Below are 72,089 nucleotides of genomic sequence, written 5' to 3' on the forward strand. Positions count from 1 at the left end.
AATAAGATTCCTTATACTAATCGTTGATTTTCGCAGATGCCTAGTAGCGACGGAAGAAGGCGGGTGACGATATGGCAAGTCACGGAGGTAAGTCTGGATATTTGTTCTGTTACTAGGAACTGGAAGTTCTGGAAGGCTGTAATATGTCATATAGCCGTGTGCTCTGTGAAGTATTGTCGACATTTGCTGCGAACAGATCTTGAACAGTAGAAATGGTAAAGGAGATTCTGCCAGAATGGGTACGCCTAACAGGAGGAAGCAGGGAAAGGAAACACTGTGAATAGGTAATAAGTGAGATGCGTTGCTTCAGAAAGGTTATGGATTTGGCATGGCGACGAAGGTGTGATCGCTACCATCGGGAATCTGGGAATTCAGGACGAAAAATAGTTATATACGTAAGCAAGAGGTGAAGGTTGAGGGTCAAAAAGGGTAAAATAGTAATTATAAAAGAAAGGACGTGTTGCGAAAATGTTTCGGAATCTGCAAGACTTCGACTTGCTCCAGAACATGTAATAAAGGTCATGTGAGGAAGCGGACGCGAAAATATCAGCATTAAGACACCGAATTCCAGTGAAGTTTTTGGGTTAAGCGTGCTCAGGTGGGAGCAATTCTATGATGGGTGACCACCTGAGAAGTTGGCAAGAAATTCTATAGATTGAGACATAAGAGACAAATGAAAAGCTAGGGTAGTCTAAGGAAAACTAGGATATATGGGATGGTTGGAGACCATAGGAAGACGCGTAGGACGGGGCAAACTAGATCGGTGAAGAGACAGAAAGTGCATCACAGCTTTGGAATTAGGATAGGCTTGAACAGTGGTTGGAGGTATTTTGTGGGCTAATTGATAGTAAATATATATATATATATATATATGAATGTGTAGGATATCCCACATATGATAGCATTGGTGGCGTATGTGCCCCAGCAACCGGAGTTACGGTAAAGAAAGGCATTGATCACGCAAGGGTACCGAAGTTCGAGGGACGGCAAAAATAAATGGTACAAGTGTAACCAGGTAAACTGCTATTATTTTTACTATAGGTTAAGCTTGAAAAATTCTAGTATAACGATATTTGGAAAAGAAAAGAGTGAGTAGCTGGAAAACCAAGAGATCAAAGTGTCGGAAGAAGGTGAAGAGCAAGAAACCCCATTGAGTGAAGCTCCCGAGAGGAACTACCGGCTAAGCATGAGACTACTTGGGTAAGACCTCAAAGTAGGCATATGAAAAGGGATAGAGTGTGGAAAAAGGAAACGGTGAGAGGAGTGTATGAATTTCGAGAGACGATTTCGATAAGTGGGGCTAAAGGAATAGTAACTACGACAACGGAATGTAAGGTAAGAGAAGGAATGTTTAGGCTTTGCGACGGTATTAAGAGACTTAGGTCCTTGGAAGAAATATGAGAGAATAAACACGTAGCTATATTAATATAGTTAAAGGTTCGACGAACAAGGATAGGGGGAGTGAAAATTGTAAGGATTCTGTGTTAAGAACAAAGTAGCGAAACGCTTAAGGAAAATGGACGCAGCTATAACACAAACATGTAGTTAAGGAAGAATTACGAGCAAGTGAACTAAGAAAGTGAAAGGACGAATAGTGGATGGAAATGTGGACAAAATGAGGACATAGACAGAAAGTAAAAGAAAAACTTAGGATTAGAAGTTTTTGATATGTTAGGCACAGAGTTGGGAAAAAGAGGTGAGGAATAAGGTATAGACGAAGATTTCATAAAAGGACTGTTGGCATATAAGGAACCCCTTAAAGGGGGGGAGAACATATTATAGGCTTCAAGTCCGAAGGAAGGAAACTTATTAGCCTGGAGCCAGAGTTTAAAGCATATCGACCTATCAAGGGGATACATGAAAGAAGTAGAAACGAGTTGGTGCAGTGGATTAGGAAACCTATGACACGGAATGAGGACTCGTGTAAAGACCCAGGAGTTCGAAGATAAAGAAAGTAAGGGAAAGGATAAGGAATGGGCATGAAGGAAAGGACAACTATAGAAGGGATCCTCCCGAAGTATTATGACACCCCATAAGATCAATTGAACATTCGAGGACGAATGTTCTAAAGGGGGGGGAGGATGTTATATCCCGTATTTTATACGTTCGGATATTTCAAGATAGTCGTGGCAAAGTTAAGGGAATGACCATCTTCCAAAATTATTTTAATGTACAAGTTGGTTATGAATATTATTTATGAATATTATTTTATGGCAATATTGAGAAAGGTTAAGGGTAAAAAGGGAAATTCGCAAATGGTTCATGGTAATATTGTAAAAGGCTAGGGGAAAAATAGTAATCTTACAAAAGTTCAAGAAAAGTCTTGAAAGGGCCAAAACTTGCATGGGAAGACAAAAGGGGCATCTTTATTAATTTTCAAAAAAAAAAAAGGGAAGAAAACTCTAGAAAATAGAGAAGGGGGGTTAATTATAAATAATAATAAAAATACATGGACTAAAGTTTATATAAGAAGACAATTAGTCTTCTTTGGCCATTTTAGGAAAATTCAAGAAAAAGAAGGAAATTTCTAGAAAAATTTAGAAAAAGGGCATGTGCCCCTCACTTTAGTGTAAGAATTATATATGTATATATATGTGGGAGAAGTCATCATTTTATTCAAGAGAAAGAAAGAACAAAAAAAAAAAAAAAAAAAAAAGAAGAAGAGAAAGAAGAGGGGCATAGGTTCGGCCATGGCTCCAAAAATGAGAGCCATGGAAGATGATCAAAATAAATTATTTCTTCTAGCTTTTCAACCAATTGGAACGTCCTCGTTAACATGGAGTAGTTGTTGGAGCAAGAAGAACATGTATTCTTGCAAGTTGCAAATCATAGCTAAGTGAAGGGTTAAAGGAAAAAGGTAAGAATTCATCCTCTTTTATATGTTATGGATGTTTGTGTATGTTGTGGTATGTGGAAATGAATGGAATTCATGGAAATATGGAAGTTGTGAATGTGGCCGAGTGTGCATGGTATTGGCCGTGTGTGTGTGTGATGTTGTGCTAGAAGAATGGATTAATTTTATGTAGTAAATTGGTTGTTGTTGTAATGTATAGACATGGATGAAGAATTCATGAAAATATGCATGTAGTTGTGTTGGCCGAATATAGTTGCATTTGTGGAGAAATGATGAATTAATTTTACTAAGTATTTTAATTGTTGTGTTATGAATTCCATGATGTTAAAAGGGGATTTAATGGTTAGAAATGAAGTTATGATTGTTTGTGGATCATGGAAGGAGTTAGTGTGACATTAGTATGATTCTTGTGTTTGTAGGAATAATGTTGCTAATGTGTAGGTTGTAAATGTAATTCATGAAATTAAAAGTGAGACATTTGTTTGGAAGATTGTAAGTTGGGTTGTTGTGACTAAATTTGGGAGAAGGAAACGGGTTGTCATTGGTTTTGTTAAATTTGGAACGTGTTGGATGGAGTAGTATGTTGATTAAATTGTTTTGAATTGAATAGAATTGAATATTGAAGTGTTTCTAGAATAATTGCTAGTATTGTTGTTGGTTTGGCCGAGTTGAATTCTCGGGTTTGTTGTTGATGATTTGAGCCGAGATAGATTCTCGGGGATGGCCTATTTACAGGGGAGATGCTGCCGAAATTTCGGCAGGTCATAAGTGAATTTAATTGAGATACTAAGAAAGGTGTGTGTGGTAATGAATCTAATGATTGCGTCGATCTTCTTGAATGTAGACTAACAAGTTGGACGAATAAGCATAGCTAGTAAGGCGCGGCACAGGTATGTAAGGCTTGTCCCCTTTCTTTCAAGGCATGACTCCGATGTTAAGATTTCATAATTATTTCTATATCTTCCTTGTCTTCAAAGGTTAAAAGTCTAAGGTTCCAAGACATGATTTCTTTTCTAATAACCCGTAAACGTTTTTCAAAATGTCTATACTTTTCCAAGCCAAAGGTGTATGAGTTTGTAGGCTTTTATGACTATAACGATGAATATGCTTTTGTAATGATAACGATGATGTCAAAGAAGAGGATATGTCTAGGATGATTATGACAAGAATGGTTTCATGTCTAAAAGTCTTAAGTTAAGGATTCAATATGGATATAAGACTCCAAAGTGTATGAATTAATGTTTTATGAGACTTATGATCTTATATTATGTTTTCTCTTAATGCTATTCTTTGGTGATAGTCTCGCCTTATAATACTAGTCCTTTCAAGGTGAGACATGACGATCCTGATTATTCCATAATGTAATCGGAGGTCCCCGACCTTACGTCACTCCGATAAAGTTATAGCGTTTGGTTGGGCTCTTATGCATGCTTATGATGGATAATAACACCGTGCCTAGATGGTCGGGCATGTCACCGCTAAGGCGGGCAGCTATCGGATGATTACACCGCGCCTATACGGCCGGGCAGTCACCGCTAAGGCGGGCAGCTTATAGATGATCACACCGTGCCTAAATGGCCGGGCAGACACCGCTAAGGCGGGCAGCTATATGTATAAACCATGTCGTGGTGACATGGGCAGACACCACTAGTGGGCGGCATGAGATGATTACCCCGGACGCGGGCTAATGATGTTATGTGATTCAGAGTGATTCAGACAGGTCATGTATGTATATGTATAAAGGTAAAAGTAAGCATGCATGATTCCGCCTTGAGAGACAGGCAGTTACAGTCATATCCTTTCTTATACCGTCCATATGTTCCTTATTATATTGTTGTTCATGTTCTGTCCATTTTATTATGTTATCATTATGCTTTACATACTCAGTACATTGCTCGTACTGACCCCTTGTTACACCTCGAAAAATTTTCCGTTGGTACGTAAGTGGATAAACTAGTGATGAATATGAGTGCATGATGTCTATGAGCAAGAAACGACGTTTGATGACCTTAGGCGAGATTTCGAAAGTATCCGATGTGAGACGAGGAAGTTGGCTAAGTTAAGATGAGATACAAGGTGAGTAATGCATGTGCATGGACGGGGGTGATTAAAATGAGAAGTCTAAGAAATATGGGAAGTTGCAGAATTGCAACTGCCCAGTGGTCGTAAATATCAAAATACGGGCCGTAAAGTGCAATACGGTCCGTAAACTGGCAGTCGTAAACTGCCATGCAAGGCTTCAATTTTCTGCCAGCCGAGGAAATGGTTAAATACGACCTGGTGGACGGACCGTAAAGTGATTTACAGCCCGTAAACCATGGTCGTAAATCACCATGCATGCAGCCTAAAGTTCTGGTTCTGCTTAAGCTTAAAGACGACCACGAGGGACGGTCCGTAAACTGAAATACGGACCGTAAACCTCCATGGACGACCACTGTTCACCCAGCACAGATTTTTCAATTCATTAAATATGAGGATCAAGACTTGTCTTATTTCATTTCCACATTACACCACTTTTCTCTAAAACTTCTCTCTACATTTATTATATGAGTTTTCAAGGATATAAGCCACCAATAACATTAAGACAAGTGAATCAAGGATAAGGGAATCATCAAGGATCATCCAAGTCAAGAAATGCTAATGGAGAAAAACTAAGGTTTTGCTCAAAGTGGAGTATTATTAACCAAAGCTTGTTCCTACAACTTCTAAGGTAAGATTCATGATTTTTACAAGATGGTTAAGGTATTGGAGAATTAAAATACATGGATTGTAGAAAATGTGGTCAACTAGGTCATGAATGGTGAATAGTGACATTTTGAGGAATAGTTGGAATTGAATTATGAATGTTGTTGTGTTACGATATGAATGTATTATAAATGGTACTAAGATCATGAACTAGATACTTTAGACGAATGGACGAAGTTGGAGGTCCTGACCATAAATATGGGAGAATTAGAAGCAAATTGAGAAATCTAGATAATGTGGATGATGTGAATGACTAATGGTCATTGTTATGATATTAATGAAGGTATAGACGCTAGCATTGGAAGGAAACGTGCAAGTGTAGAATAGTCCGACGAAAAGGTATGTAAGGCTAACCCTTCTTTCATAAGGCATGGTTCTTGGCCAAATTTCTAATTCCTCTATATGAGTATGTTGTATTCCAGTGATTGACACTCCGAGCTCATAAGCTCACGATCCTTAGCATGTACTACGATTGTACTACGCCCCTCATATGACGAGTAAGCCTAAGATATGGATGTAGCAATAATGACGATGATAGTGATGACGATGATAATAATAATGATGCTAAAGGTGCCTACGGGCTATTATATTCACATGTGCCTACGAAGGGCTATAATGACACCCCGAGCTTATAATGCCGGGTAGAATATATGTATATGGATGTATATATGTATATGATTATGTATAAAGTATGTATACAATTACGTAACGCGCACACACGTCTGCAAATGGTACGGATAACCCTGAAGCCTTGGTAGGGCCAGGTAGAAATAACATTGAGCCTTGGTTGGCTAAGTACGTATGAAACACCGAACCTTATGGTCGGGCACGCTATGTATGTATATAAGTCTATGGCTATGTATATAATATGAATATGAATGTGAAAAGACTATGTATACGAATGCGAATAAGGACATGTGTACGAATATGAGCACAAGTATGGTACGAGTACTATTATGGAATACGGATGATGTCGTAGGTGTACAAATACGTATGAAAAATGGAAAGTCCTACGAAAGGCAGGTAAGCGCTATGACGATGATATTATTATCTCCCCTGCTATGCTATTTCATATGGTGTTCATGATGCTTATTTATTGATGTTCCTCATGCTTTACATACTCAGTACATTCTTCGTACTGACGTCCTTTTGTTTGTGGACGCTGCGTCATGCCCGCAGGTGCACAGGGAGACAGACTTGATCCATAGTTGCCTATTCGTAGATTACATAGAGAGCTCTATTTCCTTCGGAGCCATATCTTTTGGGTACTCATTCTTTTGTGTATATAATTATGGGCATAGCGGGGTCCTGTCCCGCTAATGTGATATGTTATACTCTTAGAGGCTCGTAGACATGTGTGTGTGTGGGTAGATGTGTTTGTCCTTGTCGGCCTATGTTTTGTATATCATTTTGTCGGCCACGTTGGCCCATGTACATTGATGTGGCATAGATGCCTATGATGATATAAATGTGTTGTTGTCCAAATGGGACTAGTTGACGAATGAATGGAAATGCATGTATAATTATGTGGCTCACCTAGATGTAAGCATAAGAGTAAGCTAAGAGGGTGCCCGGGTGGGCTAGCACCGGGTGCTCGTCGCGGCCCGAGTTGGGTCGTGACACCCCTCTTCTTCGGGGCCTGCGTTTCATGCCGCGCAGGTACACCCAGATGAATTGAAGCTATTATAGAAGTTGGCGAGCTCCACTTGGCCCTGGAGTGTAGCCGAGTCAGCGTACTATGCTATGATGTCTTGTTCGAAGTTAGAGACTTTGCAGACAGAGTTGTGGGTATCGGGAGTCAGTCTGTCAGCGGCTCCATCAGCCGATGTGTCAGTTTGTGTTATGATATAAGTTTTACACAGTTACAGATTTTATTTGATTTGAAAGTAACAAAAAGAATATTTCAGTAAGCTTTATTATGTATACTTGATTTAGAGGTTCAAAAGATTATGTATGTAATAGGAGTCGGAGGGTTCGCTTGGCCCTAAGTAAGGGTCGGGTGCCCATCACACCCTAGCAGGATTAGGGTGTGACAGTTACAACCCCACCTAGCACTCCCCAACACCCCACCCCACAATTTCCCCTACGCCCCCCTCGATGTTTTTTTGAAGGATGTGTTCGGTATGGAGGAAAATATTTTCCGGAAAATGTTTTCCAATTTTCTCATGTTCTTTTAGTCAAAAAATCTGAAAAATATTTTCTTTAGGAAAACAAGTTCCTCAAAAATGGGGAAAATAACTTCCCTAATAAAAGTAGGGAAAACAAGTCCACAAGTGCATGCCACCACCCCCACCCGACACACCAACACCATAACCCCCCATCCTAAAGAAAAAATTATAATTTTGTTTTGAAAAAAAGTTTTTTTTTTTTTTGGATTTTTTGCACCACCCACGCCTACCCCCACCCCCAACTACCAAACTCCAACTACTCCTGCAACCCATGCACCCTCCCCCCCCCCCCCCCAACCACCAAACTCCAACCACTCCCGTAACTCATGCACCACCCCCGCACCCTACCCCCTCCCCACTTTTTTTTTTTTAATTTCTTCTAGGTTTTCTACACCAACACATCCCCCCTCCCCCCTCCCCCCAAACCATTTTTTTTCTTTTTTTGTTAAAAAATGTTTTAAAAGTTTCCCTTTTTATTTTTTCACCCCACCCATCCCCACGACCGCCCCCTCCCGATACCCCACCACCCTCTCTAATTTTTTTTTCTAAAGTTTGAGAAGTTTTCTTTTTTGATTCTCTACACCCACCGCATGCACCCCGTACCCCCTTCCAAATTTTCTACTTCCTATTTAATTTTATCTTTATTAAAAAATTATAAAAATTGAAAGTTTGTGTGGTTAAAAATTAAGATTTTGGAGGAGGTGGTGGGGTGCCCGGGGTGGGGGGGGGTGTAAAAATCCAAAATAAAAAGTAACTTTTAAAACTTTTTTTAAGAATTTTTTTTGGGGGGTGTCCCGCGGGGGGTGGGAGTGGGGGGTTGTGGTATAGAAAACCAAGAAAAGAAAATTAAAAACTTCAAAAAAAAAAGGGTGGAGGGGTGACAGTGGGGGTTGGTGTGGTATGGGTCCACTGTGTGGGGGGGGGGGGGAGATGTGCTGGTGTAGAAAACCAGGAAAAAAAATTAAAAACTTCAAAAAGAAAAAAAATTGGGGGGGCGGGGGAGGGGGGTGGTTGGGGAGGGGGGGTTTGTGTGGTATGGGGAGGTGGGTTTGGGGTGGAGTTGGCGGGGCTTGGGTGGGTATTTTTCGAAAAATATTTTCTACCAACCAAATAAATATGAGAAAATAAGTAAGAAATTCACTTATTTTCCACTACCCACAACGAACATGAGAAAATAAGTTGAAATTCACTTATTTTTCAAGATCACACCCACCCCATCCCCACCAACCCCCCCCCCCCCCCCCCTCGGTGTGGGGGAGCACCCACCCCTCCAAAAAATATTTTTAGATTCTTAAAAAAAGTTTTAATTTTTTTTTTTTTTAATTTTTTACACCATCCCCCCTTCCCCCGCCCAACACCCCACCAACCCCTCAAGCGCTTTGTCCCGCCTATCAGAACCGCTTCCACCTGTGGGACTTCGGAGAGCCGCTAAATAATGAGGTTCGGCATCTGCTTGAGAAGGAAGAAGAAAGGTTGGATCCGCTCTTAAAGAAGACGTTCCGGGGGGAAGAGTTAGAAGTATGAGTTCAGTTCCTATTATAGCATTAGCCACACTTGGGCGAAGACGAACGAAAAGCACGTCCTTTTTAGCATAAGACTTTGAATTATTTTTTTTGGTTTCCTACAACCCCCACCCCCTCCCTCCCCCGCCCCAACACCAAACCACCCTATCAAAAAAATTGACCTTTTTTTAAAAAAAAAATTTAAAAGTTTTTTTTTTTTTTGATTTTCTATCCCCGTCCCCTTGCCCGCACCCCTATCGCTCCAAAATTTTCTGCTTCATATTAATTTTACCTTTATAAGAAATTTATTAAAATGGAAAGTTTGTGTGGTGAAAATTCACTTATTTTCCAGAACACACTTTCCATGAAAATATTTTTCGTGAAAAACATTTTCCTCCATACCGAACACACCCTTAATGGGAAATATTAAGTGGACATGATCAAGTAATATTTTTGTACATCATAAAATAAATATATTTAATTTCAAATAATATCTTATATATATATATATATATATATTAACTAAGATTGAGATCGATTGACAATAACGTGCAATTGCACGTTTATAGAAACTAGTTATATTAAAAGCATAAAGGACCTTATAAATGTTGATTTGAACTTTTTGTCCTTCATTAAAAGACTCTATAATAGACAAAATAGTTATTTAATATTTTCCTAATATTGAAAACTCAAAAATTCATTAAACTTTGATTATTAAACCTTTCCTTATTTGAATTATGTAGCTAAAATTTCATATTATTATTATTATTATTATTATTATTATTATTATTTCTTTGGTTAAACTCGGATTATAATTATTACAGTATGAAGTCCTATTATTTAACACTTGTAAATCAATTACTCCTTCCGTCTCAAAATATTTGTCGCATTTTTCATTTACATGCTCACTAAGAAAGCATTTATTAGGTTAGCATTTTGACTATTTTAAAAAAGCTACTTAATTTAACTTGGTTAAATAAAATGATAAATATTTTAAGATAAGTATTTTTAGTAAGGACCACAAATATTCTGAGAGGGAGGGAGTAGAATTTTACCTCATATTAAAAAGAATCTCTACAATTCTATTAAGTACTAACTTCCTCATTAGGAGTGTGTCACCGTTTAACTACTTTAGATTCATATAAAAATTAAACTCTAAGACTGAAAGTTTATTGGGTTTAGGAGTGTTTTTTCCTGTTTAAGGAATTGTGCCGCAAGTCTGCAGCTTCTTCTCTTTCTCCTTTCAAAAGAAAAATAGCTGCAGCCATGCTCGACACTGCATCTCTTTGCCCTTCGTCTTCTCTGGTAAGTCTTCTCTTGTACTTCAATCTGGTTTTCTCCTCATACTTTCGCTGTCCTTTTCCTCTCTATTTGATTCTTAGCATCATAATACTGAGTTTTGATTTATGAATAAGAATGTATTGGGGCTTGATTTTTATATGTGGATTTGTTGGTACTTATTTCATTAATTTGGTTGCGATTCGGAGGAAGTTAATAAATAAGAAAGTTATAAATAAAACTCTTATTCACACCTGAAGCACAAGCCAAAGTTGAAACCCAAAAAATCTGGCCGCAGCTTGCCTTTTTGTTCTTGCAATAATTACTGGATGGAGTTTATCCACTGATTCCAGGCGACTCATAGCAGTAGTTTAAAGGCGTTTTGCCTTTTGGATGAAATAATACATCTAAAGGAAGAACGGATATGTAACAAAATACAAACAAAATTACCCATACATGGGCCATAGTTTAATGGACACACAGATTCACCTTTGGGTTCAATCAATGCATCTAAAGGAAGAAAAAAAATTAGGACTTGGACTGCCAATTTCATTAAAAATATAGTTAAGAAGTAGAAAACCAAGACAAATATGGATTTTTTTTTTCTATTTCTACGTTTAAAATTAGCTTAGACAAGCTCTTAACTTTTCATCAATGAATACTGTATAGAAGAATGGGAGAGCAGCATTTTTCAATCCATTGGAATCCCTAGTAGCTACTTTTCGCTAGTATTCCAGCATTTATGAAATATTTATTTTGGTAGTTATTTTATCCGAAAGAACATTGAATGTGCTTCTTCTATAATATTTATTGGGTAATTGATATGTTTGTGCAGTTGATCATGGATAAAGGCTGGATGCATGAACAAAAGTTCTCCAAAAAATATGTTGAGGGTGTCCAATCTTTTATGCGACTTGTTCGGTCTCACTTTGATCGAAAATCTAAAGTTCGATGCCCATGCCAAGACTGTTTAAATGTAATTTTTCAAACGCAAGAAATAATGCATGACCACCTATTGATCCAAGGAATTATGGGAACTTACGTGCAATGGATACACCATGGGGAACAATTACAAAGGAGAGATAACAGTGATGCGATTTACAATGAAGATGAAAATGAAGAACATGACAACGATGATAGAATTCACACTATGTTAGAAGAGGCCAGTGGAAGACCGTTTGCCAATTTTTCAGAGGAGACAACAACTGGATTAATATGTGGTAATATGAGTGAGAAGGAAGCTAAAAAGTTTAACAAATTGCTGGAAGAAGCTGAACGCGAACTATACCCAGGATGTAAGAAATTCCGAAGCTTTCGTTTCTTGTGAAGTTGCTACACTTGAAAGTGTACAATCAATGGAGTAATAAATCGTTTGATATGTTGCTGGAGTTACTAAAGGAGGCGTTTCCTAATGGTGAGACACTTCCTAAGTCATATTATGATGCTAAAAACATGCTGCAAGGTTTGGGATTAGGATACATTTTGATCCATGCTTGCAAAAATGATTGTGTGTTGTACTGGGCTGAACATAAAGATAAACAAGAGTGTCCACATTGTGGTACTTCGAGGTGGAAAATTGATAATGGAAGGAATAAAAAGATTCCTCATAAAGTCTTGCGCTATTTTCCGTTAAAGCCGAGACTTCAAAGGTTATTTATGTCTAAAAAAACAAGTGTGGACATGAGGTGGCATAAAGAAAAACATCTTGATGAAGAGAATGTGTTACGGCATCCCACTGATTCTGAAGCGTGGAAAGAGTTTGACAAGAATCATAAGTGGTTTGCACAAGAACCTCGTAATGTAAGACTCGGTCTTGCAACTGATGGTTTTAATCCATTCGGTAACATGAGCACATCGTATAGTATGTGGCCTGTCATTCTCGTTCCTTATAATCTTCCTCCTTGGAAATGTTTTAAGGACCCATTCATGATGATGTCATTGCTTATTCCTGGTCCTCAAGCACCTGGAAAGGATATTGATGTTTATTTGCGTCCTTTGATTGATGATTTGAAAGAGTTATGGAGTGATGGTGTAGAGACACTTGATGCGTCAACTAGGGAGTGATTTAAGATGCATGCCGCTGTTTTATGGACCATAAATGACTTTTCAGCTTATGGTAGGTTCTGAAATTTCTTACTTTCACAGATTTTTAATAATCTATACTATTTATTATTAGACTACTGATATCATATTGTAAGAACAGTTGAAGGAGTCAAAGTTTTAGTTTTTTTTTTTTTTTTTTTGGTAACTGACATATTGCATTACCAGGGAAATAGATACAGTGTTCGAACACAGGACCCCCTAGAAACAGGACAGAGAGCCCCAGTTCTAGTACTTCAATCATCTTTACATAGGCACTACAAAGCTAAAACAGCCTAAGGATAAAAATTAAACCTCTCACGCTGTTTTGCTAGTCGAGATGTTGGTGTCCCTCTACAATGGATATCTTGGATGATCTGGCCTCACCAATGTGTCTTCTGTCCTCTTTGTGTTCTGAAATAGTCTTTGATTCCTCTCCTGCCATAGGTAATAGACGCAGCCAGCTAATGACATTCTGTAGATTTCAGCTTTTGAATTGTTTTCTATTGCATTGCTCTTGGCCCAATTCAGTTCTTCCAACCACCCTTGTACTGGTTTTGAGATGCCTTGCCAATGTAGTATCTTTTGCTATATGAGTGCTGATATTGGATAGAGGAAGAATAAGTGTTGAATGTTTTCATCTGCTCCTTCACACAATGGACATGTAGGACTGTAGTTCCTACCCCATTTTATCAATCTATCTTTGGTGTACAATTTCCTTTGCAGACCTAAATTTAGAATGAACAACCATTTAGGACTTCCTTGGTTATTGCAAATGAGCTTCTTCCACTGAATCTTTGGATAGGTACCTCTCAGTCTGTTGTACATTTTCTTAATAGAGTAATTCTGTTGGCTGAGGAATTCAGCTCTAGTGATCAGTGCATTCTCCAAAGAAGGAGTCAAACTTCGTAAGTGCAATTTTTGTTAATTCTGTGGCAATCTGTTCACTTCATAGAGAATGCGCAATAAGCTAACTCATTCCAAGAAGATTCGTAAGATAATAAATTGCATAATAACGAGATTTTCCCGTGACCTTTAAACGTTGTTGATGAAGAGTTATATATTTTTTATATCCTTACGCAACTATTGTCGTTGCAATTATTTCTGTCATATTAATTAGCTTTTACTTATTTTATCATGAAGCGTTGCTTTATGAGTGTAATTTCAATTGTTCATGAAGATGTATTTCGGATGGTAGGTTAATGAAAAATAAAAAAGAATTAGTAGTGTATAATTACCGACTTATGTGATGCATAGACATGTGCAACAAATACTACACTGTGTATATTAGAAACTGTTTATTTATATCAGTTAGTGATGTGTAAACTTAGCACTATTTGCGATAGCAGCACACAATTTGACAGCTGGTTTATTTATTTAATAGTTCATTCTAGGTAGATGCACTGGCAGAAATAAAAAATAATATAACTCTGTTGAAGTTTTTCTATCTCTAATTAACATGATCACTGTGAGAAGACCAAATGCGGATTTAGGATCTAAAATTTATAGGTTTGACCTGTAAGATTCTTAGCAGTAAACTTGCGGTACTTTTAGAATTAGGAGTTCAGATCTAATATTTGTTGGAATTTTAACGGATTTTCACATGTAAATCTAAATTTCACGTCAAATAGGCGAGTTGAATATGCAACTCATATTACACAATTGGTTAGATCAATAATATATTTATAGAGCTTACTTAAAGAGGAAACTTGCCTCCCTGTAAGTCTTTTTTCCGTTTTCATTTGGGAGACCAACTTTATTAGTAAGAACATGAAGAACAGAGAGAGAGAGAAAAGTTGTGCAATCATTAATTGTATTTTCTCAAGGAGAAGAACTCTTCTTCTGCTACTGAACATATATTATCTTTTTTTATGAATTAGGTAATTTATCTGGATGGAGCACTAAGGGATACATGGCATGTCCTACTTGCAATAAGGATGCACCTTCACAGAGGGTAAGAAGTAAAATCTGTTACATGGGTCACCGTCGGTATCTTGAAGCTAGCCACCCATGGAGAAGAAGCAAGAAATTTGATGGGAAGACAGAAAAAAGAATAAAACCAAAAGAGCTCTCAGGAGATGATGTCTTGCAACAATTGGATTCCCTCAGTACTTATAAACCAGGAAAACACTCAAATAATAAGAAAAATAAACGTCTTCCTGAAGAGTTGAATTGGGTGAGGAGAAGTATTTTATTTGAGTTACCATATTGGAAGAGCTTGAAGTTGCGGCATAATTTAGATGTCATGCACATAGAAAAGAACATTTGTGAGAGTATTCTGGGGACTTTATTAAATATTGCTGGGAAAACTAAGGACACATATAAAGCAAGACAAGATCTTAAGGATATGAACATAAGAAAAGAACTATGGTTGCAACATGATGGTTCTAGTTGTACAATGCCAGCTGCTTGTTATAATATGTCAAAAAAAGAGAAAAAAAGTTTTGGGCATTTGTAAAAGATGTTAAATTTCCTGATGGTTATGCTTCAAATATCTCAGGGTGTGTAAGTGAGGATGATGGTAAAATAAGTAGACTCATAAGTCATGACTATCATGTCCTGTTACAACGAGTGCTACCTATTGCTATTCGTGGATTTGAAAATAAAAATGTCTCATCATCATTGATTGAGTTAGGAGATTTCTTCCAACGATTATGTTGTAAGACATTGAGGCGAGATGACTTAGAACAACTTGAAAGGGATATAATTGTTATATTATGTAAGCTTGAGATGATCTTTCCACCTGCTTTTTTCGATGTTATGGTACATTTGGCTGTGCATTTACCACGAGAGGCTATGTATGGGGGACCAGTACAATATCGTTGGATGTACAAAATTGAGAGGTTCTTGTGCAAGCTTAAGCGTTATGTGCGAAACAAGGCACGACCAGAAGGTTCTATTGCAGAAGGCTATATTATTGATGAATGTTTGACATTTTGCTCTATGTATCTTACCGGCATCGAAACTAGATTTAATCGTGAAGATCGAAATGATGATGGATCTAGCAAGAAAGATGAACCTGTTCTAGACATATTTTCAAAGAGTGCTAGACCATTTGGAGATGGAGATTATGATGCCATACCAAGGAAAGATCTTGATATGGCTCGGTGGTATGTGTTGAATAATTGCGAAGAAGCAGAATCTTTTCTTCAGTGAGTAATTTTTCTATTTATATATTGATATTTTTATTTTTTAATACTATTTCTAAATAATTTGTTTTACATGCAGAGAGCATAAAGAAGAGTTGGTGAAACAAGATGTTGGGAATATAGAAGAGAAACACAGAGAACAATTTCCATTATGGTTTAAAAGGAAAGTAAGTGATTTTAAGATAATAATCATGTTGTTGTGTTTAAATTTTAATCTTTTTCTTCTTTACTAATTGAACGCTATATTTTTTTAATCATAGATTTTGAAATTATATAATAAGGACAAGTCAACATCTATCAAGAAATTATATCCTTTGGCAATGGAATCTGATGTGCGTGGAAGAAAACATATTGGCTGTGTTATAAATGGTGTTAGGTATCTTATTCAACGACGCGATGAATTACGTAAAAGTCAGAATTGTGGTATAGTTGTTGCAGGCTATCATGAAAATGAGTTGATTGATTTTTATGGTATAATAACTGACATCATTGAGTTAGAGTATGTTGATGAGAATCGAGTTTTTCTATTTAAATGCAAGTGGTTTGATCTTTGCAAGAAAACAGGGATGCAAAAAGATAAACATTTTACGAGCATATGTGTTAAAAGATTTTGGTATGAACATGATTCTTTCGTACTAGCTACTCAAGCAAAACAAGTATTTTACATTGATGACCCAAAATTGGGGGAAAATTGGCGAATTGTGCTCAAATTTCAAGATAGACACTTATATGATGTCCCGGAGAAGGAAAATTCAGAGACAGAAAGTGATGGGTCGCATATTACAAATAATGATGTGTATCAAGACATGTCACTTGAAAGTAATTCGATTGCCAATGATACGGTGGATATGTTGAGTAAACTACATAGAGATGATGTTGAACCGATTACCCTGGATACAAATGTAATTGAATTGGAGGCTCAAACAGAACCAGAAGTTGAAGTTGATTATATCGAAGAAGGTTCTGACCAAGAGGATGACACTATGGTAGAGTACATAAGTGATAATGAGGAGAATGAAGGTAATAATAGTACTAATGACGATGAAGCTGATAGCACAGGTGATGGCGACGACATTGGCTTGTGATGTAATCTCATAATAGTAAGGTCAGTTACCTGTTAATAGTTCTTCTGAGTTTTGTATCTTGTTTAGCGGATTTCAGGGGGATGACTTTCATAAGTTATTTGCAGATTTTGTCTGATTGAATTTTGTATATATTCTTATGTTTGAAAACTGTAAAAGTAGCGACCTTATATGGATTTATCCGCTATGACAACACTTTTTTTTATCCCAAAAAAAAAAAAAACATATCGAGCAGAAAGAAGAACCAGAGTAGTGAAAGAAATTTTTGGTTGATAAAATGAGCTTCTGGTTGCTATGTTGTTAGGAGGGTCCCTAATTTCTAACTTGGAGAATTTGAAGGTGCATCACCAAGATGCCACTCTTGACTATGTGTTATCGTTTAAATATACTATTTGCTACTTCGGAGTAAATAACTCTATATTCCCGAAGTTACTATTTTGAATTTCCTTTGTAACGTCTCTTTTTATCGTTTCGTAAATGAATCATATAATAAATGACTTGAAATATGAAGGTAAGAGTGTCTTTCTTTTGAAAATTCTTACCAGCAAATTAATTTATAAGATCAGTGCCATCTATCAATCTATATCGCCCTCTATCGATTTTTTGTGCACAATATGTTCTTTTCATTTTCTTTTGGTTGGAAAAGAGCTAGTTACTTGCAGTCTTTCATAATAAGTTATTTGAAAAAAAAATTATCATAATTTATTTGCAGACTTTCACAATAAGTTATGTACACAAAATGTTCATTTTCTTCAACTACCTTATTTTCCTACTTTATATATCTGGATAGTGTTGTGCCTTATAATTGAAACTGTTATGTGAATGTAATCACCTGAATCTTGTGTGAATACACTCCTTCATATATATCATTTTGATTCTCAATTTCTCATTGAACTTATGATTTTAGCTATTTGGAATCTCTCAGGTGCCAGATTTTGTATTGTTGTGTTTTTCCATTCTGCTTATTTGCTTGTAAAAGATTAGATTACCTCTCTGCTCCAGCCCTCTACTCTGACTTTTGCCGCATTAAAAGTGCAATGGAGTTGTATCTTACCTTCAATTTAGTGTCATTTCTCAGTTTCTTCCCTTTAGCATTCTAGTTTCATGCAAGTATCCTCAGTTGTGGCATTAACTATTTTCATAAGGCAATAGAGTTGGCTAAAATTTTCCAGGTATAACATCCCTTATGTGTCCTCAGCCAGTGGTGGTGACATGATCCTGTATGTTGCTTCTTCTCAGTGAATTAGGAGGATGATTTCTGAATATAACTTATATTGTTCCTGAAATGTAGGAGTTGGGTTTAAATATTTTGACTAGAGAATAAAGCTTAGGAGTTGGTAAAAATCAGGTTTTTATTCAAAGATCTTATTGCTTCTTTTCTTTTTGCAGCCAAGTGATGTAGATGGTGAACCTACATCACTCATGGACACAAGAAGATCATCCGGTGGTAGTAATCCTAGTGACAACTATTAAAGTTCGTTGAATTTGGATTAAATATATGAAAATGTGATTGTGTGGTTAGAATGGATGTTAGAATGGCTGGAGTGAATATTGGGTTTAAATTTAGTTTGTAAGGCTGATGATCGTACTTTATGATGATCTTTTTGTGTTGTTAAAATATGTTGATATTTCTTATAGTTAATATGCCTTTTTGGGTTTGATTATGAGGTCTATAGGTTAATATGCCTTTTTAGATTTGAAATGAATTTTGGGAGCCATTTCTTATGCTCAAAGTGGCGAGAAATGTGATAAAGTTGAATCACGTCGTGCCACGATGTTAAATGTGGCACTTGGTGGGAGGCAACCTATCGATTTCAAATTTCTTAGTCGTTTTTTGAAATTTTCTTTTTTAGAATAGTTTATTATATTATTTTTTACTAATATACCAAGTTTCATGTTATTTGGAATTAATTGGACAGGTTTGAGGGGTTGAAGTTGGTTAAAATAGTGCAAAAGTTTTCTTGCTTAAAACAGTGCAAAGTTCTCTGCCAGTTACATGGAGAGCAGGCACAAAGAAGTCCCAAAGCGTTTTGTGGTTCAGATGGTTTGCCTTATTTTGGGTCCAGGTAAGTGTTAGACCATTCACCTCTCCTATTTATTTCACTGTAACTTCCAGTTCCCCGACTCCCCTACACCTTTCACGACCACCAGGTATGCTCCTCTTCTCTTCTCTTTATCTCCCTCTCTCTCGCTTTCTCTTTGCTGGCAGAATTTTGTTTTCATCATTTCTATACCTGTGGTTTCTTTGAACCCTCAGGGGTTGGCCTGGTGGTAATTGGCTTGAGCCTTGGGCCATCGGACTTGGGGTAAAACCCTGAATTACCCGTGGTGCACTTGCGGGAAATTCCTTGCCGAGGGCCTGTGCACCCCCGGGATTAGTCGGGGCTCAAAGAGACCCGGACACCCGGTGCTTAATCAAAAAAAAAAACCTGTGGTTTCTTTGTGTGGAATTTAGATAACAAATCGTGAGAATCTGGTGCTGTTGTTTGATCGTGATGAATATATGATTGTTGAACTATAATCCCACTTTTTGGGAGGGTAACTCTATTATCCCGTTGTCACAAAAAACTTGGTTAAAGTTATGCACATAACCAGTTCGATATATTGTCTGAAAGACGATTTCATTCGCCAATGAAGTCTAGGTAACCAGGTGAAATTAGGAGATGCGTAGAAGTGCGTTTTGGGTAGTGCCGATTGGCTTTAAAGTGTTCTGTTAAGATTTGACCAATTTATAAGGAAATGAAAATTGGGAAGAGGAAAAGTGTTACACGGAGCAGTATGCTAATCTATAGCCATGAATTTTGAATTGCTGAATTGCATTCTTTTATTTGTTTTCTTTAGTTGAGCCTTTGATAAACATGATCTTCATTTTATTGTATGATCAATGAATTCTGTCAGTAAACTGAATGGTCAATCACTGTTATTCTGATATAATATGGCAGGAGTTCTTATTTTATACTAGAATTGGGACAAGACACGTGAGGCTAGTTAAAACTGAAATTATGTGATGAAATGCTGGGCCTCAATCATCCACATTGTTGACCATATTGATCTTGATGTGAGCAAATGTAGTTGGTTAATTATTGAGCTTTGTTTGCACCTGGATTCCTTCTTTTTGAGCAAATATTTTTGGTGTGCAGGCTTGTAGTGTTCTCCTCAAGCCACTTTATGAAACGTCCAAGATCCTTGCTTAGAAAATGATAATGGCTGTAAGAAATTTCTTATGTTTGTACCTCAACATCTGGCTATTTTAATAAGTCAACTTACCTTAAGATATCTGTGCAGGCCTTCCGATACATAAGGCAGATAGCCCAAGAAGCCAATAGAGAAATCCAATATGCTGGAGGTCAGCAACCTGCTGTGTTGAACTCAGATGATTGTCATGTACTACTGTGCTAAGAGTCGGAATCTAGCTTTTGGTTGATGTTCTTATATTATTTTTAGCCTACAAGTCATGTGATTAGCTTGCTACTCGAAATCTTTCATTCTCAATATTTACTGCAGGGGATTCAATAATGCGGTTAGTGGATTTATTGATGATGGTAGGACAACTATGGGTAGTGATGGTGTGGAGGATGTAACAAGTGCTGTAAACTCATCGCCAAGTAAATTCCTTGATGCACAATAGAAGATCACCAAAAGATTCATTCCACTGGAGCTGAAATCAGTTAAGTGAAGTCTATCTATTACGTTTCCTACAACTTCAATGTGTAATAAATTTTGGCCGTAGGAGAAACCTACGAATGCAGAAACTTCTAGCTTTTAATCACAGCTTTTTCTGCCTTTCATCTTTTAGAGAATTTAAGATTATTTTGGTGCTTTAAAAAGTTAATAAGCACCTAGCATCTGAAAACTGCCATAAATATCTAGACTAGATTATCACATGAAAAGCAGGGCCGCTTGAAGATTGCAGACTTTTGGTGGTCTGTACAATCAAGAAGCAACAGACATACAATGTGCGGAACTCTGGACTATCCAGCACCAGAAGTGGTGGAGAACAAACCTCATGATTATGCAGTTGACAATTGGACTCTAGGGATCCTCTGCTACGAGTTTTTATACAGTGTGCCTCCATTTGAGGCTGAGAGACAGACCGACACATTCAGAAGGTAACGATTCCTCTGCTTCTGTCATCTTTTAACTGTTACTAGAAAATCAAGATGTACTTAGAGTATTATAGAATTATGAAGGTAGACCTCAGCTTCCCTTCAACACCTGATGTATCTGCTGAAGTTAAGAATCTCATTAGCCAGGTAAATTGATTATTACTTGTCTATACTTTAGTTTTGTAAGAAGAAACTACATAAACTGAAGAGTGGTTAGTTAAAACACATACAGTGCATATAGAAAATAATACTGGTGTATATAGGTCAAAGAGTTACGTTTTAAAACACTTGCAAAATTTCTGGTTGCACGCCTTCTTTCTGATTGTTTCCTTTCTCTTTGCAACTTCTTGTGAAGGACTCTTCAAAAATGCTGCAAGAGATAGTGCATTTAAGCTTGGAGGCATTAGATATTCAGTTCCAGCAGGTCGTCGAGACGGAAGAGTATCCATTAAAGATGAACCAAACGAACACCTTCCACCATTCACCTTAAATGCTAGAGAGCTTGAAGAAAATTTCGCGAAAAAAAGGACTATCTTTTGATGAAATGGTCACACTTTCCGGTGCACATTCTATTGGAAGAACTCATTGTTCTTCATTTTCTGATAGACTTTACTCTTTCAATTCTACTCACCCGCAGGATCCTAGATTAGCTAAACAATTGAGGAAGAGATGTCCCAATCCTTCTAACTCTGGGGTTGATCCAACTGTTCCACTTGATGTTGTTACACCAAATAGGTTGGACAATAAGTGCTATGTCAATTTGAAGAATAATAGGGGATTGTTAACCTCAGATCAGACGCTATGGAGTAGTCCTTCAACGGCTAGGATGGTGAGGAGTAACGCGATTCATGGTGCAAATTGGGCTCGTAAGTTTGCAGCTGCGATGGTGAAAATGGGATCCATAGAGGTTATGAGTGGCAAGCAGGGAGAGATCAGGAAGAACTGCAGGGTCGTGAATTAATTAATCGAGTGATTCTTTTCTTTTATCATTTTTGTTGATTTTTAATTGTATCATCACTTCTTTTTTTCATTTCAATGTCAAGACAAAGTGTAACTGATTCTTTCCAATTGTAATTTAAATTGATGCAAGAGATTTTGCTTATTTTCATGATAAAGATTGGATAACTTCCATTTATTTGATTAATAAAAGTGCAAAAAGTTTCTTTTAGCTAGCCTCATAGTTTTTCTTTCAGTTATCCGTAGATTGAAGACGCGAAAAGATAAAGAAAATAGAACCGAAATTGCACTATTCAACTACGAAATTTAAGTTGTTACCATTTGAAAATTATATTTTTTTTGTGACAATTTCGTTGTGACTAAACTGTAGGTTGAGTAGAGATAAATAATACAATTGTTACTAATTGTTCGAACTATTAGTGACAAAAATTAAAGGCACAATTAAATATAAAATTCTGCAGCTAAAGTTTGGAATGATTAACTACAAATTCTAATTTGTCCCTAATGTATCAACATAGTTTTTGTGACAAAAGTTTTCGTCTCCAAATTTTAGTGGTATATTAGTTAAAAATATGTGTATAACGGTTTATCTCTTTTATTATGTAATATGATTATGTCGCTTGTCAGTAGTATGGTCTAGTATTTCAAAGAAAATTATGCTTGCAGGGTATATCTATTGATGGATAAAACTCTAATTTTTATTTTGTTTAGATCGAGATGTGTCTGAATCTTTTTCTTTATAACTACAATTTTTTTGTAGCCAATAATTGCACTATTCAACTATGAAATTTAAGTCGTAGCCATTTCAAATTTATATTTTTTGTGACAAAATTGCATTGTGACTAATTTGTAAGTTGAACAGAGACAAATAATACAATTGTCACTAATTGTTCGAACTATTAGTGACAAAAATTAAAGTCACAATTAATTATAAAATTATGTGGCTAAAGTTTACAATGGTTAACTACATATTTTAATTTGTCACTAATGTATCAACATAGTTTTTGCGACAAAAGTTTTTTGTCTAAAAAATTTAACTTATTTTAGGACGAAAATTAGTTTGTCACAAATTGGATACATCATTAATGACAAAATAATCTGTCACTAATAACTTTAAATTCGTGGCTAATAGCACTCAATAAATTGCGCCAACGCTTTTTTTGGAGGGAAACTTCAGGGGACAAAACTTTGCTACGAATTTTTGTGTTTCGTCACTAAAAATATATGCCTCATGTATTTAAGGACGAAATGAAACTTTTGTCACGAATAGTGAACATTTAGTGACGAATTTTTCGTCGTAGCTAGTATTTTCGTAGCTAAATATCATATTTCTTGTAGTGCTACACCGCACTTGAAGTTGATCTTTGAACTCGAGGAGAAGGTGGAGGTGGAGGATTATCCATGGAAGTTGAAAGTAGTAATGTACACTAGTTGAATAGCAAATTTAGATAAAGAGAGAATTGTGGAAGAATTGTGTGAAAATGAAGAAGAATGGAGGGGTATTTATAGTTTGAAAATATGACCAAAGTGTAGTTATTCATAAATTTAGGGGTTCAAATAAAATTGGCAACGACTAATTTTTTAAATTTATAACGGCTAGTTTTTTGAATTTGACAACTACTAAACTTTTTTTTAGTTTAGCAATTTTATCATTAGATGTAAATGTTAATTTTATTATTATTAGTAAATGTAAATATCTATTTTTGTATTAGAACTTAAAAAAAAAAAAAAAGACCTGGCCCACTAACTAAAACCCAGCCCGGCCCGATTAGCCCGAGGTGTAGCGCTTATCCGAGTAGGGGCTGGGCCGGACACCCTTTTTCCTCCTCCAGCCCGGCCCCTTAACACCGGCCAAGCCCCGCCCCATGTGGCCCACGTTTAAATGGCCCAGCCCAGCCCGACCCACTTGACATGCTTAGCGTCGGATCTTGCCACGTGTCGTGTCGGTGTTTACCCTATATACATAGCACATACTTCCTGGGTATGATGATGTCACAAGGCCGACTAGTAGATTGAGCTAGTTTTGGATAAGACATTTGGTGGATGCACTGCGCCAGGTAGGTCAGACAGGCAACCTATGCCTCATACTAGAAGCTTTAGTAGTTAGCAGCATCAGTAGCGTCACGATTATTATGAATGATTATGTACATGATCTCTACTCTTATCTGCATACTTTTATATTTTTTTTTACATGTTTTGCTTTGATTGTTATTTATACACTATTAGCAGTTTTCCAAGTCTTGTCCTAGGAATGAGCTGACAGAAATGGTCTATGAAATTGCTGTTTTTCAGCTCACACTTGTTATTTTGACCCAAGCCATGTTAATTGTGGTCCGTTGGTCGACCCGTGATATTCAGTCCTTTCTAGACCTATCCAGAGCTAAGGTGAGCCGCCACTAGTCCGTGGAGGCCCTATTCAGCCAGTATCATTTGCATTTAGTCTTGTCTGTACTTTCAAGTTGCTTCTAGTACCTTATACTCAGATGCTAGTAGCTTCATGATTTAGTCTATTTCTTTTGGGACTTTGGGTATTATGAATTATACATTGTATCCGACCTTATCTTCATTTTCGCATTTATCATATATCAGGCTATACTTTAGTATATCTTTCGCCTTATTCATTTTTACTTTTATAAGCATGTTAGCATAGATGTTCGCGAGATCAAGATAGTAGCTTGTTGGATGCCTTCTCACGATCTTAATATCAAATTTGGAGCGTGACAATTGCATTTGAAATTTACGATCAAGTTCAATAAAAGATGGTTTAGAAAGAGATTTCTGTCACACATAAACATGACCCCTATTATTTTAACCCCTTAGAAGAAAACCTTTAAATTATCAGTCACATTCAAATGTAAATTGTATGATAAACTATTCAAATGATATCGAAATCCTCAACTCCTACTTTGTCACACTCGTTAAAACACTACACGTACACAAATATTTCAAGACAAATTTGGAGGATATCATGTGGGTGTTAAGAAGGAGCCAAGTTTAATAAAGTATAGTAGTATAAAGCCGCTAATATGATCAGACCGTGTCTTCCGGGGGATAAGTGTGTGTGCGTGCGTCTGTTTGTATTCAGCTTTCCTAAAACGTCAGAGTTTCTCATTTTCTTTGCATTAAACAACAAATTTGATTCTCCCTCATTGTGGGATGCAGCTCCCCTCCAGTGGACATTGTGCCCAGTTTATCCAGTGGAGTTCTAATCTGATTACACATGTACACTACTAAATCTAAGGGTCATAATCTGCTTACCTAAAACACCTCCTAAACCATGGTTACACTAAGAATTCTGAATTTTATTCTTCTTCTTTTTTATTGGCAGCATATTTGAAGGCTAAAATCTTGCAGCCATCAGTTAGCTCTTTCCTTTTTCTCTGCGACCAATTCTCCTTTTTTGTCTTTTTATTATTTTCATGAGTTTTTTTGTTCAATTATAGTCATTGTTCAAGTCAATTATCCAGAAAATTGATAAAATTTCACCTCCAAATTCCAAGCTCGTTCAAATTAAATACTTTCCGTCTCAAAAATACTTGTTACGTTATGTTTTTTAGAGTCAAGTTACATGAACTTTAACAAGTAATTTTGTATATTTTCATCGTATTGATATGAGAAAGATTACAACTTATGATACTTTCGTATAGTTCGAATATAAAAATTTTAATTTTAAAATTTAAAATCAATCCAATCCAATTGTTAAACTAACATTACAGAAGGAAAAAAACTAAGGGTAGAACAATATTTTCCAATCTTTTTCCGGATACAAATCCCCACATCAATATTTTCGGATGTTTCTATATCTTGCTATACTGTAGTCATAGATTCATAGTTTAACCATGGTTTAGGAGGTGTTTTAGGTATGCTGATTATGACCCTTAGATTTAATACCGCACATTTGTAATTAGATTAGGACTCCACTGGACGAACTGGGCGCAAAGTCCATTGGAGGGGAGCCACATCCCTCATTGTGGTGCCACTTACTCCCCTTCACATGAATTGCGGAGACAAATATATATATATATATATATATATATATATATATATATATATATATATATATCACTATTTTTATCTTTGCTCCATTACATGTGAATTTTTTAAACTTTTAAAACGATAAATAATTTGAGACAACTATATTTACAAAACAGGACAGATAATTTGAGACAGAAGGAGTACAATGTAGCACAATGTAGGAAGGGGGCATGTTCTTACTACCCATGCGCACTGTCTTACCTTGACCTGTCCTGACCTAACCCTAACCCAAACACTACTTAGCTAACCCAAAGTCCCAACATAAAGGGTTCAGTTTGCCCTCTCTTCTATTTTCTTCATTTTTCCAATTTATCTACAGCTCCAAATTAAACTGCTTGAATAGATGAGAATTTTTGTAGCTGTGCAACAAAGAGGGATAGTACACATTATCCCACGAGCTTAGAGATGAGAAATATGGTTGATTCAGCTGACAATTTTTTAAAGTGACTTTACTCTGACTTTCCAGATCTATCCACTCATATACTTCAGCCGAAGTTTTCAAGTTTCAAGAAAACCCTCAGCTCAAATTGTAGGATAATAAGAATAATAAGCTACAAAAGAAGATGGATCATGGCCGCCCAATGCCACCTCCTTTTCACTCAAGTGATCTTCAGTTACATAATCTTCCTAACCAGTTCCAAGCACCCAGACGAACAACAAAACGGAAATCGAGACGACAAATGAGGCTTAGATGACGATTTTAGCCTCGGACATGCAGGAGAGGGTGGTGTCGGCGAAGAAGTCAATAAAAGACCTAGAGGAAGGCCATCTGGCTCTAAGAACAAGCAAAAACCACCTATCGATCATAATAACTCGAGATAGCGCGAATACCCTAAAATCTCACGTTAGGGAGATTTCCGACGGTCACGATGTCCGAGAAAGTATCTCCACTTTCGCGAGCCAACGCCAGCGAGGCGTTTGTATTTTGAGCGGATGTGGGGCAGTCACAAACGTCACACTAAGGCAGCCGGCATCTCCTGGCGCTGTCGTGACTTTACCCGGAAGATTTGAGATTCTATCCCTCTCGGGTTCATATTTGCCACCTCCAGCACCGTCAACAGCCTCAGGGCTGACAATATACTTGGCCGGAAGTCAAGGCCAAGTAGTTGGAGGTGGCGTGGTGGGCCCACTACTTACGTCTGGGTCAGTAGTGGTTATGGTGGCTTCCTTCGGGAATGCCGCAAACGAAAAGCTTCCTCTAGATGATGAAGAATCGCCAGTGGTACAAGGAAGCCAACAACAAGATCAACAAATTATGGCTAATGATTCTAATGCTTCTTTACTTCAAGGATTTCCACCACATCTTATAAATTCAAGTCAATTACCAACTGATAGTACTTATTGGGGAAATTCGGGTCATCCTCCTTATTGACAAAAATTAGATACTTATTAGGCGTTTGGCCACTGATTTCAAATATTTTTTATTTTATTTGAAATTTATGAAATTGGAGTTGAAGAACGAGTTGTGTTTGATTATACTTTTTGCAAAGAAGAAAAGAGAACACTTTGTTTGAAATTTATGAAAAGTGAGGTTGGAAAACAAGATTGGAGCGCTTCTCTAAATTTGGAATACAACTCCAAGATAGATTCAAAAATTTTATAACCACATACTGACTTGAAACAAATTTTATAATCACATACAGCTGATTTGAAACAGAGTAAAATATCATTCAGAAAAGAGTGAAAATTTCTCACCGCCAAATGGGTCCTTAAATTAGTTTTGTTTTTTGCATTTTACTAGAGTTTAGGACATGGCTCCAATTCTATTACTATTTGGATATCACATTGCATCGTTCTATTACTATTTGGATATCACATTGCATCGCTTCTTGTACAAGTAGTAGTCGGTTTGTGGTGTTAATAAATCTGTTCTAGTCGTATTCTTATTTTTTGTTTAGTAAGGGATGTATAAATTCAACAATTCTTTGTGGTTTTTCATTTTATGATAGCACTGGTTGCAGTAATTTGGTTTCTTACATCTGATGGTAGTAAGATCGATGTGCTCCCCTTGTTCTATTTTTATACGACACTATTACTATGTAGAGGGTCAAAATAAATAAATAAATCTTTGTCCATGATTTTTTAAATTTTTGTTAAATATTTTTAATTATTATTCACCGTAACTTATATTCCCCTACCTCAACTAATGTGATATATTTTTCTTTTTAGTCTGTCCCAGTAAAAGCATCATACTTCTTTATTTAGAAATAATTTAACATTATTTTTTTATTATTTTTTTAACTTTTTATAAGATGATTTAAAGCCATACAAATGTCGATGGTTGTTATTTTATTTTTAAAACATTGTTTCCAGTCAAACACGGCTAAGTAAATTGAGAGAAAGAATAAACTTTTGGGTAACTTTAATGTTTATAAGAATCTATATATGCACAATCTCACATTGCAAATTAAGTATTTTGACCTCTGTACTTTTACTTTGATAGATAAAATTAAGTATTCCCCAAGTTTTATTTCATATTTCCTTCTTCTTCAAAGCCACAAATCATGAGAATATAGAAATGAAAAAAATTGCTTCAAATTAAGTGAGGAAGAAAATGGACAGTCACTATACATGACTACGTCCAAAAATGGCCAAGGACGATTACAGAGAGATATGGGCAAATTATTATTCCAAGTACTTCTTTGGATTTCCTTTAAATTGATTGTTCTGATCTTTTAGCCATTCTATACTACATTTAGGGTTAGTACTGTGAATTGAGCATCAGTACGAAGTGTTCAGAGAAACAAAAACGTTGGGTACTGTGGTTACACGCGCACTTCTATGAAGTGTTAAAAGAGTATCATGTTTTGTTACAATTATGTTGCGATTTTCAGAAAGAGAGAAGTGGCGCTAAACCTTTTTAATGTTTTATACCTGCCAGTACAAATCTCCAATGGGTTAAGATCTTAATATGTTAAAATATCTTAATAATATAAAAATTACTTGTACTTTTAGTTGGACTTGTAGTTTTTCCTTGCAATTTGTTTTCCTGTTAAAGAATAGGGGATAAAACTTCACTTTGGACCAAAAAAAAAAAAAAAAGGGGGAAGGAAATTTGCACTTGTCCTAGTAGAATTAGGAATTGCCTTAAACAAGACCCCATTATTTAGGATTCTTGGTAACTAAAATAGTATACACAACTCTAAATAATACCCCATTCACCACGTAAAAAATAAAGGGGCACAATTTTTATTTTATTTTTTGGTGTCATGGCAAGTGAAAGTTCAACTTTACAAGTTGTTAGACATAGAAGAACAGGAGCAGTGCTCTTCTTGAAAAAACCCTGTCCACCATTCAAGAGTAATCCGCCGCTTGAATTCCCAATTAGTAATTTACCAAATCATAACATTAGTTCTCCAATTGAGTTCCAAAAATTACCAGGCGACAAAGTTGACGAGAAGAAGAATCTGCAGCTGACAGAAAATTTGTTTAAAACAGAATTTAGAAGTAGTGATGATGAATTTGCGTTCGATTTCGAGAATGATTGTGAAATTCAACAGGCGGCCTTACAAATTGTGGATAAAAATTCACGTTCATACATAAATTCAAGTGATGAAATTTACAAGTTGTCATCCCAGGAAGATATGATCACTGAGTTTATGAAAAGAAGTTGATGGTGAGCAATAGAGGTGATTGACGTCGGTGGCTAATTGTGAAAGTGACTGATGGTGAAGGTGATTGTGTAATTGAGACAACATACTCTTCTTCTTTTCTTTTTTTTCATTTTTTTTTTTTTGGTTAATCCGCTGCTAGCGTAAGTTCTATATATTCATCAAACAAATAATTATACTAGCATGTAAATTAAGATTACGTGATACTCTCAAGCAATTTTACTAGTAATGTGTGCTAAAATTCTTTTAATTGGTAGAATGTTAATTTTTACTTTTTATTTACATACCAATACCAACTAAAGTATCTTAATGATAGTAAACGAGACGGGAAAAAAAAGAAATCGATAGATAAAGAGAACATCCAAAAAAAATTCTTTTAATTGGTAGAATGTTAATTTTTACTTTTTATTTACATGCCAATACCAACTAAAGTATCTTAATGACAGTAAACGAGACGGAAAAAAAAAGGAATCGATAGATAAAGAGAACATCCAAAAAAGGAAACCCAAATCTTACACTTTCGGTTTGACTTTTTTGTGAGACTTCTATATTGCGTGAGTCACAAAATAAAAAGTTTCGTCTAAGGGATACTAAACAAATTGCCAAAAACCGATGGACAAAGCCTATGGCCCGCGTCGGTTTCATTGAAACCGACGGAAAAGCCACCCAACACGATCCGTCGATTTTCATAGCGTTGCTTTCTGGAAACCAACGGACAGCGTAGGTTTTTTTGTGACGGACTGCGTCGCACTGCGTAGGTTTTTTTTATTTTTTTAATTTAAAAATAAATAATATAAATTTTATAAAAAACCGACGGACTGCGTCAGCTTTCTGGAAAAATACCTGCATGTAATTGCTGCATTTTCTGCTGCCACACTTGCACAAAATCAGCACAATAACCTGCTCAAAACAAGCATTAAAATGCTCCAAATCAATTCTAAAAGAACTACAACACATAAAATCACCCTAAGTAACAATCAAACACATCAAATAAGATCTAAATAGACCTTCAAAGTTCAAAATATTCAAATGTCCCACCAAAAGTATCATTAACTAGTTCTACATAGTTTTAACATAGGTCCATAAAGCATAAAACATAAGTCCATTATGAAATCCAAACTACTACAACTCTCCATTCGGTGTCCGGGCTACGAAATCACCATCATCATCATCTTCTTCTGGGTCGGGGGAGGGGGGGGGGGGGGGGCACACCAAATGGTCCACATGCGATGTTGCTTTAACTTGTGCCTTGAGCGATTCGAGGTTCGCTTTCATAAATTTACTTTCCTCAACTCTTTTTGCCTCGGTCTCGCTAATTTCTGATTAAGTTATGTGATTGTTGTGCCATAGTTGCGACCTGAACACCATCAACTCCCTCGGCTTGTGAGAAGACCCTTCACCTTGCAATCCTAACTGAATGTGACTTAAGTTATTCCTTGGGCCTAGACCGTACACTCTATCCTTTTGTACTCCCGTGATTGCTCTACACCAGAATTCTACCTCTAATTCCTGTGGAGGACGGCTCGGATGGTCAAGTTGAGTTTGGCTGTACTTCTCCACATCTTGCATAAATTGCGTCTGTATATTTAAAAATGAAACTTAGTATATAACGAATATATCATAATTAGACTTATATATAATTATTTAAATAATAAAATTATCGCTTACATCACGAGCCCAGTTCTCAAACCATTCGATCGGATCCGACGTTTGTTTCTTCTTTTTTGCATGGGTCTTTAGGAATAGCTGATCCTGAGTCGGCATCTGTCCCATAGCCTTTTTCTACAAAAAAAAGTTAAAGATAGAATTAATAACTCAATAATGACATATTGATCGTAGGTAACTTTAAAAGTATAAAACTACTTATCATTGTCCTAGCCACATGCCCCTGACTTCTTGCACTAGCAGTGTGCAAAGAGCCACCTTTCTGGGATGCACGGGCAGCCTTTGCCTACTCAGACTTGGCGATAAATTCAGGAGTTCGCCAATATGCCTTAAGTTTCTTCCATTGTCCGTCGGTTAGCCATTGGGCTTCTTCATATGCTTTCTAGCTCTCGAAAACCAGTCAGACAACCATGATCCTCCTCTTCTTCTCAAAGTTCGCAGCAACCCTATCATAGTGTATTGGATCTCATGTACACAACATCTGCAAATCAAATGGCTAATGTTAGATGATATATATAAAAGTAAATTCAAGTTATGAAATGTATAATAAGATGCATACGTTAAACTCTCTAAACATAGCCTGTCGAGTATCATATGGAATTTCACCCCATGTAGTATAAAATTGATTGTCATAAAGCCTCCGTAAAACATCCAGTATGGCTTTTGTAGTTTCGTGATCTGGATAGTACCTGCAGTTAAAAATTTCAACGCATATAAGATTAAGATGAAAAAATTTTAGGAAAACATAATAAAGACAATCTTACCCAGCTCTCTCAGGCACGATGAAAACCCGACCCATCGAATTTGTATCTCCTGGCTGTAGACCATGATATTCCGGTGCCTGCTGGAGGATGGGACTAAGCCTAGCTCAGAGCTGGTGTGGATGGTTGTGATTCAGGCTGAGAGCTGCTATCTTTAAGGCGCAAATTAGATACACTGGGAGATGTACCACGTGGAGAAGGAGAAGGAGAAAGAGACAAGTGGCTGATGTGCTAGGATATTTTCCCCGTGTTGGGCAATACATAGGTGTAGATATAAGCGTCGGGTGGGTAAATGAGGGCGGCTGAGGTGGTGCCGCTTGGATGATCCACTGACCAGACTGGGGCTGCATAGTAGAACCAGGCATAAAAAAATGAGGCGGAGTAGAGTGCATATGTGGATCGGAGGGAATGGACTGGCTACTAGTAGTTGTAGGATCCATAGGTCTCTTATCTTATTTCTTACTAGTATCTCTACCTCTACCTTGAGCACTACCACCTGATGACATCTACATACAAATTTTACATCAGTATTAATGATCTAATATAATTAACAAGTACAGAAATTTAATTACGTTAGAATAAAAAAATTAAAAAGTATAGAATTGTTTCATTGCCAAGTATAGAATAAACTAACATGCAACTAGTCATCCTCTTACTCATCCTCGCTTGTTTCATTTTCATCAGATGATTCTTCCCCATCGCTTGTTTCGTGTCCATCGGTCGATTCTTCCACAACATTTTCTGTGATAGTTACATCATCTTCATCAACTTCTTCTAATATGTGTTGAGGATGTTCCAGACTATTTTCCAACTCTGTGTCCAGCGTTTGATGAACAACTGGTACATCATTTTGATACGCCACAGTTAACGCATTATCAACCTCAATCCTCCCCACATGCTTAGTCTTTATAACCACCCACCAACCAGCCTTATCCGTACGCAAAGGATATGGAGTATAATACACTTGCTTAGCATTTTGTGCAATTATAAAGGGATCATAGCGATTGTATTATCTTGTGTGTTTGACTTAAATTACGTTATGCTGACGATTCACCCTTGTACCTCATTGGCTTGGACTAAACCACTTGCACAGAAATAATGTTATCTTCTTCTTAGTGTTACCTGGATACTTAAGTTGTATAATCTCCTGCAGCACACAGTAATAATCAACAGTTACACCGCTACCATCAGCATCGCCTTTAATGCACATTCCACTATTATTCATCTTCTTATATCGAGAAACTTCTTCGGTTTGAAACTTTTAACCATTCACAATGTACTTTTTCATTATCTTAACTTCACTGCCTCGTCCGAGAGCTATATCTTTCATAAATTGGGTGTATTCTCCTGTATGATAAACCTATATAATAAGGAGGAGAATTAAAAATCAATAACTTATATATAACCTACATTTAATTGAAATTATGCAATGAACTTCTACACTTACAAAATCGTACAACCAATGGGAAAACTTAGAATATATGGCTTCATCGCCCTCAAGTTCTACGAAGTAACTTTTTGACATATGCAAGATTTTCATTAGTTTCACCCTTATCAGCTACCCATGTAATTCAGTAACCCTTATTGGATGGGTTTGGTGAATAAATTAAAAAACCCGACGCAATTGATTTTGTTTGGTGTTTAAAAAATCCGAACTAACCTGATCCATGTACACCCACTGGTAAGTTTGGGTTTGTTACCTCTCGAAATGATACATCCACCTAGTTTGAACCGGGCCTCCAAGGCGTGCCTCTTGTACAAGATGAATGGGAAGATGTTCCATAACACCAAAAAACCCACATGGAAAGATCTTCTCGAGCTCAGTTGTAATGACTGGCATATTCTGTTCCATTCTTTGAAGGTTTTCTACCGTCAAATTGTTAGAACATAAATCCTTGAAGAACAAACTTAACTCTCTGATTATTTTCCATATTCTTTCCGGTGGGTGGCTAAATGCAATAGGAATCAAAGTTTCCATGAAAACATGGCAATCATGACTTTTCATACCAATCAATTTTCCTTCATTCATATCAGCACGCTTGTCAAAATTAGACGCATACCCCTCTGGCATCCGCAAATTCTTAACCCACTGACAAATCTCTCATTTCTCCTCCAAAGTGAATGAAAAACTAGCCCTGAGCTTGAACACTTTATTATTCGCTAACTCTTGCAAGTTCAATTCAGGGCACCTACAATATTCCTTTAAGTCCAATCTAGCTTTTTGGGTTATCTTTTGTCTTGCCTTTAACATCCATAACAGTGTTGAACAAATTATCAAAGTAATTTTTTTCAGTATGCATCACATCAATATTATGCCATAAAAGATTATCCTTCCAATATGGTAACTCCACTATGTTTAGTTCAATTATGTTCAACACCATACCCAGGTAGTCTATGAGGGGCAACTTTTGTGACCTTAGGCAAGTGACAAATCCTCCCCCAAATTTCCTCTCCTGACAATGCTCGAGGTGCCGGATCATTTTCAATTTTATTCTTTCTAAATGCTTGTTTCATTTTCCTGAATTTGTGATCCATAGGAAAGAACTGACGATAACAATCAAACCATGAATTTTTGTGGCCATGTTTTAAAATGAATGCTTTACTATTTTCCATGCAATGAGGACAAGCTAGATTTCTAGCAGCCATCCAACTAGACAGCAACTCATACGCAACAAAATCGTTAATAGTCCATATCAAACAAACACGCATATTGAAATTGCTCTTAGTTGATACATCATATGTCACTACACCTTCATACCACAATTGTTTTAACTCATTAATCAAAGGTTGTAGATAGACATCAATCAAAACTTTTGGATTATTAGGACCAGGAATAACACAATTTAGGAATATGTAGGGACTTGTCATACACATCGCAGGCGGTAGATTATACGGAATAAGAAATACAGGCCAACAAGAATAGGGTGCAGCCAAAACAAAATATGGTGTGAAACCATTCGCATACAGACCCAAACGAATGTTTCTTGGTTCACTAGAAAAATCAGGATAAGTTCTATCAAAATGTTTCCACGCTTCTCCATCAGATGGATGCAACATAACACCAGGTGTCCTTCTATTTTCGCTGTGCCATCTCATGGGAGGAGCAGAACTCGGCGATGCAAACAACCTATTTAACCTAGGTATAATAGGTAAATAATGCATCACCTTAATTTGAACCATCTTCCCACTAGGTGTCTGCCTATAACGCGCATGTCCACATAATTTACATTTATTTAAATTAGCATCTTGCTTATAGAACAACATCCAACCATTTGGACAACAATGAATTCTATCATATGACAATCCTAATTTGGAAACCAATCTCTTTGCTTGATAGTAACTCTTAGGTATGTCGAATTCCGGACTAACTAGTTACTCCACAAGCTTAATCATTGAGTCCATAGCAGCTTCAGCAACAGTCAATTCTGATTTGATATTAATCATTCTAACTGCAACAGACAACTTAGAATGCTGACTCCCTACCCAAAGTGGACGACTAGCCTCTTCTAATTCTTGATAGAAGCGCATTGCTTCTTCATTAGGAGGTTGTTCAAAATTTTGCTCAGGTTCAAACCTAGACTATACGTCAAAAGCATCATTAGCCATATCATTAACTCTGTCATATTGGACATGACTATATTCCTGCGACCTACTACTTTCACCAACAACCATATTATAAAATATACCATTGACCCCATCAGTCTCTCCACGATCAGTCCAAACATAATATTTCTCCTTAAACCCATGACTATATAAATGAACCTTAACCGCTTCCATTTTCAAATACTTCTTACACTTGCAACGAGAACAAGGACACCTAATTACCCCTTTATTTTGAAAAGGGTGAAGTGACATTACATGTGTGATAAACCCGTTAACACCTTCTAAAATTTCATCATGTACACCCACACGATCACTATTATTCATATTAGACATCCACATATGATCCATCTACAAAAATATACTCACAAATTATTGGGGTTATAGAAATATATTATAATTTAAGAATTCTAACTTAAAATATAACTTAAGAAAGCACAATCCCAACCAATTCTAACTTTGAATTTTCAATAACAATTCTAACTTTAATAACTTATGGATTCTAACTTTAATATAAATTGGAAAAGCACAATCCCAACCAATTCTAAAAGTTGAAAAGTAAACCTAGTTAAATAAAGTCTACATTTTAGTTTTGAGGTTATAGAAATATTATAACTTAACAATTCTAACTTTGAAAAGAAAAATTTCAACCAATTCTAATTCTGAATGCACAATTACAATTCTAACTTTAATAACTTATGGATTCTAACTTTAATATAACAATCCCAACCAATTCTAAAAATCGAAAAATAAAACTAGTCAAATAAAGTATACATTTTTGCACAAGTTCAACATCAATAATATTACAAACGATGATAACTAAGTTAACACAAATACATTGACAATGAACATAAAATACGGCACAACTCAAGCAAAAAAAAAAAAAAATGAAAAGTAAACTAGTCAAACAAAGTTTTCATTTTTTCACAAATTCAACATCAATAACTTAAGAAAGCACAATCCAACCAATTCTAACTTTGAATTCTCAATAACAATTCTAACTTTGAATTCTTAATAACAATTCTAACTTTAATAACTTATGAATTCTAACTTTAATATAACTTTGAAAAGCACAATCCCAACCAATTCTAACTTTGAATTCTCAATAACAATTCTAACTTTAATAACTTATGGATTCTAACTTTAATATAACTTTGAAAAGCACAATCCCAACCCATTCTAAAAATTGAAAAGTAATTCTAGTCAAATAAAGTCTACATTTTAGTTTTGAGGTTATAGAAATATTATAACTTAACAATTCTAACTTTGAAAAGCACAATCTCAACCAATTCTAATTTTGAATGCTCAATAAAAATTCTAACTTTAATAACTTATGGATTCTAACAAAAAAACACAATCCCAACAAATTCTAAAAATCGAAAATAAAATTAGTCAAATAAAGTATACATTTTTGCACAAATTCAACATCAATAATATGACAAACAATGATAACTAAGCTAACACAAATACATTGACAATGAACATAAAATATAGCACAATCTCAAGCAAAAAAAAAAAAAAGAAAAGTAAACTAGTCAAATAAATTTTACATTTTTTCACAAATCCAACATCAATAACATTACAAATGATGTTTACCAAAGCTAAATAGACTAACATTAGGCCTAAAATCTACAAATAAAACTAAAATTGAAAGAATTTAAAAACCCCGAATTTGAAAGAATCTAACCTCAATGTAGAAGTTAAAAATGAAATTGGGGTAGGCGGGGGTGGGCTGCGCAGGTGGTGGGGTGGTCGGCGACAGCATGTGGGTGGTCGGCGGAGGCGTGTGGGATCTGGTCTGCGCGAGTGTGGGTGAGGGTTTTTTGGGTTTTGGAGATAGAAGAGAAAGGCGGGGGGGGGGGGGGGGGGGATAGAAAATAGACCCGTTTGGGTCTAATTCTATTAAAAAACCGATGAACAAACCGACGCAATCTGTCGATTTTTTAATATTCTTGATTGAGTTTGACCAAAAAAAAAAAATTAGAAAACCGACGTAGTCCGTCGGTTTATTTTAAAAAAAAATCGTTTATTAATATTTCAAAAAACAAAATGAATTATAAATTATTTAATATATTTTTAAAATTAAAACCGACGTCATCCGTCGGTTTTTAATTATTTAATTTTTATCTTTTTTAATAAAACCGACGTCCCATGTTGGTTTTTGTGTAAAATTTTAGCGGAATTATAAGCTCAAAATTCCGTGAAAAAAACTGACGGTGTCCATCGGTTTTTTAATAAAAATTAAAAAAAATAGAAATACACAAAACCGACGGACTGCGTCGGTTTTCCGTTGATTTTTTCGAAGCGACGCAGTCCGTCGATTTTTGGCAGCTTTTTAGTAGTGTCTGTTGTTCTCTCTCCCTCTGGTTATCTATTTTACTGCTGTAATACAAAACGTAACTACATGTGCTATCGAAGCCTAAATGTAGCAAGCTGGCCTCGTTTCGTTCTGTACAAATGATTATGGGAGATTCACTAATCTAGCAATTTGTTTAACACCAATCTCATCAAATAACTCCCATGCCTCGCTGCACTAGAGCCCCAATTTGAATCTCTTTTCTGATGAATAGAGAGTGATAACAACTAAATTAAAAAGTGTAAATAGGAAGCAAGAAAAGACAAATTAAAAGCTAACTTAAACAAACAAATAATGATTGACAATTTGACATATTTCACACACCCCTAAATATATAGAATCTAGAGTAGGATTATTGTTTTCCCTACAATTTCAGAGCTTCGACATAAATGGAAACTCATTTATTAGGCTTCTTAGTAACGCCAATGGTCAGGACTGAAAATTCTCAAATAGTGAAGAAGTCACGAACATAAATTAAATCCGGAAATAAGAAATAACAACTCGTAATAAGTCTCATAATCGGTTTCATAAATAAGAACATAAAATAGTCTAAGTCAATACATCTCCCAAAACCTGGAAGTCACAAGTACAAGAGCAACTATCCGGAATACAAGTCTGGAAAATACTACATAAACCTGTCTGAAAGGAAGAAAGACAGAAAGATAAAGATGGAAGTGAAGTCTAATGTCGTGGGACCATCACCAGGTCACCTTAGACTCCAAAGTATGCCTCAGTGAACAACAGAATCCCGATCTCTAGTCGAGCCCGGATCCGAACTTGCATACAAAATGTGCAGCAAGTGTAAAGAGTACAGGAAGCACGTGTACCCAGCAACATCGTTGACTGACCCTAAGCTATAGCAATGGCGAGGGTTGTTATTTCAAATGCTCACCACATTGTTTTGTTAGTCTTAAACTTCACAATTTATAAGCATCCAAACATTTGAAATAAGGAATCTAAAATCAACCAAGTCATAAAGCATACACCTTTTCCAATGATCAAATAATGATTTCAAATACACAACACAATCAAGTATGAATGGTATGAGATGCAAGTGATGTGTAATGCAATGGCCAATATGCACCAGTATACACACGCTTCTGCAGTAGGTTTCACATAGGGGACTCATGAGGTCCATATACTCATTCGAAATTTCAGATCCTCTAAGATCAAAACAGGTCCCAACTAATTGGGTTGTCATACCATCATCACTCCAAGCCATGTACCATATCCAATTTGGCGTCTACGGTGCATTCCTTAAGTTCTATCAATAGTATATCTTAATGACATGAAATGTATGAAATGAATATGCATACACCATGCAAATGTATAACTATCAATTCAATAGCAAGAATAGTTCCTGTTATACCCCATTTAAACCGGGTTGAAATTAGAGTACAACATATTGGAGATTCCTATTAGTTTATTTTAAGGAGTCGCCACCTAATTGATTTTAAGGTGAATTAGGGCACCTAATTTATTAACTAAGGCAAAGCTAACTAAACATCCGTTAATGGTCTGCTTTATTTTCAATTCTAGGTAAGGGTTCTAATTATCCTAAAGGGAAGGGGTTAGGCATCCTCTAGGATCCATTAACTACGGTTTACCGGCCAAACTTATGTTAATTAATCAAGGTTAAATATAGTGTTTAAATTTTAAGAAAATAGCTTATACATATTACTAAGGTTTCAAAGGAAAATGAGATAATGCTATTTAAAATAATACTTATAAATATTGCTAAAGCTTTAAATGAAAATATAATAATGCTATTAAAAATAGACTTATAAATATTGCTAGGACTTTAAAGAAAAATGCTATTTAAAATAAGACTTGCAGAAACTATATACTAATTTGGATATAAGTAAAGAAAATGCAGGCTGGTGCAGCGTTTTTTATAAATCCTTTGGTTAGTTCTCATTAACTACGCCTAGCTAAAATTATGCGTGATTGATTCAAACTTGAAGGGTTATTTATAAAATATGCTTGAATTTGTATTTGCGTATTAGTGACGTTCGAAACTTCTAAGATAGTAAGAATAAAATATGATTCCCTTAACTCAAAATATGCTATTTAAAAAAAAAAAAATTATTCTAATGAAAGATGAATGTTATAAGCATTATAAATAATTTTAACGTAAAATAAAACAAGGATGAAACCGATGGAATTAATTATTGGTTTACTACCCATTACTAAGACTAAACCCCACTAATTTCACTAAAGTTCATCTAAATTAAGAAAACAAAACAAAGTAACGGGTTAGTCAAATAAATTAAATGCATAAAAACAAAATAGAGGCTGGAATAAAATTAAATGGGCTCAGCCCACGTTTGAAGGACTGCTGCTGCTGCTGTTGGTGGGAGTGGGCTCAGCCCACATTTCTTTTTAAAATGCTGCGGATCTGCCTGCTATTGGGCTTCGGCCCAATAAATTCTGTTTTCTATTTTCTGTTGCGGACAGGATTGATAGGGAATGACTCGGAAAGATTTCGTTGGGATTTTAGCCCAACTCCGAATGCGGGAGAAGAACGAGTCCCTCAGACTCGTATGCGATGGTCATGCATAAAATGAAAGAAAAAAGAAAATTAGTATTTAATCAATGAATAAAGCTAAATATGTAACATATAAATCCAAGCAAACTAACTAAGGGTCTTCACGTCTTATGACATACCCGAAATGAGGAGAATTAGATACTGCTTAGTCATGGGACTCTTAAACAGGGAAAAACAGTGATACCAAGCACCCACATTAAACACGCTAAACTTAGTCAACAAAGGAAAGGAATTGGACAGGAACATTAGAAGAAGCAAGCAAATAGCCTTTTCAACTTACTAAATTAAGCTAAATACAATTTTAATTCAATAGGCACAGTTCAGGTTTGGAAAATATAAATGCAAGTTACTATCAGGGTTTAACAACAGTGGCATACAAACTGTACTCAAACACTCCAAGATAAAGATCGTTTTTAGGTTACTGATTATATTAATACAGGGTCAGTCCCATATGATAATAAGGATATAAAAACATACAGTGGCACTTTGACTCAAGAGTGCAGCATCTGCCTGCCCTAAGCAGGCAGCAATGACTTCTCGTAATGATAACCACAAACCAAGAAGAAGAGAAACAGCAGCAGATTCTCAGAGAAAACAACAACAAACAGTAGCCTCCACTCAAAGGTGCATTGGCATTTACATGCCTTATCTGTTTCTCAGAGAACTATGGCAGCAGCATCCAGCTTAATTTATGAAAAATCCTTTTAAAATACTGAAGATGACATTTTCACTGGTTTCAATTAGAGATTATCAAGGCACTCATAGCAGTCAATATGGTTTCAAGTGTTTGGGGAATATATGTCTCCTGTCATTTTAAAACTATAACTATCAGAACTAATGAAATTTCTACTGAGCTCATCTTAATGGTGTTTCATTTTTGGAGAGAATGACAAATCACTTTTTGGAAAGGTCAATAGTATGTGTAATCTAATATAGATGATCAACATATATTCCAACTCATTATTAACACTGCTATTTTAAGACTCTTCATTCAATTCCAAAACCATTTTTAGAACCTTTAAAAGAGATGATACCAAAATACTTGGGGGAACCACATTTGTTTAAAGCATTTTTTTTTGTTACTCATTCTCAGGCCAATTCAAAGAGAAGCAAACTAATAAAGGGAAAGAAAGCAAACAATGCTCCGGTCAAGAAGTAAATCAGTTCAATGATCGATGAGTTTGACAAGAAAACAATTCCTTAAAGGCTTAAGCCTGATTCATATTATCAGTTATCAGCAAACTTTATCTTAGCCCAAAAGGAAAGCAACAAGGTTATGGAAAGCAATCTATTTAAGTTGGAAACAATACTCAAACAGACTCTAAAAAAAGACTTATTGATTGAAACAGAACAAGACCAAGGATTAAACTAATAACAAACATTCAGCCCTACAAATTTGAGTTACAACAACAGGTCAAACTAGCCCCTGGATTAAGCATATTGAAACACCCTTTAAATAAAGCCAATTAAATTCTCATTCATTCAAAGAAAATAATATTTGGTCTTCAAGTTTGAGACAATGCTAAGGAATATCCATCCAAACAAATTTTCCTTATTATCAGCTATCCAAACAGTAGTAGTTTACCATAATAACATGATTAGTTGGTTTAATAAAGAGCTTCCTTTAACTAGCAAGAATGGACTGATTTACACATATAGCCATAATTATGAAGCAGAAACTCAGATTAAACTAGAAAATACAACAAGGCTAAAGCAAATTCAAGCTAGTCTAAACTTTTATCAAGAACACTAGCCATGAACCAACTAGATAGTATGCAAATAAGCTACACAAATAAAATTAAGCCAAAGATAAACAGACATAAACACTGGGAGCATCAACATAAGCTAACTAGAAAATATTGAGATAAGAAACCAACACAGATCCACATGTCTAAAATAGGATTGAAACATGGATAAGTATGTCTAAACTAGTGACTAATGGACAATAGTTAAACGACTACCAACACATAAGAACCTAAACCAGTCTGAAACAAAGAAGGTAATGGTCACACAGAGCCTCAAAAATGCTAACCACATGCTAGTATTATTCAAACGACATAACGAGGACCAAACTATCCACTAAAGAGTAAAACATACTAAACTTAAACTAAACAAGAACTAAACCAAATTTACCTAAGCAGAACGGGGATTACATCTATCAACATTATAACACTGCCTAACTAACAAGCGTGTGAAGCATATAAAAACACATAACACAAAGCAGAAAGTGCTCAATTAATGGATAAATAAATAAAAGGGAATGACTCGGAAAGATTTCGTTGGGATTTTAGCCCAACTCCGAATGCGGGAGAAGAACGAGTCCCTCAGACTCGTATGCGATGGTCATGCATAAAATGAAAGAAAAAAGAAAATTAGTATTTAATCAATGAATAAAGCTAAATATGTAACATATAAATCCAAGCAAACTAACTAAGGGTCTTCACGTCTTATGACATACCCGAAATGAGGAGAATTAGATACTGCTTAGTCATGGGACTCTTAAACAGGGAAAAACAGTGATACCAAGCACCCACATTAAACACGCTAAACTTAGTCAACAAAGGAAAGGAATTGGACAGGAACATTAGAAGAAGCAAGCAAATAGCCTTTTCAACTTACTAAATTAAGCTAAATACAATTTTAATTCAATAGGCACAGTTCAGGTTTGGAAAATATAAATGCAAGTTACTATCAGGGTTTAACAACAGTGGCATACAAACTGTACTCAAACACTCCAAGATAAAGATCGTTTTTAGGTTACTGATTATATTAATACAGGGTCAGTCCCATATGATAATAAGGATATAAAAACATACAGTGGCACTTTGACTCAAGAGTGCAGCATCTGCTTACCCTAAGCAGGCAGCAATGACCTCTCGTAATGATAACCACAAACCAAGAAGAAGAGAAACAGCAGCAGATTCTCAGAGAAAACAACAACAAACAGTAGCCTCCACTCAAAGGTGCATTGGCATTTACATGCCTTATCTGTTTCTCAGAGAACTATGGCAGCAGCATCCAGCTTAATTTATGAAAAATCCTTTTAAAATACTGAAGATGACATTTTCACTGGTTTCAATTAGAGATTATCAAGGCACTCATAGCAGTCAATATGGTTTCAAGTGTTTGGGGAATATATGTCTCCTGTCATTTTAATACTATAACTATCAGAACTAATGAAATTTCTACTGAGCTCATCTTAATGGTGTTTCATTTTTGGAGAGAATGACAAATCACTTTTTGGAAAGGTCAATAGTATGTGTAATCTAATATAGATGCTCAACATATATTCCAACTCATTATTAACACTGCTATTTTAAGACTCTTCATTCAATTCCAAAACCATTTTTAGAACCTTTAAAAGAGATGATAGCAAAATACTTGGGGGAACCACATTTGTTTAAAGAATTTTTTTTTGTTACTCATTCTCAGGCCAATTCAATGAGAAGCAAACTAATAAAGGGAAAGAAAGCAAACAATGCTCCAGTCAAGAAGTAAATCAGTTCAATGATCGATTAGTTTGACAAGAAAACAATTCCTTAAAGGCTTAAGCCTGATTTTATTATCAGTTATCAACAAACTTTATCTCAGCCCAAAAGGAAAGCAACAAGGTTATGGAAAGCAATCTATTTAAGTTGGAAACAATACTCAAACAGACTCTAAAAAAAGACTTATTGATTGAAACAGAACAAGACCAAGGATTAAACTAATAACAAACATTCAGCCCTACAAATTTGAGTTACAACAACAGGTCAAACTAGCCCCTGGATTAAGCATATTGAAACACCCTTTAAAGAAAGCCAATTAAATTCTCATTCGTTCAAAGAAAATAATATTTGGTCTTCAAGTTTGAGACAATGCTAAGGAATATCCATCCAAACAATTTTTCCTTATTAGCAGCTATCCAAACAGTAGTAGTTTACCATAATAACATGATTAGTTGGTTTAATAAAGAGCTTCTTTTAACTGGCAAGAATGGACTGATTTACACATATAGCCACAATTACGAAGCAGAAACTCAGATTAAACTAGAAAATACAACAAGGCTAAAGCAAATTCAAGCTAGTCTAAACTTTTATCAAGAACACTAGCCATGAACCAACTAGATAGTATGCAAATAAGCTACACAAATAAAATTAAGCCAAAGATAAACAGACATAAACACTGGGAGCATCAACATAAGCTAACTAGAAAATATTGAGATAAGAAACCAACACAGATCCACATGTCTAAAATAGGATTGAAACATGGATAAGTATGTCTAAACTAGTGACTAATGGACAATAGTTAAACGACTACCAACACATAAGAACCTAAACCAGCCTGAAACAGAGAAGGTAATGGTCACACACAGCCTCAAAAATGCTAACCACATGCTAGTATTATTCAAACGACATAACGAGGACCAAACTATCCACTAAAGAGTAAAACATACTAAACTTAAACTAAACAAGAACTAAACCAAATTAACCTAAGCATAACGGGGATTACATCTATCAACATTATCACACTGCCTAACTAACAAGCGTGTGAAGCATATAAAAACACATAGCACAAAGCAGAAAGTGCTCAATTCATGGATAAATAAATAAAAGGGATGTTGACTGACCTTCTTCGGGCGCAGCGAAGTGGGTACAGAGTCTCGATTTACGCTCAAACACTATCAAAATCTGAACTCGAATTCACCCAGACCCGAAAATAGTAATAAAGGCTAAAAGTAAACACAAGTGATTTTGTATTTTTTTTTTCAAACAAATCTCCAGAAAATGTTAACAACTGATGAAGATTCTTAATTTCTAGGGCAATCTTGGGCGGTTAAGAGAACTCTGTATCTTTAGAGTTTCAATGGCAGCTCCAAGAGTTTAAATATTTTAAGGGGATTTCTGCGACAAAAAAAAAAGCTCCCCTCAGTGGATTCCGAAGCGCCTATTTATAGGGGATTTCTAGGGTTTGCTTGGATTTCCCACTCTGAAAATTGGGCGGGATTTTGAATTAACTAAGTTTTCAAAGATGAGTAAAAAAATGGATCCGTTGGAATCTCAACAGATCTTCACGTGGAGGTGGCAGAGGCGTGGGGAACACAGGGGGAGAAGAGATAGAGGCGTGGGGGACAGAGGGAGGTGGAAGAGAGATGAGGAGCGTGGAAGAGAGGGAGAGCAGAGAGAGGAAGAGAGAGAATGAACGGGGGAAGGGGGTGGCGCTGATAAAAATGAAAGAACCCTAGGGTTCTTTTGTTCAACTAACCCGGGTTGGGTCATTGGGCTGGACCGGGTCAGCTCAAATAGTGTATTGGGTTGGGGTCGAATAAATGTGGGCTGGGCATTAAAATGGGCTGATGAATAAAATGTAGGCTGAGTAGTGAATTAAATGTGGGCTGGTCTCACGAATTAAGCCTTAGCCCAAATAGTTTTTAGGATTTAATTATGGACCGAATTAATACGGACTAAATATTACTTAATAAAATATGTAATTATTAGTGCTCAGATAATTATATGACATTGCAATAGTCGTGCAAAATATATTAAAAAAAAAAAGTTCAACAGTAAATGAAAGATATATTTTTTTTTAACGGTGCGAAAATAAATGCGATGCGCGTGCATATGGTGGTAAAAAGAAATGCTGAACAATTATAATGCAAATTATGATAATACTGGTAATAATAATAATAATAATAATAATAATAATAATAATAACAATAATAATAATAATAATAATAGCGATAATAACAACTAGTGACCGTAACAGAATAATGGAACACCGGTATCAATAAAAGCTAATAATTATAGTAAAATATAATAATAATTATCCCTTAAGTTGCCAAGAATATTAGAAGTGTAAATAGATGTTTCGGAGGAAAGGCGGGACAAAATTGGGTGTCAACAACTTGTCCTTCTTTGCCCGGTAATGATGGAAGAACTTTCGGGCAAAGACGTTGACTTAGTAGCCTATTTTGTCCCGGCTAAAGGATTTTGGAGGACTAAGGGTAGAGGAATTTTGAGAGGATTACGGGTAAAAAAAAAAAAAATTGAGACGATTACGGCCGAACTCCGGTCTCCGAGTTGCTTACATATCTCGGGCTGCATGAGAATCAGGCCGCGTGTAGTTCTGAGGTAGACTACGATACCTTATGGATAACGAATTCCGATTGATGCGAATCTTTGCAAAATATTGTCCCAATGTTGAATTATGATGACACTGGATATTATAGTAGAACTCGAGATTTCTGAAAATTGAGTGTGCCGAAATGCGAGCGGGTTATTTGGAGTTCGAGCCGAGTGTTCAAGGTAGATCTTTGACCCTTATCGGGAAGTCTGCTTATCCTTCCCAACGCATTGCCCCAGTTCGCTGCCGAAGAAATAGTTCCACGTTGCGCTAAAACTCCTGCGAAACTTAGGCTAGGTAAAATAGTCAGTGGAAATAAATATCGGAAGTAAAGCGATGTAAAATAAACCCATAAAAGCTGCGATAATTTAAATAAATGAGAGCCCTTGCTGAGGCTGATGCAAATGAGGTTCTAGGCCGATGATTCTTGAGAATGATGCCTTTGGCGAAGATTAATGAGGCCTTAAACCGAATGGGCTATTTAAACGAATGATTTATGAGAAAATGAGGTTTTCTAAGCCGGCACGATACGTTTGCAGGGTATTTGAAAGTAATATTGCAGTGCATGTGCAGTGCCTTTGCGAGTATTCGTAAGGCATTTGAAAATAATAATGCAATGCATGTGCGGTGCGTTTACGAGCATTCGCAAAGTAATTGAAAACAATAAAGTAATGCAGGTGCGGTGCGATGCGTCTGCGAGCATACGCAGAGCATTTGAAAATAATAAAGCAATGCAGGTGCGGTGCGATGCGTCTGCGAGCATACGCAGAGCATTTGAAAATAATAAAGCAATGCAGGTGCGGTGCGATGCGTCTGTGAGCATTTGCAGGGCATTAATAAAGCAATGCATGTGTGTGATGCAATACGTCTGTGAGCATACACAGAGCATTTGAAAATAATAAAGCAATGCAGGCGCGGTGCGGTGCGTCTGCGAGCATTCGCAGGGCATTAATAAAGCAATGCATGTGTGCGGTGCAATGCGTCTGCGAGCATACGCAGAGCATTTGAAAATAATAAAGCAATGCAGGTGCGGTGCAATGCGTCTGCGAGCGTACGCAGAGCATTAATAAAGCAATGCATGTGTGCGGTGCAATGCGTCTGTGAGCATACGCAGAGCATTTGAAAATAATAAAGCAATGCAGGTGCGGTGCAATGCGTCTGTGAGCGTACGCAGAGCATTAATAAAGCAATGCATGTGTGCGGTGCAATGCGTCTGCGAGCATACGCAGAGCATTTGAAAATAATAAAGCAATGCAGGTGCGGTGCAATGCGTCTGCGAGCGTACACAGAGCATTAATAAAGCAATGCATGTGTGCGGTGTAATGCGTCTGCGAGCATACGCAGAGCATTCGAAAATAATAAAGAAATGCATGTATGCGGTGCAATGCGTCTGCGAGCGTACGCAGAGCATTAATAAAGCAATGCATGTGTGCGGTGCAATGCGTCTGCGAGCATACGCAGAGCATTTGAAAATAATAAAGCAATGCATGTGTGCGGTGCAATGCGTCTGCGAGCGTACGCAGAGCATTAATAAAGCAATGCATATGTGCGGTGCAATGCGTCTGTGAGCATACACAGAACATTTGAAAATAGCGCAGGTGCGGTGCGATGCGTCTGCGAGCATACGCAGAGCATTTGAAAATAATAAAGCAATGCAGGTGCGGTGCGGTGCGTCTGCGAGCATACGCAGAGCATTTGAAAGCAATGCAGGTGCGGTGTGGTGCGTCTGCGAGCATACGCAAAGCATTTGAAAATAATAGAGCAATGCAGGTGTGGTGCGGTGCATCTGCAAGCATTCGCATGGGATTTAAAAGTGATAATGCAATGCGGTCAATAGAAAATATTTGTGCGTCGATACATTTGAAAAATCATTTGCGAGACTTAAGCATTAATTTATTGCGAATCTCGAAAGTTATTGATAATTGAAAGGCATAATTGTTATAAAAAACTCAAACCGTTCGACGCGCCATCCTTGCAAGGCTGTAAACACCGCCTATTTTAGCTTACGCAACTTGGAAATCTGCACCCAAAGAAAATTTGTAAGTTTTGGGGGGAGGTTGATTAGCGTTAACTTGGCATATCTGGCTCTTGACGCTTCATGCTTCCAACTTTGTCTGGACTTGTAACCTCCGCCCATTTCTAAATCTTGGCTATTTAGCAAAACTATTTGAGTAAAAATCATATTATTTTTTTAAAAACAAATATGTATATAGTGATAAATAATTTCTGCCGAAACTTGGAACTGTGACACATTGCGAAACAAAGCGAATGCCCTTTCTCCGAAGTTTTTCTTTGCCTGATGACTCTGTTGAACATATATTATTTTAAGTCTCTCGATGTCGTCTTGCAACGATGCCTTTGAAATTTTGTCCCAGGTTCTGGCACAGGAGGATTATGGGCTTTTAAAATGACGATACCGAGCCTATATAGGCTGCCTACGTATCCCACAAAGGGAATCAGGTCGAGCGTAGTTCAAATTACAAGAAAAATAAGGTTGGGGTTTTCTAATAATGTGACCGAGGCCTATGTGGGCCGCCTACGTATCCCACCATGGGAATCAGGTCAGGCGTAGTTCATGTTACAAAGCAAATGGAATTCTGGAAATTTTATTTCAAAAGACCAAACCCGGTATAGGTTTCTTACGTATCTCGCCGAGGGAACGTAGCTTCATTACATATAAAGGCATTGCAAAACATTACATACAAAAGGAATGAAAGCTCCTAGACGTAGTATCTCTTGATGACATCTGCGTTGATAGCTTTCGGCCAAACTTCGCCATCCATTTCTGCTAGAATTAATGCTCCTCCCGTCAATACTCGATGAACCATGTAAGGTCCTTACCAGTTAGGTGCAAATTTTACCTTAGCTTCATCTTGGCATGGGAATATGCGCTTCAGTACCAATTGTCCCGGTTGGAATTGTCTCGGTCTTACCTTCTTGTTGAAAGTTTTGGCCATTCTGTTCTGATAAAGTTGCCCATGACAAACTGCATTCATTCTCTTTTCATCAATGAGCATCAATTGTTCGTATCGATTTTGCATCCACTTAGCATCATTTAACTCAACTTCTTGGATAACTCTCAAAGATGGTATCTCTACCTCAGCAGGTAACACCGCCTCTGTCCCATAGAACAAAAGATAAGGCGTTGCCCCAGTTGAAGTCCTCATAGTGGTGCGATAACCGAGAAGGGCTAATGCCAGTTTTTCATGCCAATGTCTGTAATTATCAATCATCTTCCTCAATATTCTCTTGATGTTTTTGTTGGCTGCTTCAACTGCTCCATTCATCTGAGGTCGATAAGGAGTGGAATTGCGATGAGTAATCTTAAATGTTTCGCAAATCTCCCGCATCAGATCACTGTTAAGATTAGCTCCATTATCTGTTATAATCGACTCCGAGATTCCGAATCGACAAATAATGTTGTTGCGAACAAAATCTGCCACCACTTTCTTTGTCACTGACTTGTGCGAAGATGCTTCCACCTACTTCGTGAAGTAGTCAATGGCCACCAGAATGAACCTGTGTCCATTTGATGCGGCTGGCTCGATAGGACCAATGACATTCATGCCCCAAGCTACGAAGTGCCATGGAGAACTCGTCACATTTAATTCATTTGGCGGGACTCGAATCAAATCGCCATGAATCTGACATTGATGACATTTTCACACAAAACGGATGCAATCTGATTCCATAGTCATCCAGAAATAGCCTGCTTGAAAAATTTTCTTAGCCAAAGTAAAACCATTCATGTGAGGCCCACATGTACCGCCATGCACTTCTTCAATCAACTTGGCCGCTTCTTTAGCATCAACACACCTTAGCAGTCCTAAATCTGGAGTCCTCCTATACAGGATTTCTCCACTTAGGAAAAAGTGGTTTGCTAATCTCCGAAGTGTTTTCTTCTGAACACTGGTTATGCCTTCTGGATAGTCTCCTGCCTTAAGATACTTCTTAATGTCATAGTACCAAGGTTCTCCATCAGGTTCTTCATCCACATAAAAACAATAAGCTTGCTGATTATGCACATTCACCTTAATAGGATCTATGTAATTCTTGTCCGGGTGCTGAATCATAGAGGACAGGGTTGCCAAAGCATCAGCGAACTCATTCTGGGCCCTTGGAACATGTTTGAATTCCACCTTGATAAATCTTTTACACAAATCTTCCACGCAATGCAGGTACGGAAGTATCTTCACGTTCTTTGTGGTTCATTCGCCTTGCACTTGATGAACCAGTAAGTCTGAATCACCTATAACCAGAAGTTCTTGTATATTCATATCAACGGCCATTCTGAGGCCAAGAATACAAGCCTCATATTCTGCCATATTGTTGGTGCACGAAAACCTTAGCTTTGCTGAAATGGGATAATGCTGGCCTGACTCTGAAATCAAAACTGCTCCAACGCCTACTCCTTCAGAGTTAGCCGCCCCATCAAAGAACATTCTCCACCCTGGATATTCTTCTGCGATATCTTCCCCGATAAACAACACCTCTTTGTCAGGGAAATAAGTCTTAAGGGGCATGTATTCTTCATCCACGGGGTTTTCAGCAAGATGATCTGCTATTGCCTGCCCTTTGACATCCTTTTGAGTAACATATATAATATCGAACTCACTTAACAAAATTTGCCATTTGGCCAGCTTCCCAGTAGGCATAGGCTTCTGGAAGATATACTTGAGTGGATCCATCCTTGAAATGAGATAAGTGGTATATGCAGACAGATAATGTCTCAACTTCTGTGCTACCCAAGTCAAGGCACAACAGGTGCGTTCCAATAAAGTATATCGCGCCTCGTAAGGTGTGAACTTCTTGCTCAAATAGTATATTGCTTGCTCTTTCTTCCCCGTTTCATCATGCTGTCCCAACACACATCCAAACGCGTTCGCCGACACGGACAAATACAACAACAAAGGTCTTCCAGCTTCTGGAGGCACCAAAACAGGCGGATTAGACAAATACTCTTTGATTCTATCAAAAGCTTTTTTGGCAATCTTCAGTCCATTTGGTAGCAGCATCCTTCCTCAACAACTTGATTATTGGCTTGCATATCACCGTCGATTGTGCTATGAACCGACTAATGTAGTTGAGGCAACTGGAGAAGGGCTTAAAATACCCTCGAACTATTGGAATTGGTGCAAAAATACCCTCCATCCACCTTTGAGCCCCCAAATACCCCTGTCATCTACTTTTGAGCCCCCAAATACCCCTGCCATCTACCTATGGGGTCTAATATACCCTTATTTCTAACAGCCCCATGTTGACACCCAATTTTGTCCATCCTTTCGTCCAATTTACATCGTTGAGCTTCTATTTTATTAGATTATTAATTATATTTTTTTTATCACAACTTGTATTCAAATTTCTTGATGATCTCTGTTACTATTATTACTTTTATTATTACTATTACTACTACTACTACTACTACTACTACTACTACTACTACTATTATTATTATTATTAATCTTGAACTTGGACGTATTTTTCAAATAGATTCTGGTCCAAACTTCTGTCATTTTGTTCTTGGCATATTAGATGAAAAGAGGAAAGTTTCGATTTCGCAATTAAGGCGGATATTAAGCTATGATTTTTATGATTACTAGTAAGAAATTAAGGTGAATGAATTAAGGAAAGAAAGTGGAATTGAAAAGAGAAAATCAAACTAGAATAAATGAAGGAATATAAACGGCACAAAGAAAGGGATTTTGTAGCCGTGGAATTTCGACGAGAATCGGGGAATGTTTGATTTTAAGGAAATTTAGAGATGACGCGGTCTTAGGAATTTTGAGTAAATAACAATGAGTTATGGATATTTTGTTTTGGGGGTAACCTAATGCCTTTGGGGATTTTTAGTTGGAAAGAGATTATGGGCTGGGTAGAAACTTTAGAAAATGGGTGAAAATTTTTATTTGGTTTATTTGGGGAATATAGTAATTTCAAATAGATTTTCTCGATTTTCATAATGATAATAAAAGTAGAGGGACAAAATATTTTGGTAAATAGTTTTATCACTTGTAATAGTAAAGTAATCATAGAAACATAACAACAAATATAAGTGTGACGCTAATACAAAAAATATGTTTAAATAAATATTTATAGAGAATACAAATAGGATTAACACTGCAATTAAGCCAGAAGGAGAATAAATGCATGAGTGATTTTTTTTTCCTAGTAAAACGAGAAGGTAGTAGTAATAATAATAACAACAACAACAACAACAACAACAACAACAACAATAATAATAATAATAATAATAATAGTAATAGAGATCATCAAGAAATTTAGCTGTAGGTTGTGATAAAAAAAATATAATTAATATTCTAATAAAATAGAAGCTCAACGATGTAAATTGGATGAAAGGATGGACAAAATTGGGCGTCAACATGGACTTTTAGAAATAAGGGTATATTAGACCCCATAGGTGGATGTCAGGGGTATTTGGGGGCTCAAACGTGAATGACAGGGGTATTTGAGGGTTCAAAGGTGGATGGAGGGTATTTTTGCACCAATTCCAATAGTTCGAGGGTATTTTAGGCCCTTCTCCGTTGATTCTATCAAAAGCTTTTTTGGCAATATTCAGTCCATTTGGTAGCAACATCCTTCCTCAACAACTTGATTATTGGCTCACATATCACCGTCGATTGTGCTATGAACCGACTAATGTAGTTGAGGCGACCGAGGAAACTCATCAAGTCCTTTCGACTCTTTGGGGCAGGCAATTCTTGAATGGCTTTTATCTTCGAAGGGTCCAATTTTATACCCCTCCTGCTCACGATAAAACCCAACAAATTCCCTGCAGAAACACCAAATGCACATTTTGCGGGGTTTAACTTCAGATTGTATCGTCTCAACCTATCGAAGAACTTCCTCAAATCCGTCAGGTGATCTGAGCTCTTCCGTGACTTGATGATGATATCATCCACATAGACTTCGATCTCGTTATGGATCATATCATGAAAAATAGTGGTCATGGCTCTCATATAGGTAGCACCTGCGTTCTTAAGCCCAAAAGGCATCACCCGATAATAGTACACTCCCCAAGGTGTGATGAATGCTGTTTTCTCAGCATCTTCTTCATCCATTAGAATTTGATGATATCCTGCGTAGCAATCAACGAAGGACTGCAACTCATGCTTCACACAATTATCAATGAGTATGTGGATATTCGGGAGGGGAAAGTCATCTTTCGGACTAGCCTTATTGAGATCCCGATAATCTACGCATACTCTGACTTTGCCATCCTTCTTTGGTACGGGCACGATATTGGCTAGCCAAGTGGGGTACATTGTAGTTCGAATGACCTTTGCGTCAAATTGCTTGGAGATCTCTTCCTTGATTTTTAAACTCAAATCCGGTTTAATGTTTCTCTTCTTTTGTTTTACCGGAGGACAAGACGGATCGATAGGCAACTTATGCGAAACAATGTCAGTGCTTAAACCCGACATATCATCGTAAGACCAAGCGAACACATCTATATATTCTTTCAAAAGGTTGATTAATTCTTCCCTTTATGACGGAGTCAAATGGACGCTGATTCTTATTTCCATCATGATTTTTGAATTTCCCAAATTTATAGTTTCTGTTTCATCCAAATTTGGCTTTGGCTTATTCTCGAAATATTCAAAATCCTTAGTTAACTCTTCAGGTTGCATATCCTCCTCATATTCTTCAGAGTCTTGCTCGGCATTTACTATGGGCTCACTTATTTCATTATGCGTCACATTCACAGTATCGACAGATTTATTAATTTGATTGCTGAAAAATGAAAAGAAAATTAATTAAACAAATACGGAAATATAAATAAAAGCATGGCTTGAATTTTGCATTTGAGCTTTCAAAAATTTGGAGGCAAAACAACAAAAGCATAAGCACGATTCAGGCCTCAGTTTTGAATCGTGTTTGTTTCATTAAATATTGAATACAAATTGTCTACCAAGACTCCCGGAGAAACGGGGGCGGGGTACAAGTCCAATTGTTCAAACGGTATCCAAGCTCAGCGTCCCAGATAGTCGGGCCTTCAGAGCATTCATCCGAAACCACGTTGCATTTAGCTTCCTCCTCGGTAATGAATAAATTCTTAAAACTTTCCATGAGGCTGTCTTCGGGTTCTTCCTCTGATGCTTCTGCGGCGGATGCTTTAATAAATGACTGATTCAGGAGAGGAGCAGGTTTTGGCAAGGGATTGTCACTTCTTCTTTTGAGACTAGCCAGTGCAATCTCTTCAGGAGTGGGCTCGTATCCAAGACCGAAAGTATATTTCTGCCCAGGTAACTGAATTGGTTCCACAATTCCATCCAAGTTCAACCCGAGGCCTCGACCGGGCCGGAAGCCATTCTTCAACATCTCCCATGCCACCATCATAAGCACCTGTGGCAATTTTACCCTTTCCGCTTGAGCAGCACACATAGTTTTGTTTGATATGGAAAACAGACCCATCTAGCTTTTCTACACTTTCAATAACAGGAACTGAGCTTTCAAGATAGATTGAATTGCTGCCTTCTCCGTGGATCACCACTTCTTGATGATTCCAAACAAACTTCAGACTTTGATGCAAGGTAGAGGGAACCGCGCCAGCCATGTGGATCCATGGCCTTCCTATCAGCAGATTGTAACTAGTAGATATATCCATTACTTGGAATTCCACCATGAACTCCACAGGCCCAATTTCCAAAGCTAGGTCAATCTCTCCCACAACACCTCTTTGGGCTCCGTCAAAACCTTTGACTCTCACCTGACTGTCGCGAAGTTTCACGACTTCAATCCCTAAGGCTCGTGGGTAGTGACAGGACATATATTCACAGCTGAACCTCCATCAATCAACACCTTGGAAATAAATTTGTCCCTGTATCTGATGGTGATGTTCAATTCCTTGTTATGCCCCAAACCTTCAGGTGGCAATTCGTCATTATGAAAAGAAACCCTGTGGGCTTCAAGGATTTCCCCCACCATAGCTGACAGTTTCTCGCTGGAAGTCTCAGGCGGAACATAGGCTTCATTCAGTACTTTCGCTAAAGCGTTCCTATGAGCTTCAGAACTCATCAACAATGCCAATAAAGATATCTGAGCTGGCGTTTTCTTCAATTGTTCTACAACAGAATATTCTTTGGTTGGCATCTTTCGCCAGAATTCTTCAATCTCAGCCTCAGTTACAGCCTTCTTTTGGCCATTTTCTTTACTTGGCGCTCCTCGCGCTATCTCCTCAGGGGCGTAACACCGCCCAGATCTAGTCATTCCGGCCACAACAGTTTCCACGACCAATTTTCCCTTTGTTTTGCCTCTTTCGTCAGATTGATAATTCCAGGGCACTGCTTTGGTGCTGCAAGAAGGTGTTTGTGCAACTAAGGTCGTGATTCTAGGCCTTGGAGTGTTCACTTCCACTTCAAATGGGGCCCTCATTTGGACCGTGATCACTGGAGCAACAAAAGCTGACGGTTCAACCTTCTCCTCTTTCTTAACCGGCACGATAGTCCCTTCCAAATTGCAATCCTCGTCAATGGTAATCATGTGTACACTCGCATTTCCATGATTGGGCAGTGGATTGTTGTTTATATTTGTGGGAGCTCCTTTGTGCTGGATGACCCCTTCTTTGATCAATGCTTCGATTTTGTCCTTGAGAGTAAGGCAATTCTCAATATCATGTCCAGTAACTCCTAAGTGATACGCACAACGTTTAGTCTCGTCATACCATCTAGGAAGGGGATTAGGAACTCTTCCCTGAATAGGTTTTAGTATCCCTGCGGCTCTCAATCTTTCATACAGCTGGGCTAAGGGTTCGGCCAATGGTGTGTAGGTTTTAGTTTGCCTTCTTTCAAAGTTAGGGCGAGGTCGGGGTGTATTTTGTGGGCGATTTGGTGATTGGTATTGGGGTTGCGGTGAGTAGGTTGGCTGGTATTGTGATGGGATTTGATGGGCGGGTGCTCGAGGTGAGTGATATGCTGGTTGAGTATGGTAAACGGGATGAGGAGTGGGTGGAGGTTGGTAATAAGGCTAAGGGGCTTGGCTGTAGTATGAAGGCTGGTATGAAGGGTATTGGTAGGTTAACATTAGGTTTGGTTTTCGTTCCTGGATGGTCGTAACCGCGGACACTCCGTCCCTCTTCTTCTTAGTTGAGTCTGCTTGGATCGCCTTACTTGTGTCTTGCAAAGCCGCAAGGTTTGTAACTCTTCCTGTCTTGATTCCCTCTTCTATGAAATCTCCCATTCTGATGACTTCGGAAAACTTCTGTCCGATGACGCTTATCAGTCTTTCATAGTATGTGGCGTCTTTCAAAGACTGCACAAAAAGCGTTGTCATCTCACTCTCTGCCATTGGGGGCTGGACTTTTGCGGCTTCCGCTCTCCAGCGCATAGCATACTCTCGGAAAGTCTCTGTCGACTTCTTTTCTAACTTCATCAAGTAGAACCGGTCTGGGACAGTCTCGGTGTTGAACCTAAACCTGTCCATGAAATCTTTGGCCATTTCTCCCCAACTGTGCCATTTTTCCGGGTCTTGGCATGTATACCAATCCAGCGCTTCTCCCGTCAGACTCCTTATGAACAGTTTCATCCGAATGGCCTGATCTTTTCCCACTCCGATAAGCTTATCGCAGTACGATATTAAGTGAGCCCGAGGGTTTCCCTTCCCATCAAACATGTCAAACTTCGGTACTTTATATCCAACAGGTAACTCGATGTCAGGATGAATGCACAGATCTTCATACTCAAGTCCTTCACATCCTTTGTTGGTTAGGATATTTCTAACTGCTTTTCTCAGACTGCGAAGATCTTTTGCTACATTCTCGTCCGCTCTTGCCCTGGCTTCCCTTTCTATCTCCTCATAAGAGTCAACCTCTGGATGCTGCACAGCCTGTAACTGGGTAGTGAAAGGTGGAGCTTCTGCTACATATACCGGCGGCACATACTGCGTATTATGGTTAGCGGTGTGCGCCAATGTTATGTGTTGAATCGCTTGGTAATTTTGGGTAAGTGGGTTAGTTTGGGTAACTACAGGTTGAGGAATGTAGGGAGTGGTGAAGGGTGGCAGATTGGTTTGTTAGAAGCTAATTTGCTGGGGGTTGGCTTGTTGCGGGTCATTTGATTGCGGGATAGTTTGTTTTATGTTGGTTTGTTACGGGGCGGTTTGTGGCGGGATGGTTTGTTGTGGGTGGATTGGTGGTGGAATGGCTTGTTGTGGATTTGATTGTTGTGAGATGGTTTGTTGCTGGCTAGTTTGTTGTGAATCGGTAGTATTTGGATGGCATGCGTAAAGTGGAGGGTTTGAGGGAGAAGGCTGGTAAGCGGGCGAGTCAACAGGTGAAAAGGATGGTGGAATTGCCGCATTTGTTCTTTGTTCGTGGTGAGGAGTATTGAGGGTGATGGATAGATTGGTAAAATTTCGCAGTCGCTCGATTACAGTTTGCATATTGGCTATTTGCTGCATCAGTTGGGCGATGAGTTCGTCGTTCCCCCCTCCCGAAGCTTCGGGTTCGCCTCTTGGAACGGTGACAAGTCCCAAGCCAGTCTGTTCGGATGCCCCTGAATCATTCATATCGCTGAATGCTCGTGTTTTTGATCTTGTAAAGTACGGGTGATTTGCCAGCTTGCGGTCAACGCGAATCAACCGTTGGGGGAATAATAAAAAGTAAAATAAAACCTTCAAAAATGAAGAAAACTGCGTTAGTACGGTGCGAATGATTGCTGCTTGAAATAATGTGAACATTGAGCAAATAACGTTGAAAGAAACACATATTGCATAGCAAACAAAACACATATTGCATAGCAAACAAATCACATAATAAAAGAAAATACAGCGCGACCTATTATGCAAAGGACCTCTTTTGTGCCAGAGGTAGGCCTAACGCGGATTTGAAGGATAAAATATGCAATTATATGTCATCCCAATGTGCTATTAATTGAAGGCCCCATACAATGTTTAGAATTTAAAATCCCAATGTAAAAGAAATTATTACAATTACTACTTGACTTTCCCATGCTAATTAAAATGAGGAAGGCCTTTCGTTGCTCTTGAGCCACTCTAGATAGTTATCCTCGCATCCAGCTTGGTATCTATTTGGCTCGATTGAATCTGCTTTCATAGTTTCCCTCGATTTCCACATGTTGATAACCTCTTTTGCAAAAGGAATTTTTCCCACCTTGTAGTCGGCTTGATAATGATCCATGTCTACCACTAAAGGTATGTTTTGCTTTTTTCCAGATTGCCTTAAAATTCTCAGTGGGGTGTAAGGTTGCAAGCCCCGAAGTCCTATCAAAACTAAAAATGGCACGATCTTCGTACGAAACACCAAACCCTCGAATGGAAACCAACTGAACATCCATTGAATTGAATCATCGTTCAATTGGCTGAGAAGTCTTACCCACCCTTCTACACAATTTGGCTTTTCGAATGTTCTATTAGTCACAATTGCGCCTGGAACATGTCCCAGAATGTGATTTTCACTCGTCGGCTTTCGAAGTGCTAGACTTCTGTCAACCTTTTGAAGATGTTCCATCAACCAAATCTGTAAAAGCAAGTTGCATCCCTCAAAATGCTTGTAGCCGTGCTTGCAACGTCCTAATGCTCGGTAGATATCTGCCACGACCATAGGGACCACTGTGTAGTATTTCCCTTCAATGCAACTAAATAGAGCTTCAGTTACAGTAATGAGTCGGGTGTGAATATCTCTTGTTGTTCCTTTAGGGAATACCATAGTGCCCAAAAAACATACTACGAAGGCAAAGCATCATTTTTGTTCCCAAGAGTCATGCGAGAAGAATTCATCTTGATGATGGGTGAAACTTCGTTGATAGCCAAATCTATGATACAAATAATCAAACGGTATTGTAGACCCTTGTAAGCATTCTACGCCTTTACCCTTCCTAAATCCGAAAGTGTCAACAAATTCTTTTGGTGAAGGCTCTTTTGGAATAATCATGCTACAATTTTGCCATTTTTTCTTCTTACGTAACAAAGCAACATTTTCTACATAGCCCCCTATTTCTTCTAACAATGGAGTCATTTCATTATTGCCAAACCTAAACACGGCCCTTTTCGCGTCCCAAAACACAGTTGCTGCCTCAATGATGTCTCTACACGGTTGGATATCCATCAAAGACGGTAAATGCCCCCAACGCTCCACGTACTACCCGCTGTCCGTAGTCACCCAATTCGATCCACTATGCTTTTAGTTGAGGAGGAACGCTCAAAACCATGCTAAACCTCGGGTAAATGTTGTGTTGACTCATGGCTACCTGCGTTCACAAATGGTTAGTTCTACCTAAATAGCACACGGTCCACATAACACACATGTTTATCCTTCAAATCAATACACATAATGTGATGACCGTCGCTTGGGGTCATAGACCCACTCGGACATTTGGACAAGGCTGACTAATGGACTTAATACACCTTGATTATTAAGCCTCCTAGGTTCGTGCATGTCCTTAAAAGGGTTTTGGTTTAGCTCTATCTTAGGCTGACTAGGAGTTGGCTTCCTCTGACGCAAGGTTCCCCCCAAGCAGACAACTTGGGGGTGGAAAGTCCGTGACCGTCGACTGCACCGCCGACCGACTAAATCCACAAGATCGATCCAACTAAAGGGTAATTTAGTAGTGCACGGCCGCGAACCGCGAAACCGCTTTAAGTGTGTGAATTTGTGTGAATTTTCCAGGAATGGAGGAAATATGAACGGAATGCCAGTTTAAGGAAAGCAGTAACATAGAAAATTTGTCATAATAAAACAACCATTTAAAAGCACGTAAGAAAACAGTAAAGTAAAATAAAGGCAAAACACCCAAAGCATCCAATTAATTAATTATTTACCTAAGTTGTTATGGTTAAGAACCTAAGTCCCCAGCGGAGTCGCCAAGCTGTTATACCCCATTTAAACCGGGTTGAAATTAGAGTACAACATATTAGAGATTCCTATTGGTTTATTTTAAGGAGTCGCCGCCTAATTGATTTTAAGGTGAATTAGGGCACCTAATTTATTAACTAAGGCAAAGCTAACAAAACATCCGTTAATGGTCTGCTTTATTTTCAATTCTAGGTAAGGGTTCTAATTATCCTAAAGGGAAGGGGTTAGACATCCTCTAGGATCTATTAACTACGGTTTACCGGTCAAACTTAGGTTAATTAATCAAGGTTAAATATAGTGTTTAAATTTTAAGAAAATAGCTTGTACATATTACTAAGGTTTCAAAGGAAAATGAGATAATGCTATTTAAAATAATACTTATAAATATTGCTAAAGCTTTAAATGAAAATATAATAATGCTATTAAAAATAGACTTATAAATATTGCTAGGACTTTAAATAAAAATGCTATTTAAAATAAGACTTGCAGAAACTATATACTAATTTGCATATAAGTAAAGAAAATGCAGGCTGGTGCAGCGTTTTTTATAAATCATATGGTTAGTTCTCATTAACTACGCCTAGCTAAAATTATGCGTGATTGATTCAAACTTGAAGGGTTATTTATAAAATATGCTTGAATTTGTATTTGCGTATTAGTGACGTTCGAAACTTCTAAGATAATAAGAATATGATTCCCTTAACTCAAACTATGCTATTTTAAAAAAAATCAATTATTCTAATGAAAGATGAATGTTATAAGCATTATAAATAATTTTAACGTAAAATAAAACAAGGATGAAACCGATGGAATTAATTATTGGTTTACTACCCATTACTAAGACTAAACCCCACTAATTTCACTAAAGTTCATCTAAATTAAGAAAACAAAACAAAGTAACGGGTTAGTCAAATAAATTAAATGCATAAAAACAAAATAGAGGCTGAAATAAAATTAAATGGGCTGAGCCCACGTTTGAAGGACTGCTGCTGCTGCTGTTGGTGGGAGTGGGCTCAGCCCACGTTTTTTTTTAAAATGCTGCGGATCTGCCTGCTATTGGGCTTCGGCCCAATAAATTCTGTTTTCTATTTTCTGCTGCGGACAGGATTGATAGGAAATGACTCGGAAAGATTTCGTTGGGCTTTTAACCCAACTCCGAATGCGGGAGAAGAACGAGTCCCTCAGACTCGTATGCGATGGTCATGCATAAAATGAAAGAAAAAAGAAAATTAGTATCTAATCAATGAATAAAGCTAAATATGTAACATATAAATCCAAGCAAACTAACTAAAGGTCTTCACGTCTTATGACATACCCGAAATGAGGAGAATTTGACACTGCTTAGTCATGGGACTCTTAAACAGGGAAAAACAGTGATACCAAGCACCCACATTAAACACGCTAAACTTAGTCAACAAAAGAAAGGAATTGGACAGGAACATTAGAAGAAGCAAGCAAATAGCCTTTTCAACTTACTAAATTAAGCTAATTACAATTTTAATTCAATAGGCACAGTTCAGGTTTGGATAAGCTCGAAAATATAAATGCAAGTTACTATCAGGGTTTAACAACAGTGGCATACAAACTGTACTCAAACACTCTAAGATAAAGATCGTTTTTAGGTTACTGATTATATTAATACAGGGTCAGTCCCATATGATAATAAGGATATCAAAACATACAGTGGCACTTTGACTCAAGAGTGCAGCATCTGCTTACCCTAAGCAGGCAGCAATGACCTCTCGTAATGATAACCACAAACCAAGAAGAAGAGAAACAGCAGCAGATTCTCAGAGAAAACAACAACAAACAGTAGCCTCCACTCAAAGGTGCATTGGCATTTACATGCCTTATCTGTTTCTCAGAGAACTATGGCAGCAGCATCCAGCTTAATTTATGAAAAATCCTTTTAAAATACTGAAGATGACATTTTCACTGGTTTCAATTAGAGATTATCAAGGCACTCATAGCAGTCAATATGGTTTCAAGTGTTTGGGGAATATATGTCTCCTGTCATTTTAAAACTATAACTATCAGAACTAATGAAATTTCTACTGAGCTCATCTTAATGGTGTTTCATTTTTGGAGAGAATGACAAATCACTTTTTGGAAAGGTCAATAGTATGTGTAATCTAATATAGATGATCAACATATATTCCAACTCATTATTAACACTGCTATTTTAAGACTCTTCATTCAATTCCAAAACCATTTTTAGAACCTTTAAAAGAGATGATACCAAAATACTTGGGGGAACCACATTTGTTTAAAGCATTTTTTTTTGTTACTCATTCTCAGGCCAATTCAAAGAGAAGCAAACTAATAAAGGGAAAGAAAGCAAACAATGCTCCGGTCAAGAAGTAAATCAGTTCAATGATCGATGAGTTTGACAAGAAAACAATTCCTTAAAGGCTTAAGCCTGATTCATATTATCAGTTATCAGCAAACTTTATCTTAGCCCAAAAGGAAAGCAACAAGGTTATGGAAAGCAATCTATTTAAGTTGGAAACAATACTCAAACAGACTCTAAAAAAAGACTTATTGATTGAAACAGAACAAGACCAAGGATTAAACTAATAACAAACATTCAGCCCTACAAATTTGAGTTACAACAACAGGTCAAACTAGCCCCTGGATTAAGCATATTGAAACACCCTTTAAATAAAGCCAATTAAATTCTCATTCATTCAAAGAAAATAATATTTGGTCTTCAAGTTTGAGACAATGCTAAGGAATATCCATCCAAACAAATTTTCCTTATTATCAGCTATCCAAACAGTAGTAGTTTACCATAATAACATGATTAGTTGGTTTAATAAAGAGCTTCCTTTAACTAGCAAGAATGGACTGATTTACACATATAGCCATAATTATGAAGCAGAAACTCAGATTAAACTAGAAAATACAACAAGGCTAAAGCAAATTCAAGCTAGTCTAAACTTTTATCAAGAACACTAGCCATGAACCAACTAGATAGTATGCAAATAAGCTACACAAATAAAATTAAGCCAAAGATAAACAGACATAAACACTGGGAGCATCAACATAAGCTAACTAGAAAATATTGAGATAAGAAACCAACACAGATCCACATGTCTAAAATAGGATTGAAACATGGATAAGTATGTCTAAACTAGTGACTAATGGACAATAGTTAAACGACTACCAACACATAAGAACCTAAACCAGTCTGAAACAAAGAAGGTAATGGTCACACAGAGCCTCAAAAATGCTAACCACATGCTAGTATTATTCAAACGACATAACGAGGACCAAACTATCCACTAAAGAGTAAAACATACTAAACTTAAACTAAACAAGAACTAAACCAAATTAACCTAAGCAGAACGGGGATTACATCTATCAACATTATAACACTGCCTAACTAACAAGCGTGTGAAGCATATAAAAACACATAACACAAAGCAGAAAGTGCTCAATTAATGGATAAATAAATAAAAGGGATGTTGACTGACCTTCTTCGGGTGCATTGAAGTGGGTACTGAGTCTCGATTTACGCTCGAACACTATCAAAATCTGAACTTGAATTCACCCAGACCCGAAAATAGTAATAAAGGCTAAAAGTAAACACAAGTGATTTTGTATTTTTTTTTCAAACGAATCTCCAGAAAATGTTAACAACTGATGAAGATTCTTAATTTCTAGGGCAATCTTGGGCGGTTAAGAGAACTCTGTATCTTTAGAGTTTCAATGGCAGCTCCAAGAGTTTAAATATTCTAAGGGGATTTCTACGACAAAAAAAAAAAGCTCCCCTCAGTGGATTCTGAAGCTCCTATTTATAGGCGATTTCTAGGGTTTGCTTGGATTTCCCACTCTAAAAATTGGGCGGGATTTTGAATTAACTAAGTTTTCAAAAATGAGTAAAAAAATGGATCCGTTGGAATCTCAACAGATCTTCACGTGGAGGCGGCAGAGGCGTGGGGAACAGAGGGGGAGAAGAGACAGAGGCGTGGGGGACAGAGGGAGGTGGAAGAGAGAGGAGGAGCGTGGAAGAGAGGGAGAACAGAGAGAGGAAGAGAGAGAATGAACGGGGGAAGGGGGTGGCGCTGATAAAAATGAAAGAACCCTAGGGTTCTTTTGTTCAACTGACCCGGGTCGGGTCATTGGGCTGGACCGGGTCAGTTCAAATAGTGTGTTGGGTTGGGGTCGATGAAATGTGGGCTGGGCATTAAAATGGGCTGATGAATAAAATGTAGGCTGAGTAGTGAATTAAATGTGGGCTGGTCTCACGAATTAAGCCTTAGCCCAAATAGTTTTTAGGATTTAATTATGGACCGAATTAATACGGACTAAATATTACTTAATAAAATATGTAATTATTAGTGCTCAGATAATTATATGACATTGCAATAGTCGTGCAAAATATATTAAAAAAAAAAAAGTTCAACAGTAAATGAAAGATATATTTTTTTTTAACGGTGCGAAAATAAATGCGATGCGCGTGCATATGGTGGTAAAAAGCAATGCTGAACAATTATAATGCAAATTATGATAATACTGGTAATAATAATAATAATAATAATAATAATAATAATAATAATAATAATAATAATAATAATAATAATAATAATAACGATAATAACAGCTAGTGACTGTAACAGAATAATGGAACACCGGTATCAATAAAAGCTAATAATTATAGTAAAATATAATAATAATTATCCCTTAAGTTGCCAAGAATATTAGAAGTGTAAATAGAAGTTTCGGAGGAAAGGCGGGACAAAATTGGGTGTCAACAGTTCCTATTTCATAGTTAGACGAAATGTGGAGTGATGAATGCATAATGAATCGATAATCACAAGTATAAGTCAAACATGGATATCATGAGCCCATATAATGAACAACCATACCAAACCAGTAGATTTATCACTACCTCCAATGTCCGTAGGCTCAAACATACATTTCCCATCACAAGCACTTCATTTTTACATTAATTACCCATACAAATGCATCGGTACCCGCATAACTGCTCTTTACCTCACGAGTATGGGATCCCAAATTCCCCGTTATGCCCCTTAATTACAGTAACCAGCTCAAAAACTACACAAAGGGTCCAGTAGTCTCAACCTGCTTGAATCCGAAGCCGAAGAGTCACTCGGCGGCTTTCCCCTTCCTTTGAGCTTCCGAAGGAGCCCTATCTGTTCAAAAACGGTATCTACATAAGAATACGAACTCATAGACACCCATATTGCCATATAAAGGTTTCAGGTCCAAAAGGTCAACCCCAAATCCCATCCCTAACCCCAAAAGTCAAAACTATAATTTCAACTTAAATTCATCTAACCCATAGTCTAAATAGTAAGAATCCCAAAAATCATGGGATCTAATCACAATTGGACCTTCAATTAATCATTTTCACTATACCCATTTCCATGGGAAAATGCTTATTCTAAGATCTAAATCATGGAAGAAGCAACTAAATAATGTATGGAATCATAGGGGAAATGTTTGGATTAAGGTTAAGATCTTACCCCAATGTAGAATCTTGAAGATAGCACTAGAAATCACTTAACTCTGAGCTTCCTAGCTCCCAAAAATGGAATAAGAAAATGAAGTTTGACGTTGAGGATTTAATTCAGTCCAAGTAAGAAAATCGCATTCGCGATCACGAGGTCCACAACCGTGATCGTGAAGCACAACTCTGACTCTGCCCATTTTCTCCTCTACGTGATCGCGAGCCTACTTGGGCGATCGCTACCCTATGTGAGAAGACCCATCGCAATCGCAGTCACCCCATCGCGATCGCAATGAAGGAAACCAGTGATACCTGAAACCAGATTTTTTCTGGTTTCTCAAATTTTTGATCCAACACCCGAAACATATCTGGAACCCCCCGAACACAAACCAAATATGCAGTTCAGTTATAAAACACGCAGTAAACATGCTCGCGCACTCGGAATTCCTGAAAGATGTAGTCTTGACCTGGTGTTGACCAAGGTCAACTCCAATTCTTCAAAATACTAAATTCTCATCCAACGACCCAAATCACCAGAACGCCTCGGGACCTGAATCAACAGTCCAACTAAGTCAAAAATCAGCTTTCGAACATAATGGAATTGACGAAACTTCAAAAATGACACGTTTACCCCCATGTTGACTTTGGTCAAAAAAAATTACTTCTTTAACTTAAAAACATCCAATTTCACCAAAAACCAGTCCAAAACCAGCCTGATTGCCTCGAGAACCGCGTCACCCATCCCCGCAAGTCATAATACTAAAATGAAGCTATGGGAAGAGTATTTTAGAAAAAATACAGTAAAAAACTCAAAACGACTAAATGAATTGTTACACAAGTAGTATATATAGAACTATTTAATAAAATAGAAAAACTCTATTATTTACACAAAAAAGAGCACATAGAGTTCTCATTGCGTCACCTCATTAGAAGTTGTTAGACATAGAAGGACAAGAGCGGTGTTGTTCTACAAGAGACCACACCTGCTTTCTAGGTCGATCCTCTAAATAATTTACCAAAAAATAATTCTGCAGATGAGTTCTCAATTAGTTCATCGATCAACGGTACAAAGGATTTGTAGCCGTCAACAGAAACTAAAGAACATAGAATGTTGGTGGTTGTTGATGAACATGTATTGTTCGATTTCGGAAAAGATTATGGATTTTGGCCGGCGTAACACCGCATGGAGAACACAGCTCCTAACTACTCTCAACACAAAGAGCAATGTTATAAGTACTTGGGAAAAGTGGCACATTTTAGCGGCTCAAAAGAGATGATTAAAGATGCAGAGAATTTAAGTGAAGATGTCTGCCATTTGTTTTCCCAAAAAGACATGCGCAATCAGTTTATGCAAAAAAAAAATCTTTTTTGATTATATTCTTGGCGCTTAAATTTAGAAGGGGGTATCCATGATCTGGAGTTATTTCAAAGTGAATGTAATTTTATTTACATTTTAATTTTATTGCATATGCATACATAATTTTGTCATATAACCGATTCCGATTTGTCTGTTATTGAAACGTGATTGTTGTTATTGTATGTATATACATGATTTGAGCAAAAAATAATAGAAACGAATTTTATTTAAATTTACATTTTAATTTTTCGCAAATGTATACATAATTTTGTCATATAGCCGATTCCGACTTGTTTGGGATTGAGCCGTGATTGTTGTTCTTGTATGCATATATATATATATGCAGGCAAGAAGGGAAAATTACATGTTTCATTTTCTTCAAGCAAGCATGAAAAGCCTACATCAATACTGTTATTAGGTTCAATGTAACTGTTACACCCCGTATCTTAGAACTAAGGTTAGACTCGTGTCGTTAGAGGTTTAGTGGAAAAAACTGAAGGTTTGAACGTTTTCTGAAAGTGGTTGATAGGCCTACTTCGGGAAGCCATAACTCCTTAATTAATTGGGAGTTTTGGGAAAGTACCCTAAATGAAAGTTGTAGTACATAGAAATACCTTTCCAACCATATAAGAAACAGGCCAATCAGATATCGGATCAGGGAGATATGATCATCGCAAGATGGCTAATAGTAAGGCGCTTAAGATTTGATAGATCGGCTTAGTTTTCGATACGTCTGCCTCCCAGCCCAATTTCGTGAAAATTCATTGAGAATTTGAGAAAACTTAAAACATGAAAGTTGTAGATCTTTGAAAAACCTTTCCAATGATATGTTGTGGAGGATGAACGGAGCTTTGTGCTAGGATTTATACCCATTTTATCGAATGCAGGGCGCAACACTGGGCGACGCACCAGGCCAAATTATGCTTGAAACGACCTTTTTTCGAATTTTATATGTACCCAACTCTGAAATTTTTTTCCCACTTCATTCTAAACCGTCTTTTTGGAGAGAAAATACCCTAGGGCTTACACAAAGGATCCAAGGTGGGTTCTTACTCAAACCACATTGATTATTACATCAATCTAACGAAGATTAACGCTAGAATCCCCATCTATTCCATAGATTATCGGTTGAATCTTTGTCTTGGACAAAAGAACCCTAGAATCCGAATTCAAGAGGATTGAACATCAAAAAGGTAATGCTTCTACTCTCTAATCATTTATAGTTGTGAATTGATAAGTTCTTGGGAGAATAGTATATAGGTTTGATAAAGAGAATTATATGAATATGCTAAGGTTATGGATTGTTGACTTGGGATTGTTGTAATCATGTGGGTGATGAAGAATGATGTTAATTGAGACTGTAGAATCAGCTAGAAGTAATAGAATAGGAATTGGGTGAAGAAAACACCATTAAAGAAGATTGTGCAGCTTCATGCCCACCAAGTGTTTGATAAAATGCTTAGTTGACCAAAGTATGGATATTGTTGCTAATATACAATCCCTTTGACTTGTATTGCTATAGATTAAAGTTGAAGGGATTGACGAACATTGTGATATGCTCAAAAGCAGGAAGTTAATGTATGTGAGGCTAACTCTCTACGTTTGGGAACGTTGATAATTCTCCCTACGAAACGGTTTATTGATCATTATAGTTGCCTCAGAACTACAGTTATGCTTTAGTTTCCATGAATAGCTGCAGCGCTGTTGTTGTCCAGTTTCATTATTTGTTCATGACTTTCATTCTGAACGTTGTGGACCCAGAACGTAATCTAAATAGACTCGTGTTTCATACCCATGAGTCTCAGTCTAGCTATTTAGTACACTTAGAAACAACCAAGACTTCAGTCCCCACAGTCAGTTCTAGAATATGTGTCTCAGTTCAGTATTGTTCATTATTCCAGTGGTCTCAGTCTTTAATAATAATTAATGAATAATTGAGAATATGTGATTGCCCAAAGGCACAGTTTCATATATATGTATACTTGGCCGAGGCCATCGACTGACGCACTACTTGGCCGAGGCCATAGTTGTGCATTTATTTTTGGCCGAGGCCCCACATATATAAATACTGATAGACAAATGCTTCAGATGCATAACAGGGAGTATCCATAACTCTACTTCCCTTGTTATTTCAGTTTATAGTTTCAGTACAGTTGCAGTTTCAATCTCAGCATGTATTACCAGTCATTATTATTAGGCTGCCCCTTTTCCCGAGCATCCCATTTACAATTATTTTTTTCCAGTTGCTTTACATACCAGTGCAATTCAAATGTACTGACGTCCCCTTTTATTGCTCGGGGCCTGCATTTCACAATGCAAATACAGGTTTACAGGATGACGGATATGCTTGCTAGGATTTCCAGTATCAACTGATTGGTGAGTCCAGTCTTTCGGGGCATTATCATTACTTTACAGTCTTTGAGTATTTACAGACAGTCAATATTTTCAGTATTTCATAGAGTCTTCATAGACTATAGTTGCAGACAGTTAAAGTTTAGCAGACTTTTGTGTTAGCCGTGTTGGCTATGTATTTATACTCTCAAACTCATTTAGTATTTCCGCTCTTATGTTTATTCAGTAGGACATTTAGTAGATCAACATGTGTTGAGTTTATTTTCGCATTCAGTATAGTTTAATATCCCATGTTGATTCAGCCAGCCAGTTGGTTCGCTAGGTCATATGCAGTCAGGCACCGAGTGCCGTGTTACGCCCAGGCCATGATTCGGGGCGTGACAAAGCTTGGTATCAGAGAACTAGGTTCAAGTGTCCTAGGAAGTCTATAAATCGTGTCCAGTGGAGTTTTTTTATATGTGTGTACCAGCCACACATATAAACGGTTAACTACCAAGACATTCAGGATTGTCTCATTTCTTTCTACTCTAGATCATGCCATGAAGCTTAGAGCGATAGGTAACCTTCTTTCCCTATCAAATTACGTACATTTCAAATGCGCAAGCGATGAGCAGGGAATTCTAGGTCCAACTGAGGATGATTACCCCTAGGAGTACAATTGTGAAGTACTTGTTGGTAACAAATGAGACTTGAGGTGATATTGAAAGCGGAATAAAGTGTGAATCACCTGAGAAGGGGTGTTGTATAATGAATTTGGAAGTTGAGTGATAACGATATACTTGAGAAAGGAGAATGTGAGACAACTGGAAGAGGATAATAGAGAAATTCGCAAAGGAGCTAAGTCTGCAACAAACGTAAATCATGGAGGATCTCAGGGAGGTGGAGGCAGATAGTTTTCTACAAGAGGTCATTAGGACCCACTCTATCTGCAGCCAGTACACCAGTCCCGAGGTCCAAATATGATCATAAAGGTCAGCTCAGCCAGAAATAGAGTTTCAGAGCACCAGGTTCTCGGTCACAGGCCAGTGTGGGCCATTGATATTTTCAGAATCCTATGCACAACAAGTGTGATAAAAGGCACCTTGGGGTGTATCGTTCAGGCATGGATATGTGTTTTAGGTACGGCAAGTAGGGTCACCATCTAAAGGACTACCCATAAGTGAAATAGGGTACCGGGGGTAATGTGCTCGGTCCACAAATTCAGTAGCTTCTCGAAACTCTCAAGCCCAGCAGGGGCATGGTGCAGTAAAATATGGCAATAGGGGCGGTGGCCAGAACAGTCTGTATGCACTGGCAGGCCGATAGGATACAGAGACTCGTGAAGATGTTGTCACAGGTATATTAACAAGCTTCACTTTTGATGCTTATACTCTTATGGATCCAGGATCCACCCTATCTTTTGTAACCCCTTATCTTGCTAAGAAATTTGGGATAGAGCCAGAAAAGTTGCTTGAACCTTTTGAAATGGCCACTCCAGTAGGAGAATCAGTCATAGTTAGGAGTATCGATAGGGATTGTCCAGTCAAAGTGTATCATCGTCTTACTATGGCAGACTTAGTAGAATTTGAGATGGTAGAATTCAATATAATCATGGGTATGGATTGGTTAGAGTTCTATTATGCCACCGTGGGTTATAAAACCAAGGTGGTGAGATTCGGGTTAAGGACGCAGACCCTCATGTCCCAACCCTCCATTCAGTACCCATTGTGAATGAGTTCGTAGAAGTCTTCCCAGATGACCTTCCAAGAGTTTCTCCCGACAGAGAAATTGAATTTGGGATCGATCTACTTCCTGACACAAAATCGATATCTATCCCACCCTACATAATAGCTCCAGCAGAGTTAAAAGAATTGAAGGTACAATTGAAAAATCCTCTTGACAAAGGATTTATTAGACCAAGTGACTCACCTTGGGGTGCATCGGTCTTATTTGTCCGTAAGAAAGATGGATCCTTGTGTATGTGTATAGACTACCGTCAGCTGAACAAGGCCACTATTAAGAACTGGTAGCCTTTCCCCAGGATCGATGACTTATTTGATCAACTTCAGGGTTCTCAGTGTTATTCCAAGATTGACTCAGATTAGGCTATCATCGATTAAAGTTCAACGGGATTGATATTTCGAAAACAACCTTCAGAATCCATTATGGGCATTTCGAATTTATGGTGATGTCGTTTGGTTTGACAAATGCACCAGCTGCTTTTATGGACCTCATGAATAGAGTTTTCAAGCCTTATCTCGATCTATTTGTCATTGTGTTTATTGATGACATCCTGATTTATTCCCATAGCGAGGCTGAACATGTAGAACACCTCAGAATTGTATTACAGACACTTAAGGATCGAGAGCTTTATGATAAATTCTCCAAGTGTGAATTTTGGTTGAAATCAGTGGCATTTCTAGGCCATGTTATTTCAGGAGAAGATGTGAGGGTAGACTCTCAGAAAATTAATGTAGTAAAGAATTGGCCCAGACCCAC

At 37.3% G+C, this 72,089-nt stretch overlaps 1 protein-coding gene and 2 pseudogenes across 16 annotated transcripts; all 3 read left to right on the top strand.

Annotated features, from left to right (window-relative positions):
* Positions 1-10,400: 10,400 nt before the first annotated feature.
* LOC132633241 (uncharacterized) lies at positions 10,401-20,965 on the top strand. Of its 16 annotated transcripts, none has more exons than XM_060349562.1 (9): positions 10,401-10,574; positions 11,383-12,663; positions 14,507-15,778; positions 15,855-15,942; positions 16,036-16,880; positions 18,030-18,077; positions 18,247-19,915; positions 19,998-20,066; positions 20,143-20,965. In XM_060349562.1, the coding sequence occupies exons 3-5, from the start codon at positions 15,357-15,359 to the stop codon at positions 16,858-16,860; spliced, it is 1,335 nt and encodes a 444-aa protein (XP_060205545.1). In that variant the 5' UTR covers positions 10,401-10,574; positions 11,383-12,663; positions 14,507-15,356; the 3' UTR covers positions 16,861-16,880; positions 18,030-18,077; positions 18,247-19,915; positions 19,998-20,066; positions 20,143-20,965. The 16 variants fall into 16 exon arrangements, with proteins under 16 accessions (XP_060205545.1, XP_060205600.1, XP_060205617.1 ...); XM_060349634.1 differs by lacking the exon at positions 18,030-18,077 and having other exon boundaries at positions 10,402-10,574; positions 20,143-20,524; positions 20,728-20,965; XM_060349625.1 differs by lacking the exon at positions 18,030-18,077 and having other exon boundaries at positions 10,402-10,574; positions 20,143-20,524; positions 20,733-20,965.
* LOC132610587 (peroxidase 5-like) lies at positions 20,061-22,131 on the top strand (annotated as a pseudogene).
* Positions 22,132-26,126: 3,995 nt separating this feature from the next.
* Positions 26,127-27,893, top strand: LOC132634637 (AT-hook motif nuclear-localized protein 22-like; annotated as a pseudogene).
* Positions 27,894-72,089: the final 44,196 nt, after the last annotated feature.

The sequence above is a fragment of the Lycium barbarum genome, chromosome 1 (genome assembly GCF_019175385.1).
Source record: "Lycium barbarum isolate Lr01 chromosome 1, ASM1917538v2, whole genome shotgun sequence".
NCBI classification, from domain to species: Eukaryota; Viridiplantae; Streptophyta; class Magnoliopsida; order Solanales; family Solanaceae; genus Lycium; species Lycium barbarum.

What these genes read in the sequence shown, in the direction of transcription:
- LOC132633241 (XM_060349562.1), top strand. Translation starts at nt 15,357, where the DNA reads ATGATCTTTCCACCTGCTTTTTTCGATGTTATGGTACATTTGGCTGTG. An exon ending in GAAGCAGAATCTTTTCTTCA is followed by an intron (nt 15,779 to 15,854) that starts GTGAGTAATTTT and finishes TTTTACATGCAG; the next exon opens with AGAGCATAAAGAAGAGTTGG. An exon ending in CATTATGGTTTAAAAGGAAA is followed by an intron (nt 15,943 to 16,035) that starts GTAAGTGATTTT and finishes TTTTAATCATAG; the next exon opens with ATTTTGAAATTATATAATAA.